Source organism: Dipodomys merriami, unplaced genomic scaffold (genome assembly GCF_024711535.1).
Source record: "Dipodomys merriami isolate MVZ:Mamm:240054 unplaced genomic scaffold, mDipMer1.0.p SCAF_17, whole genome shotgun sequence".
In the NCBI taxonomy this organism is placed as follows: domain Eukaryota; kingdom Metazoa; phylum Chordata; class Mammalia; order Rodentia; family Heteromyidae; genus Dipodomys; species Dipodomys merriami.
In genome coordinates this window covers 4,318,683-4,379,630 of record NW_027203048.1, presented here as the reverse complement: position 1 = coordinate 4,379,630, position 60,948 = coordinate 4,318,683, and the positions used below count along the sequence as shown (strand labels likewise).

The 60,948-nt window shown below is 54.1% G+C and overlaps 2 protein-coding genes across 3 annotated transcripts; one reads left to right on the top strand and one right to left on the bottom strand.

Moving 5' to 3' along the window:
• Window positions 1–540: 540 nt before the first annotated feature.
• Gdf7 (growth differentiation factor 7) lies at window positions 541–4,373 on the bottom strand. Its single transcript, XM_070024983.1, has 2 exons — window positions 3,986–4,373; window positions 541–1,508 (listed from the first exon to the last, which is right to left on the bottom strand). The coding sequence occupies exons 1-2, from the start codon at window positions 4,371–4,373 to the stop codon at window positions 541–543; spliced, it is 1,356 nt and encodes a 451-aa protein (XP_069881084.1).
• A 10,722-nt stretch (window positions 4,374–15,095) lies between these two features.
• Window positions 15,096–43,498, top strand: Hs1bp3 (HCLS1 binding protein 3). 2 transcript variants are annotated; one of them, XM_070025061.1, is made up of 7 exons: window positions 15,096–15,157; window positions 18,961–19,126; window positions 23,209–23,420; window positions 25,905–26,138; window positions 36,248–36,405; window positions 37,818–37,953; window positions 41,508–43,498. In XM_070025061.1, exons 1-7 carry the CDS (start codon window positions 15,126–15,128, stop codon window positions 41,764–41,766), a joined length of 1,197 nt encoding a protein of 398 aa, XP_069881162.1. In that variant the 5' UTR covers window positions 15,096–15,125; the 3' UTR covers window positions 41,767–43,498. The 2 variants fall into 2 exon arrangements, with proteins under 2 accessions (XP_069881162.1, XP_069881163.1); XM_070025062.1 differs by lacking the exon at window positions 15,096–15,157 and adding an exon at window positions 15,608–15,722.
• The last annotated feature ends 17,450 nt before the right edge of the window (window positions 43,499–60,948 follow it).

Below are 60,948 nucleotides of genomic sequence, written 5' to 3'. Positions count from 1 at the left end.
CGCAGCAGTGGCTGCGTTTTACGTGGTACAAGTTAGGGGAGAACGAGCCGAGCTGGGCAAGTCAACCCTGCAGGGGGTCCCAGGGGCCGCGTCGGGGATGCAGGCACCCCGCCAGCCACCAGGCAAGGGGGGGGGGGTGGTGAAATAAAACGTACTTGAGTGCGTGCCACCTAACTGGTGCCCCTGATCCGAACCCGTTTCTACCCGATTTCGTCCAGGGCTACCTGCCGCCCTCACCACGAACATCCTCCTCTCCCCCTCCCCGCCCCCAACCGGCTGCGATGGTGACTCGGGGGGGTGGGGGGGGAGATGGGGCAGCCATCTCTTTCCCTAAGGGCTTTCGGATGCTGCTGTCCAACGGCACGGGTGATGGTGTGCGTGAGTGAACGAGTGTATGCGTGTGAGTGTGAACCGTGCTCTCTGCGCAGGCGCGGGGCCAGAGTCGGACGCGCACCCTCGCCGGGTGACCGACCCCCGAGCCGCTCTCCTCCGGCTCCGGTCCGTCCCCGGGCCCCCGCCGCCCGCTCCCCAGGCCGCGCGCTACCTGCAGCCGCAGGCCTCCACCACCATGTCCTCGTACTGCTTGTAGACCACGTTGTTGGCCGCGTCGATGTAGAGGATGCTGATGGGGCTGAGGCGCGCGGGCACGCAGCAGGACGCGGGCGCGGCGTCGGGCGCCATGGAGTTGAGCAGGGTCTGTATGATGGCGTGGTTGGTGGGCTCCAGATGCGAACGCAGCGGGAAGTCGCAGACGCCCTCGCAGTGGTACGCCTCGTAGTCCAGCGGCGCGATGATCCAGTCGTCCCAGCCCAGCTCTTTGAAATCCACGTGCAGCGGCTTTCGGCTGCAGCGGCTCCGGCCCCTGCGCCCGTGGCCCCGGCCCGCTCCGCCGCCACCGCTGCCCGGGGCGGCTCGGGTCCCGGCCGTCCGCCGCCGCCTGCGACCTCCGAGGAATGACTTGGGCGCCCCAGGGCCGCCGGGGCCCGGGTCGGGAGGCGGTTCGGCGGCGAGGGTTTCCCGCAGCGCGCGAGCTTGGGCGCGGATCTCCCGAAACAGACTCTCCTTCCGGTGCGTGCGGGAGGAGACGACCAGCAGCGCGCGCTCCTCCGCCGCCGCCGCCGCGTCGCCGCCGCCCCGCCAGCCGAAGCCCAGCATTCGTAGGGGCCGCGGGCTCCTCTCCGGGCCGACCACCGCGCGAAGCAAAAGGCAGAACGAACGGTTGGCGCGCGGCTCCTGCCGGTGGCTCCGCACGGCGTCCGCCACGTCGAACACCTCCCAGCGCGCGCCGCCCAGGGGCTCGGCGGCCTGCGAGCGCAGCAGGCGCGGCGGGCGGGCGGCCCCCGGGCACGTGGACAGCAGCAGCAGCGGCGGCGGCGCCTGGGGAGTCGCCCGGCCCAAGCCAGGCTCGCGGCGCAGCACCCGCAGCTCAGCGCCCACCACCTCGTCGCCCTCGGGAAGGCTGGACACGTCAAACAGGAAACGCTGGCCGTTCTCCGCCGTCGATCCGTCTGCCAGAGGTGAACAGAGACACAGGTAGAAAAGAAAGAGAACGAAGGCTGTACTCCCCCTTCTCCATGCCCCCCACCCCAACAGCACTCAGCTCAGCCGTCTTGGAAGCAGGGTAAGGCCTGGGGACTCCAGCATTTGCCCCCTCCGCCGTATTGGGGGCGCAATCACGATGCTGCCATCCTAGCCCCGGAGCAACCAAAGACACCCTCACATCGGGGCTGGGAGCGCGCCACTGCGTCCCAGACAAAGTCAGCTCCGTCCCCCGTTCCAGAGGCCTAGGCTTTGGGTAACAAGATCGATGGATGCCGGACTTCAGGCAGGGGTGACGGCCACCCCCCCCCCCCCCGCAACGTAGCCACTGCTCCTGGCTGCCCTGCCTGCCGAGGTACGGGGGAGCTGCTGCGGGTCGGTGCTGAGCGCCAACGAGAATGTCTTATCCCCAGAAAACACTTTCCTCTTCTGCTTCCTCTCTACCCCAAACCCAGCCTGGACATCCCCTCCCCCAGGGGCCCCCCGTGCAAACTCGGCCCTGCCAGTCGTTGCAAAGTCGAACAAGGCAGAAAGGCGGCATCGTTTGGCCAACGGAGAACTGAGGCCCAGAGCTTGCCCAAAGTCTCAGCCTGGCCCCTCTCGGCGCCCCCCTAGCCTGGAAAGGACAGGGAGGGGTTGGGGGGGGGAGGGAGGAGGCGAAAGAACTCGAGATTGGAGACAGCGGAACGGGTTTGCTGCCCGCGGGAAGTCTAGCTTCCACCAGAGCGCGGGAGCCTTTCGAGCCTGTTCACTCTGTGGCGACTAATCTCGGGCTTGGGATTTTATTTCTGGTCGTGAGCACTTTTTTTTTTCTTTAGGGGATCAAGGGGGGGCGGTTAAATTCCACCAAGCAGTAGATAAGGAGCTCCCTTTGAAGGGGGTCATATGGTTTCGTTTTGCCCCAAACTCGGGAGAGAGACTGCAACCTTCCCCCAACCCCTCATCAGAGACTCAGCTCAGCTCACCAACGGTGGACTCCAGGCCCTGATGATGTCTGTCGGGGTGTTGTCTTCATCTTTCTCTCTGAACTTGCCCCTGAAGCCCTCCACCTCCTCCTGCTCAGGGCCCTGATTCTTACCCTTGGAAGAAAGAACCAAGGCCTCTCAGGCCTTGCCAGTCAAGCAGAGCTCTCCCAGGAAAGGATTTCGCTGGGTCTCTGAACGTGGGGAATACAGCTAACCCTAGGAAAGTCTGGTGTCTCTGCAAGTGTAGGGTCCTGCGCAGGTCCTCATATAGCGATGGGTCAGTCGGCCGCCTTTGCTGGCCCTGTATGTCAGGCCTGGGCTTCCTATGTGTATCCAGCCCTCTAGAGCAGGGAACATATCTGGACCTCAGAGAATACTTGGTCATTCTAACAGACTCATGGAGCTATGTTAGCTTAGGTTTCCCACGTACTCTGAATAAAGGAGTATGCGCATAGGTGTGCTGCAGGGGTGGTTGCCCACCTCGCAGAGGCCTCTCTGCCTGCTTTCCCCAGACTGGGATCCTAGGTGTCCAGACCTCCGGTCCAAGCCTCAGACCCACAGCCTTTACTTTCCAGCCCCAATTCTTTTTTTTTTTTTTCTTCCTCTCTTAACTTTCCATGCCGGACAGAATTAAAGCCAAAATTACTTGCATTTCCGCCTGAAATTAGTTAAATTTTCTCTATCTGTCTGCTTTAATGACTTCAATGGAGATTAATAAAATCCAGATGACACGCAGAAACACCACATGGCCTCACCCACGTCCTACCTTTTTGGAGGGCCCTGAAGAGGGTAAGGTGGGGTGCCAGGGCCGCGGGCGTTCTTCCTGCACAGAGTCCGGGGAGGCCTCCCCTCCCCACGCAACCGAAAGTCCAGGACCTCTGGCTCTCCAGATCCATGGAAAGATCTATACCCACTCACTCGTCAAACACGCAAACCACTACAACCCGGATACGGCCTGCCAAGAAGGGCCCTCGTACCGAGAGCCGCCACCTTCCCGAGCCATTGGCGTTAGCCAGATACCTGCCTCTAGCCGGTGCTCCCCTGGACTCTCTCCAATTTGTGCACACACACCCCCGTGGCCACCGCCATCACTGTGTACGATCCCTCGTGGTAGAAACTCCAAAGCCCCCACTCCTGTCCTGCTTTCTTCTCAGAGGGGTCTGGGCTCCCGGGGCCATTCCAGACCCCTTCCAAGAAGCAAATCTGTGCTCAGCCAGCCTGCTCGTTGAGCGGACCTGCCAGCTAGCCGAGGCATCCGCTCAGCGCTCTGGGGCCCTGGGGCCCGGCCCCGCGAGCCGCTGCCACCCGCGGCCACAGTCCCAGGCGCACGGGGCTCCAGTGCGTTGGTTTGGGCGGTGAATTTTCCTCTCTAACACCTAAGGTTGGACTCATGAGACTGAGGCCCAGAACGGAATGGATCCTGGGCGACCTCAGCCCAGGCTCGGACGGGATGGGGTGGGCGCAGAAGAGGCGTAAAGTACCTTGGGTCGCCTGGTCTGTGAAGCCGGTGATGGTGTCCGCACGGGCCCGGCCCGAGGTGGAGGCTACCCCGGCCGGAGCGTTCCCGGCCAGGCTCCGATAGAGCGACATCATGAAGTGGTGCGGCACCACCGAGCCGTTCCTGAAGGCAGAGCCGGAGGCGCGGCGCCCAGCGCGGACCCCGGGAGCCGCCGCGAGGGCCTGGACCGCAGGGATGCCCGCGGCCGGGGCGAGGGTCCGCGCGCCGCGGCCGCCGCCGCCGCCGCCCCCCGGGCTCCGGGCCGGCCCAGCCCCCGCCGCCCGCAGCACCGCGGCAGCTTCCAGTCCGTCGCGGGGGCGGCAGGCGCTCAGCAGCCAGAGACACAGCGCGGCGGCGGCGCTCAGGTCCATGAGCTCCGTGGGCCCGGCCGGCCGGGCGGGCGACTGGGGCTCCGTGGCTCCGGGAAGTCCCCCGGCGCCTTTTGAACATAGTGTTTAATAATGGGGGAAGTGTGCGCGGCCAGCCGCGGCCCCCCTCCTCTCCCACCCCACCCCCGCCAGCGCCCGGACCAGCGCCCCCTGCCGAACGCTCTACTGGCGGCGCTGCGCCCCCCACCCCGGCCGAGGGTGGAGTCCCCCCCTCACACACAGCCCGCGCCCCCGACCCCGGCCATCGACAGCCACCCGCCCCGGCCTCCCGCCGCGGCCCGGTGCCCCGCCCCGCCCCGAGGCCGCGCGACCCCCAGGCCCCGCCCGGTCCGCGCCCGCGGGGCACCGACGCGCTCCCCGGCGCCCGACGTTGCGCGCGCCCGCCCAGCTCGGTCCCCGCTCCTCCGCGCAGTGACACCGCCCCGCCCCGCTCCCGCCCGGCCCGGGCCCGAGGAGGGATGGACCCCGTCCCCACCGCTCACGCCGCGCCCCACAGGGGCGCGCGAGGCGGACACCGAGGCGCGGTTCGGACCCGAGCCCCGAGAGGATCCGGTCGGTGGCTTCCCACCCTGGTCATCTGTAGGGGAAGAAGGGATAGGGAGTGGCTGGAAGGACCGATGGACAGAGATGGGCGGACCTCAGAAAGGAGAGGCGCCCACGCGGGAGCTGAGGAGTTCGTGGCGGACGAAGTCAACCCGACGGCGTGGTGGAAAGCCGTGGCCTCGAGGGACCGCCGGCCACATTTCTTCTGCATCGGGTGGACTCACGGCACCGGGCTCCCGGCAGGTAGGAAGGCGGTCCCCGGGGGCGCCCCGGCTCTTCATCCCGCGCCCCCCACTCTGGCTCGCGGCCGGGGGCGAGGGGAGGGAACGTCGCGGCGGCCCAGCCCCCGGCTGGCGGGAACCGGCCCTGCCGAGGGGACGCGCACCGGAAATGCGCGGGCAAGTGTTGGTGCGGCTCGGAGCCTCCCCGCCCCCAACCTGCGCGAGAACGCCCGGGGAATGGACGGGTGGGGCTTAGGGGGTCAGAACTGCATGGACCAGACCAAGCGTCCACCACCGAGGCCCTTTCCTTTCACGTTAATTGCACTTGCTACGTAACTCAACATCCAGACTGGGACAGGTTGCCCGTGGCGATCGGCAGGATCCCTTTGAGCGGGTACCAGGATGCCTGTGGCATCCAAGGCGGCTGGGGTTGGAACTGCCGCCTCGCCGTCCCGCTCCCTGATCTGCCCAACAGGCCCCGGCCCGGAAAAACCCCGACCAGCGGAGCCGCACGACCCATTGCCCTGCACCTGGGTCGCTCTGTGGGTCAGCCAAGACCCAGGCGCCCGCTCTGCCTGGAGGTTGAGGCTTTTCCTACTTGGGCGCGTTCACTGGGGAGGGTCCGTTTCTTGCAGATCCGCGGCCAACCCATTGGAAGGAGGAGAAAGGCCTGAGGTTAGCGTGAGTGAGTCTGGGCTGTAGGACTCGCCCTGGACTATCTGCATGATGACACGAGTCTTCCCGCCAGGCTACCTTAGCCCTTCTTCCTTCCTCTGGGACTGGGGTTGGAGAGTGGGTGAAAAGGCCACGGTCCACCGTTTCCCTCTCTTGGGCCCAGTACACCATGGCCTTCCCCACTGGGAGAGCACGCCCCCCTCCCCCGACCTATGCTCACCCAAAGGCCCACACAGGCCCATGCTTAGGCCCATTGCAGGTCCTTCTGTCTGGCTTGGGCTTCTTGCCCTCTAGCAGGGTCTTTGGAGGTTTCCCAAATCAACTCTGCTAGGTGTTATGCAAATGCCCGTGAGAGCTGAGGAGAGCGCTGGTTACAGATCATGCTCACCAGGTCCCTTTGCCTTGTCTGGGCTTCAGTTTCCCCAAAGGGGAGGTCCTGGCAGGAAATTGGCATGATGAGTGACAGAACTGTTCACTGATTATCTGACAGCCCTGCCCTGGAGCCACCTTCGGCTCAGGAGTAAGGGTGTGTGTGGCAGACTCTTCCTGTGCTCTGTGCAGTCCAAACGCTTAGCTTCTCAGAGACTGGATTGCCTGTCTATCAAGTTTTTACCTCTGGAACTTGGTGTGTGCTTAGGATAACATGCCAGCCCAGACCATGCCGGGGAGTCTAGTCCCCCACCTGCTGGTTGCTCTGAGCGCTGAGGGTGACCAAAGGAAAGCGGGTGGTATGGACTTAACTTCTCCCACCTGTGTGTCTTGTTCTGCACTATGAGAGCAATCATTCATTCATGCATTCATTCACACATCCCTTCCTAGTTCTTGTTGCAAGTACATTTGCTTTTTGCAGTCCTAGGTTTGAGCTTTCTTGGCTAGTGCCCTTCTGCTCAAGCCTTGCATCTACCTTGGCTTTTGGCTGGTAATTTTGAAAATTAAATCTACCACAGTTTTTTGTCCTAAGTAGCTAGAATTATAGGCTTCAGCCACTGGTGCCTGACTCAAGTAGATTCCAGGTGTGGGTGTGTGGATGTGTGGGGGTGGGGTGGGGGTGTTTGGGCATGTCCTCATGCTACTGCTGGAGCTTTTGAACTCAGGGCTTCTCTTAGCTTTTTTCACCCAAGGGGGTGCTCTACCTCTTGAGCCACATCTCCACTTCCAGCTTTTTGCTGGTTAATTGGAGGTAAGCCACTTGGATTTGTCTGGCCAGACTGGCTTTAAACCAAGATCCTCAGACCTCAGCCTCCTGAGTAGCTCTGGTTACAGGCATGAACCACTTGCTCCCTACTCAAATTCCTAGCCCCAAGTGTACTTCTATGTATTGTGGGTTTGGCAATGCCTCAGGACAGTCCTGGTGCTCTAGGGAGGGTAGACAAGACAATAAACAGTTACTACCCAGATGTGTAACATATGGCCACATGATTCCAACTCATCTGATGGTAATCCAGTGTTGTGGGGGAGACATTGGCCAGCTGAGAGCACACAAGCAGCAGAGCCTAGAGAGGAGGGGAGACATGGGGGGTGTTTGGGCCATGCCTACCTAGCTCTTTCTCATTTCCCCATAAATAGCAGTAGTAGACAACCCTCATCTGCCCCCTGCCTCACATACCCATGCCACTTTGTTGTCACAGCTCCTCCCTTCCCAACAAGGTAAGTATCATCACTCCCATTTTATAGGAAGAAGATGGAGTCACAGAAGTTCAACACCTCACTCAGGATCACCTAGGAAATGCAAAGCCTGGAGTGGCCAACTGACTTTGCCCAACCCTTGTCCTCCACTGCTCCCAAGGGCATTAGGACTGTGGGGGAACCTTGATTCACCAGTCTCCTCTCCCAACCCCAGAGGAGATGCACTCGGTAGAGACAGAAACTCTCAGGTGCAGGGGAAGTTTCCCCAAGGGACTCCTTTCTGCTGTCAGTTGGGAACAACACTTGCCACAGAGAAGCGTCCAGCCAGCAGCAGGATCTCCCCCTAAATGGATGCCCAGATGCCCTGTCCAGAGCTTTCCTCATGCCATGAGTGAGCATTGTCCTCAGCAAAGCAGATATGTTCACTGGGGAGAGAGAAAGGTGAGGCCAGGAGAGCTTCATCCACCTATCCCTTGACTGAAGGCTCCAGCCTTCCTGGGCAGTCCACAAACCCAGCCCAGCCCAGGCTGCTTGGGACTTCCTCCTAGAGAGGCTGTGGGCCTTGGCCGGGCAGTGGCATACCTTACAGGTGTGCTCTGCAGCTGGACACTCCATGGATGGCAATTCCTGTGGGTGTTACCCCAGCTTTGCAGGAAAGCTGCTGAACAGGCCCAGGGGCAGATAGCAGCAGCAGAGTTCAGGGAACGTGGGAAGAAAATGGATGGAAGGTCTCATTTTGCTCTTCATCTATCTGACCACCACCAAACCTCCAGGCCTCTCGACTCCAGGTGAACGGAAAGGAGCCTGGTTGGGGAGAAGTGGGTACTGGTTCTTAACTGGGGTGAGGAGAGGTTGAGTCCTACATTCTCATCCCCAGATCCTTCCCCTGATTGGCTGTCTCTAAACACCATGTCTCTGCTTCTGGCATAGAACTTGGTCAATTAATTAGAGCAGCTTTCCATGCACTGTCGGAATCATAATGAATTGCTCCCCAGACGGTTGGCATTGTCTGTAGAGAAGGGAAGTGCTATCCTAGCTCACCTTCTCTTCTAAGAAGCTGTGTGGGGATGAGGTGTGGGAAGGATCTTTATTCTGCCCCGATGAGAGCCACATTGCTCAATGGAACCTTCACCCAGGGGAATTTGCACCATCTCTGGAATTGTGCCGCTTGGGAAGTTCGACTTGGATCATGCCAATGAGAGCCATGTTCCTGTGGCCTTGAGATACAAGAACTTGAATCAGACTCAGCTGTGGCCTGCTCTGCTTTGCCAAGGCTCTCTGGCCACACCAGACTCCGTCTTCCCTGTGTGATGGCCAGAGAACCAGAGGGCCCCTTGAAGCTGACCTGCTTCACAGCTCACATGTCCCCATGAGAAACTCAAGTCTCCAAAAATGGGAACGACCTATAACTTAACATCTGGCACCTAGACTCTGATGTGGGACAGCCTGGTTGTCTTTCCCTCTGAGGACTTGCCCATCCTGAGTGTCCTCGCAAAGGCTGGGCCTTTGCTCTCCATTCCAGCCCCAGTCTCAGCTCTGCTCAGCCTCTGCCTATCCTCCACTGGGGATTCTAGATCTGTGCAACCATACACTCACCAGGAATATAAAACTCATGCTCGGGGCTGGGAGGGTAGCTCAGTGGTAGAGAGCGCTTACCTTGCATGCTCGAGGCCCTGGGTTCGATTCCTCAGCCCCACATAAGCAAAAAGAAAAAAAAGCCGGAAGTGGCGCTGTGGCTCAAGTGGTAGAGCGCTAGCTTTGAGCTGAAGAGCTGAGGGACAGCGCCCAGGCCCAGAGTTCAGGCCCCAGGACCGGACCAAAAACCAAAAACAAAAAACTCATGCTCTCGTGACTCATGACTCATGACTCAAACCACACTGCCAAGCCTGAGCTTCCCTCATCATTCACTACTATAGACCTCCAGATGTCCCATGAAGCTGACCCTCAAATGTCCACTGAAGCCTCCAGTGACAGATGGGGAGAGTGTGAGGAGAGCGCCAGTGGGTGTCCTCTGCACTCACAGGGGAGGGGGGCTGGAGGGGGGGGCTAGAGGGATAGAAGCAGGGTCCCTGGGGGTAGATCTCACTGAAGGGAAGAGGCAGGAGGTTGGTAATAGCAGCTAGCCAAGGCATCTTCCTCCCCTCTCAGCCTCTAGTGAGTCTGGCTTCCACAAAAGGCCCCCAAATAGGAGCTCTAAGAATCTCCCCCAAGAAAGGCTAAGGCTTGGCTTCCTCAAGCTTAAGAAATTTCTCTTGCTCAAGGCATAGTGACCACTGCCCAGGTTACCCCCAGCAACGGCTCTGGCATCTACACAGGGGTCTGTGTGGCCTTGGCCTCAGGTGCTGGGTGTGGCCTGCCCTGTGCTCTAGGCCACTGGATGGGGGAGGGGAGGCAACAGAGCAGAGAGAGAAAGGTAGCTTCTTTCCCAGAGGCTTTCCCCAGGGACATCTCATTAGCACTGGGACAAGTGGTCGAGGGCTAGCAGACACTGCCATCTTCTGGTCACAGGTTGTAACAGCATAATGGTGCGGCTGCTTTACCAAGACTCAAAGGCAAGGTGTGGTGGCCATACCTGTAAATCCCAGCGCTCAGGAAGAAGAGCAAAGGAATTGCATGTTTGGGGCTAGCCTGGGCTACATACCTGTCTCAAAAGTATTAAACTCACTCATCCTATCTGCTCGTTAAGTGGGGTTGCCAATGCCTACATATCAGGGTTGTTCCAAAGTAGGTGAAATAAAGCAGATACAAATCCTTATCCCAGAGGCTGGCCCACTTAATGGCAGCTTTGACTGTCTGGGTTAATCTAACTTTCCCATCTGCCTTCATATGACCAGCACCCCTGCTGTCTTACCCTTCTGCAGACTTGCCAATCATGAGTAGCACTATTTGGAATGCTCAGGAGTTTATATATAAGTCCCTTAGATTTTCTTGGAGACCTCTGTGAACACATAGATCAAAAATAAAAGGGTTGGGAAGGTGGCTCAATGGTAGAGTGCTTGTGCTTACCTAGCATGCATGAGGCCCTGGGTTTGATTCCTCAGTACCACATAAATATAAAACAGAACAGTCAGGCACCAGTGACTCACAAAGTATTATAGGTGTGGAAAAGTCCTGCACAATAAATGATTAATAAGTAAATGATAAATACATTTAGAATAAATGTGCTCTGTGTGCAGTGACTTGGGATTGTCACTCCTTCAGTCTTGGCATGTCCCCCCCCACAATGATGAGGGGTACAAAGCTATCTTTGGCCTGGGAAAGTGGGGGGGGGCAGGGCCAGAGGAACTAGGAAATGGGATTCCAGCCATAGATGAGACCTTGCAACCCGCTGGAGCCAGAGCGGGCTCTGGTTCCTACCTCAGAGCTGTGAGTGGAACTTCTTGGGGCTGACTTCTTGGGTATCATCTAGTTGGGTAGCTGGCACTGGTGTCTGCAGGAGGCAGTCACTGGGGTTGCCCTGCAGAGGATGGGGGCTTGGCCCTAGGCCACCTGCTGCCTGTTTCCTACACAGCCCATCTACCCCTGGACATTGCAGTGGAGTGGTCCTCCCAGACTTCATTCCTCGCTTGGATAAAGAGCTGGACAGTCTTTATCTGTTGGCCAGAGGCACAAGGCTTGCAAAGGAAGTTTGCAAAGGGCTTAGACAACAGAGTCAAAGTCCAGGAACATCAGCAGATTGCACACGGAAAGAACAACAGAGCCCTTTCTGACCTCTCCGCTCAGAAGCTACTGAGAAGGTAAAATCCACAGTTGGTGAGCAGGTGGGCCTAGGGCCCCCCCTGTGCCCTCTGGGCAGGAAGGAATGATTTGGCCAGAGATCTTCCAGGAGCAAATCCACGGTATCAGCATTTTAAAGAAGATTCATCTGACGCTTCCCCTTGTAGGAATTTAATTTAGAGATTTCCTTGCACAAGATACATGTTTAAGGATTTTTTTTCAACTTGAAGTATTTTAGGAAAAACTAGAAAGAGTCCAAATGGCGTTTAATATAGTAAAGGCAAACTATGGTAGAACAGGTTCCAGGAACCTCATGGTAGAATGGGTTTCTGATGGCACTGAGTTAGATGTGTGTGTTCGCTATGGAAATAGACAAAACAGATGACTCCAAGTTCCTAGTGGGCAGAGGAGAGGGTGCGTTGGCAGCAGCTTCTCCATGTCCATACCGTGATACCTCCATGCTGAAGGGCAGCCTGTCCACCCACCTGTCCCTCAGTCTGTGTGGATCTTACTCTAGCCTGCCACCCTTTCAGCTTTGATTCATTGTGTGTGTGTGTGTGTGTGTGTGAGAGAGAGAGAGAGAGAGAGAGAGAGAGAGAGAGAGAGAGAGAGAGAGAGAGAGAGAATACATTAAATGCTCTCAGATACTTTCATAAGCAGCTATCAAATGCAACTTCTCCCCATCAAACATTACAAACGGAACTGACAGGACAGGCAGAGTCCAGACGGTAATAATGACACGTAGAAGTATTGCAAATGTAGATGGACGCTAACAGGTGCAGTGAAGGGAAAAGAATGGATTGTCCTAGAGTTACCACCTGTGAATGGGTGTTGTTTTGTGCGTGGAGACAGGACCTCATGATGCTGCCCAGGCCATCCTCCAATGCAGGCTCATCCCGTCTCTGCCTCGCAAGTGCTAAGGTTATAGAGGTGCCATTTCTGGCTACTTTATTAAATATTTATGGGAAAAATAGCCCTTATGATATAAGCTGAAATCAGCTTCTAGTGAATGAAATGATTGCTGAGAATGACACCATGATAAACATATTTGGAGGCAATATACAAATGCTCCGTAGCTCGAGTAAGACACGGTTTTGTGTTCTGTGTTTTTTCTTGGTGAACACAAGGCTTCACGTGTACTAGGCATTCCCCAGCCCTTTTTCCTCTCGTTATTTTTCCGGTGGAGTTTCATACCTTTTGTCAAGGGCTCACCTTGGACTTTGATCCTCCTCCCTCTGTGTCCTACACAGCTGGGCTTACAGAAATGCGCCACCATCTCTGACGTGATCTTTTGAGACAGGGTCTAATGCTGGCATTCCCTATGTTGGCCTCAACTCCCAATCTCAATGGCTGTCAAGTAACTGGGGTTACAGATGTGATCTAGTACTGGTATTTGGACTCAAGGCGTTGAACTGCTCTACCATTTGAGCCATGCTCCTACGCTCTCTGTTTTTCAGGTTGCTTTTAGTGAGTTTTTCCCAAACTGGGCTTGAACCTCAATCCTCCTCCCTGTACCTCCCAAGTAGCTAGGATTACAGGCATGTGCTACCAGGTCAGGCCTATACGTGGCTCTTGAGTAGCTGATTGTGTCTGCCACATACTTCATGTCATTCCAGTCACATTTGATCTGAGCCCACAGGCTTCTGTGACACTCATTTCTCCAATGAGAAAACCAACACTCAAAATGGGTCTGGCCCCATTGCCACCTGGATGAACTCCTTGTACCTCCTCCACAGCCATCTGTATTTGGTGTGCCTTTTACCTCCAGGGTGTGCGTGTCATCCCTGGGTCTGCCGCTGAACTCTCCTGCTGTCCTGAGCCTGTGTGAGCTCCGCTGAGCAACCTTGCATCTTCCTCCACAGGCCCCAGCCTGGCCTGTAACACACCCAAAGCTGTGCCCACCGCTGTTGGCCGAGACAAACAAGGTGGCCGCCCAGCTCCCCAGGGAAGCACTTGGAACCCTGGATCTCTGAAACATCTCATGAAAGAGCAGAGGCAAACCGGCAGGTCCCTAGAGGAATCACCCCACTAGACACCAGGAAAATGTCAGTGCTGGGGGTGGTGGGAGGGAGGCCACTGGACCTCAGTTGACCCCTGTGGGGGCTCTGGATGTCTCTTATCTGACCGCAGGCCCCAGCGGCTAGCGCCCCCCACTGGCCAAGCGAAGCCAGGTCCATGGGGAAGGAAGAAGAAAGGTCTTTTGCAATGTGGTTTCTGTTACCCGAGGCTTCAGCCATGGAAGGGGCTCCCTGAGTCAGGCAGGAAGCAGAAAATATCAGATTTAGATCCCACATTCCATGCATTGTGTACAATTATGCACCGGAGCCACACAGGGGCACGTGGGACCCACAGAGGCAGAAAATGGGATTGCTATCGGGATGGGGGTCACTTTCACGGGAAGCCGATTGTCCTCAGGCACCAGGTGTGCGAGGCCTCTGGGGTGCACACTTGGCAACCCCAGACGAGGGTGAGGCCAGCGTGCTACCAGGGCCAGCGCTGGCAGGGAGCCCCCTTGGTTGTCTCCGTCTCTGTCCCCCTAGGCCCTCCCAGCTTCCTCCACCGGCTGCCAGAGGGACTTGCCCTCACCCTCGTTTCCACAGCCTCCTGTCCACCCACGAGGCCCACCTGAGAGGCTTTGGCCACGGAGCCAATGTCGTTCACATTCCAGGATCTCAAACCCCCCTTGTCCTCCTCCTACCAAAACTGTGCCCCTCCTCCCAGGGTCCCCACAGAGAAGGCCCCCCCGCCCGGCCACTCACAGGAGCCAAATGATGGTGGCATCTAACCCCAGTGGCCTGTGTTCATTTCATTCTCCCTCTCCTCAGCCTCTCATTCCTGTTATATCTGTGCTTCACCTGGTCAGCCACAATTCCACTGGCCAGGCCACTCCTATGTCCACAGCTCTCCTGCTGGCTCTCATTGGCCACGGGGCCCGTGTGAAGCCCTCATCTTGGAGCCCGGGCACTCCATCCATACACTCTGCCCCTCTCCCTAGGACCATTATGTTCTTGCTTGTCTCTGGGGCTTTGCACTCGGCACTGACTGCTCTGGTTTCCCCGGTCTTGTTCATCAAAACCTTGCTTCTTTCCAAAGCCTGATCTGACCCCACCCCACTCTCCAGTACTAGGCAAAGCATGATCGCTCTTCTGGCCTACTGACAGATCAGAGGCAGGGCCAACAAGGCATCTGACCAGAGCATTGTTCAAAAGGGACACACCTGGCCGGGCACTGGTGGCTCACACCTGTAAGCCTAGCTATTCAGGAGGCCGAGATAGGAGGATCATGGTTCGAAGCTAGTCCCGGCAGAACAATCTGTGACACTCTTATCTCCAATGAACCATGAGAAAGAGCTGCAAGCCGGTAGAGCGCTCGCCTTGAGCGCAGAGGCTCGGGGACGGCGCCCGGGCCCTGAGTTCAAACCCCAGGACTGAGGTTTCGTGACTTCAGTCGCTGGTGATGGCCGTGGTGCCCGGCAAGCGCGTGGCCAGCGCATCTCAGCCTGGATTCCAGGACGGCCTGGCCTCTGCAGCGCCTGGTCCTGCTGGATCCTGGCGCCGTCCCGCGGACGTCGGCTTGTCCCTCCCGGGTCCTGGGCAGCTGACGCCACGGACGTGTCTGGCTGTGCCGCAGTCCCCGCGGACGAGGCTCCGATGAGCCCGTCTGCGGCCTCCCCGGCCGGGTCCTGCCTGGGTGCAGACGGCAGCGCGGAGCGGCGAGCCCGGGCCGAGGCGCGGCCGCCGGGGAGCGCGCAGGCCGGGCGCGGGGCACCTGCGGGGCCGGGAGGGGCCGGCGAGGGAGCGCGGCCCGGGCCTCCGCGCGCCGCCGTTCCCGGCCGCGGCCGCCAGGGGGCGCGCCGGGGCGGCGGGGAGCGCGGCGGGGCGGGGACGCGGCGACGCCGGCGACGCCCTCCGGGCCGCGTGACCCGCGCGCCCGCCGCCCCGCCGCCTCCGACATGCAGTCCCCAGCGGTGCTTGTCACCTCCAGGTGAGCCGGACCTCGGGGCCCCCCGCGTCCCCCCCCCCCGGTCCAGCGGGAAACTGAGGCCCGGCCGAGGGGTACCCGGGGCCCGGCGGGGAGAGGGGGCCTGGCTCGGGTTCCCGGCGCGCTGGGGCGTGTGCGGGGGGGGGGGGGGGCGTGGTTGCCATGGGAACGCAGTGCAGGACCGTGGGCGTCCGTGGGGACGGGGCGGGGGCCGGGGGTGCTCCGGGGTGACACGGACAGCCAAGGCCCTGGGGCCAGGGGGAGGAGGAGTGTGTGACCGGCCGGGCCGGGCCTGGCAGCCAAGATGGAGCCTGTCAAACGGGAGGGAGGTGGTTTTGTCAGAGTTTTTACTCCTTCTCCTTCCTCCTCCTCCTCCCCCTTTACAGAGTGGAGCAACGTGCCCTGTCTCTGTCTCCCCCTCCCCCCCCCCCCAGAGTCTTGGGCTAAGATGACAGTTGATCATGCGATCAGTCCACGTTGCCTAACACCAACGCTAGGCTTCCAGATGCAAAAGGAACTTGCTGAGACTTACGTCTAGAAAACTGGGGTTCTTTACATCCACCCCAAGGTTGGAACCTGCCTGCTCTGTTTGGTCTCCTTGGCATGATGCGGGGCGGGGCCCCCAGGCAGTACCTGTCCACCCACACACACACACACACACACACAGCACCTTCTCTGTCTCCTCCTCTCTCTGAGCCTCAGTTTCCTTTTCTGCAAATGGAGGTTTCATATCTGCAGGTCTGAGTACATGCGCCCCTGGGTTCTCTCCCAGCCCCACCAGGCTTTGGTGACTTGGTGCCAAGGTCTCCCCTCAGGGAGTCTCCATGTACAGGACCTCCGCTCTTGGCCTCTGACTGATAGACTGGCGTGTGTGTGTGCGTGCGTGCTGGTCCCTGATCAGCTCCCAAGGGAGAAAGCCATGAAAAAGACATCCTGAAAGCAGATGCTTGGCAAAGAAGACAGCAGGGGCCAATGTCCTGAGGCTGGTATGACTAGAGAGGAGGGGCCTGGGAAGTGTTGATGACAAGATAAAGGGGTGGAGATGGGGGACACTCAGGCCATGGGAATCTGGGGCAGAGAGCCATGCAAGCAGGCGTAGAGACCTGTGGCTGCAGACCTTTGTGTGGACGCCCACAGGAATCTACCAGGACCCCGTCCAGCCGGGCTTGGCCCAGAGTGATGGGGCAGAGGGGGCAAGAAAGCTGTGGGCTCTGGGTATGTTCCGGAGGTGGAGCATTGGGGTTTGCTGATGGTGAGGGTGCTGCCTGAGACCAAGGAGGGGTTGAGGATGCTGACGTGGGCTTCTCCTAAGCAGGACGAGAGACTGGGCAAGAAGCATAGATGTGGACCTGGGGATCTGCATTCACGTAGACAGGGTAACTGTGAGGAGTGGTTGACAGGCAGAAAAGAGGGAGGATCTGGGCTTCTGGGATGCCATTGGCTCAAAGTATTCATGGCCTAGAGCTTGGGCAAGACCACCCGGAGACTGGATGATGATGGGACGTAGATGAATGAGATCAGAGCAAACCATCCAAATGAAGCAAGAACCCTCCATTGGGTTTAGCATCGCTGGGATCCCAGGTCTTGCTGTGTTGTGAAGGCCCCTGTCTGGGTGCAGTGGCTTCTGTGGTTGACCTGTGGCTTCTATGGTTGGTCTGCTTCCCTTCGGTGCTTCAAAGGCAGAGGTGAGCAGTTGCCACTGAGGTGGGATGGACTCGTGTTCTGAATTGTCTCCTCTCTGGTCCTAAGCGCTAGGGAGGTGGAGAGCCGGTAGCTTCTGCTCAGATTCATCAGTCATGTGTTCACGCTTGTTGGAAGGAAGATGGCCGGACAACCCTGGGTTTGCAGCTCAGGCCTGCGTGGTTCTCAAGTGATAATGGATGTGGGTCCAGGAACCTCACTTTGAGAAGCCTAATCATGTGTTGCCCAGCCTGCTGCGGCTCAAGTGAAGGGCTTCAGGTGGCACCAGGTGGCATGTTTGAGGCTGAGATGCCTGGGGACAGAGGTGACAGAGGCCGGGATGTTTGCAGGCTAGTTCAGCCCTAGAAGAGAGGTTGGGGGCTGGGGCCCAAGGCAGTGACTGAGCTGTGGGGTGGGACTCTGGGAAAGGGGGTGGGATCCCAGAGGCAGCTCCTGATGCTTGTAGTAGGGCACTGGGCCAGACCTGTTTGGCCTCCTTTCCACCAAACACAACCTCCTCCCATCCTCCCCACTCTGCCCCCCTCCCACCATCATCGAGCTTCCTACCATTGTGCTTCCTTGTCACTGGGAGGACCGGCTCCTCCCCCACACTGGAGAGCTCCTTCCTTCCCCCCCCCTTCTGCCTTAGCCTGGGGTTGACCCTTGGACTAGCCACTCCCTTGGGGCCTCCTTCCCTGGCTTTCTGAGCAGTGGAGAGCCTTTGGGAGCTGTCTACCTGCTTCCCCACCACCCTAGCCTCCAGTCTCCAGCTCCCTTATGTCCCATGATGCAGCACTGCTCATGATGGTGGGGGGGCGGGGGCATGAGGTGTGTCAGGGCACTGGTTCACTGCTGGTTTTTCCTTTTGTTTTTTTGGAAGCCTGGGTGTTGTCCCTGTGCTGCTTTTGCTCAAAGCTAGCACTCTACCACTTGAGCCACAGCTCCACTTGTGGTTTGTTTTTAGTAGTGTATTAGAGCTAAGAGTCTCACAGACATTCCTACCTGACTGACTTTGGACCATGATCCTCAGATTTCTGCCTCCTGAGTAGCTAGGATGACAGGCCTGAGCCACCAGCCGGCACCTTCACTGTTGTTTTCACTTGACAGACATCTACCCTGGCAAGTGTCATACCTCCCAGCCTGGGGCCAGGTCAGCCGGGCTTTCCTGGGGGCTGTGCCCCTGGGATCGTTCTCTGTGGGCATGAGATTGTCACGATGCCCTTGCCTGCACAGGAGGTGCATGCTCGGTACATCCGGACAGGCCTCTCCAGACTGGCACCACGTTGGTGACAGGGCGGCAGGCCGGTGTGAAGGTGCCTGGATTCCATGGAGTAGGAGCCCCGGGGGTCAGGCACGGAGGGTTGGGGTGGATGGAACTCCAGCGAGAGAAAGGCCAGGCCAGGCATGGTCACGCTCCAGACACTCCTCCCAGCCTAAAGCCTCAGCCCGAGTTGAGGGGCCTGCCCGCTGCTCAGCAGACCTTGTCTTCAGCAGGAGCTCGGCATATCCTGGCAGGGGCCTTGGCACAGCAGGCGTTTGTCTGCAGCTCACCTTAGATGCAGCAAGGAACGTGCCTGATGTTTTTTGTCACTTCCAAGAGAACATTCCATCGCGTCTGCTCTCTGGAGGAGGAAGCCCACTGGGATGCTGCCACCTCTGATGTGATTCTAGTTCCCCAGCTGGGCAGGCTCTGTGGCCAGCCCCTGCCCTCTGGCTGGCTGAGGGCATGCACATTTTTCTCTGGGCTCCCCAGAGAGTTTCATTCCTGCTTTATCTGCACAGGTCTGGGCCCCTCCCTCAGTCTGTATGGAGCCCAGGTGCCACCCCACAGACTGGGCACAGTCCCTCCACCAGCTTATGTAGAATGCTTAGCTGTTCATGACTTCTAGCAAGGCCCATCTGTCTCCATGCCCTGCTGGAACAGACCTTGGCCTGGCCCTGGGATCCAGGCTTCGTGAGGGACTCCCATGTGGCTGGGCAGATGCTCTGGAGCACAGACACTGGGAATGGCCGGAAGAAGGTTCCAGCACCAAGGCTCACCAGGCTACCCCGAGACCCTGCCTGCCTTTTGCCTGTGAGGCCTGCTGCGCTGAACCTGACTTGCCTTGCCTCCTTTCCCCTGGCAGGCAAGTTCAGAATGTCCACACGGGCCTGGACCTGTCGGTGCCCCAGCACCAGGAGGTGCGGGGCAAGATGCTGTCCGGCCACGTGGAGTACCAGATCCTGGTGGTGACGCGGCTGGCCGCCTTCAAGTCCGCCAAGCACAGGCCCGAGGACGTCGTCCAGTTCTTGGTGAGTGGGCACCCTGGCCGGGGTCCTCTGGAATCAGGTGGGCAGACACACCTGCCCGATGGGATGTGGGTGACGTCGGGGGTGCGGCACTTCCCCGGTCCCTGGCTCCTGAGATCCTGAGTGTCCCCTGAGAGCACCCAGAAGTGAGTCAAGTACGTACAGTTCACCGGACACAGGCTTGAAAAGTGGCAGATAGAGATGGAAAGGGAAGCAGGGTGGACCATGAGCCTGTAGAGAATGAGCACCTTACCCATCCCTGAGGAAGGGGTTCTAGAACCTTCTTAGAAGAGCTGAGTGTTAGGTAATTAGGTAGGTTTAATTAGGTAGCTGATAAAGAGAACAGCATGCAGTATTCAGGCAGGAAGAGAAGTTTGTTTTACCAAACTGCTTGCCTAGGCTGTGCACAGTGGAGACCACAAGGCAGAAAGGGGAGGGGCTGGGCTGGGAAAGTGGCTCAGTGGTAGAGTGCTTGCCTTGCAGGCCTGAGACCCTGGGTTTGATTCCCAGCACCACATAAGCAGAAAAAGCTGGAAGTGGCGCTGTGACTCAAGCGGCAGAGTGTTAGCCTTGAGCTGAAGAGCTGAGGGACAGCGCCCAGGCCCAGAGTTCAGGCCGCACAACCGACAGAGAGAGAGAGAGAGAGAGAGAGAGAGAGAGAGAGAGAGAGAGAGAGAGAGAGAGAGAGAGAGAGAGGGAGGGGCTGAGCTGGGGCCTGGATTTAAGTAGGGAAGGGGCAGGGAATAAGGTGTGGCTAGGTGAGGGTAGGTGTGGCCACACCAGGTGCAGATGTGACCTCAGGGCCTGGGACCCTTCCCTGGTCAGATGGGAGATGTGACCCAGGGCAGCCCAGGATGTGACCTCAGAGGCTGGAGGTGACTGCCCAGGTGTTCCAGTTATCTAGGTGACACAGGTACTGGGAGGATACTTAGCCAAGAGGAGGGAGCAGTCTGCCTTCTGGGCCCGACCTTACACTGAAGACAAAGAGAACCGGTCATGCTAAGCAATAAGGGGGCGGGGGGGGGGAAGTGGGGGGGGGAAGTGGGGGGGGGAGTCCTAAGCCAAGAGCATAGCCTAAGCAAAGGCACGGCTCAGAACGGGTGCGGGGTGAATGAGGGGAGGACTCTGAGCAGTGGAGGCTGGTGCTAGGAGGAAGCAGGAGGAGATGAGGATGGATGCAGGCAGCATCCAGGTGCACTTACAGCCAAGCAGGAAGTTTAAGCAGGGCAGTGCCAGGGAGACCTGGAGCTGGAGTGGCAGAGATAGGCCCGGGCAGGCAGCCTGCTTCTGAGCCAGCACATAGAGCCCCCCGGCAAGGGCTTGGAGCTGCCGGCTGGCATCGGTTGGGAAGGAAGGCAGGGGGAAGACGTCCATATTTACAATATGGACAACCAGGAGCAGCATGGAGGGGCAGGTCCAAGGGAGGCCCGTGTGGAAGATGCAGGGTCACCCTGTACCTGGACGTGGGAAACTCAACCCCAGAACCAGGGGAAGATGCAGGTCTGGAGACACCAGCTTGGAGGTGATGTTAAAAATTCAGGATGTGGAGGGTAGGAGAAGGGCTGAGGAGGAAATCCTGAGCATGTCTGCACATCGGGGCCGGCCAGGGATGAGAAGATCAGAGGCTGAGGGGAAAGAAAAGAGCTGGGCACCGGCAGAGCCGCAGGCTAGGGGCGCAGAGTGCTTCCACCAGGGTCAGGTCACACGCTCCCTTACTTTGGTCTCTTATAAGAAGGGTCTGGACGTGGTGACCAGGAAAGGTTTTAGGGTAAGTGAAAGTCAACTAGTGTCATGCAGTACCTAAGGGAATAATCTTGTGTGAAGTTGCTGGCAGCCAAGGCAAATCAACACAGTGCGGGAGATAGTAAAATCAATGAGAAATGAAGGGCACAAAACTTTCTCTTGGGGACCCTGAGCAACACCGTGAGGAGATTCTCAACCAGCAGGGCTGTTCTGCTTGCTCCGCTAGGGAGGATGTGAGCTGGTGCTTCTTTGTCTGTGCTGTGCAGACAGTGGCTCTGTTCCTCAGGGGCCATTTGCAGCTCCTGGTAATCTAAGTTCACCCAGGAAGGCGCTCAGGACAGCTGTGTCTTTAAGAACAGGACCAGAAGAGGAGAGCACCTGAGGGTGATGCTGCTTGGGGCATGAGGGAGAGGCGGCCCCTGGCCAGCCGTGGGTCCTGTGCAAAGGGCTGAGCTTCCCTGCAGAGTGTGCCACGCCGTCCTGACCTGTAAGGCCATGTCTGGTGGAGTGTAGGCTCGTGCGTGTGTGTGCATGTGTGTGAGGGAGTGCCTGGGCACATACATGAAGTCCCCACAGAGGAAAGGAAAGCTCACATGTTCCCCTAGGATCTGGTATGTAGTCCAAAGTTGCATACCCGCCCATCTGTAATCTCTTTGGAATTTCGTGATTTAGCAAAAAGGGATTAATGAGCATCTTATGTTATTTCATATAAGTGTGCATGTTGCTAACTCTGGGGCAAAGCCAGGGGAGGGGCACTTGTATCCTGGGTGGCAGACACTCTGTGTGTGTGTGCAAGGCACAGACAGGCGTGTGCGTACAGTAGAGAGTAGAGGGGCACCATTGCTGTCTGCCCAGTGCTCCACAGTGCCCAGCACATGGGAAACAGCAGGTAATTGTGACCCCTCACCTCAAGTCCTGTTTCTCTCCTGGCTGTTGCTGGAACACAGCTATAGGTGTGAGCCCTATGTGGGGTGAAGCCAGGCTTGGAGCCTTGTCTTGCTGGGCATGCTTGGAGTAGTCTGGCCAGCAGGGGGCGCTCAGCCCCCACAGCACAGCCAGTTGCTCAGGACAACTCAGGTGCCCATGAAATACTCTAGAAAAAGCTAGAACTCTCAAATTGGGTGGTGGGTGGTGATACTCGTTAGCCAGATGGGGGAGTCCAGACAAATCCCACCAGAGATCCACAAGGCCTCCCAGATACCTGCGTACACAGAAAATGCTCCCATGTAGCCACATACCAGCATGCTAAAGGGGGTGCAAAGGGTGCAGACCAGGCCTGGGGGTGCAGTTGTCCTTACCTTCATTCCTGACACTGCCCAGCCTCCAGGGAAGTGTTGAGTCTGGGACAGAGGGGCTGTGGGCTGTGGTGGAAGCCAAGACAGGCGACTTCTCTGAGACCTCGGGGCCTATACAGAGCCCACTGCAGTGTAGCTGCTCACCCATAGTCCTGGGGTCTCCTGGCACCACACACATGGGCAAAGGCACAATAAATTAAGAAAGAACCCTTGAGCTGGGCACCGGTGGCTCAGAAGCCTAGCCACACAGGGGGCTGAGATCTGAGGATCACGGTTTGGAGCCAGTCTGGGCAGGGAAATACATGAGACTCTTATCTCCAATCAATCTTCAAAAAACTGGAAGTGGAGCTGTGGCTCAAGTGGTAGAGCACTAGCCTTGAGCAGAAGAGTTCTGGAACAGCACCAGCGCCCTGAATTTAAGCCTGAGGACCGAAAGTAAAAAAGGAAGAAAGGAACCCTTGGTTGCCTAGCAGTTGTGCAGGGGCTGGAGGGGGGGCGGCCAGCCCTCGGCCCTGCAGGAAGCAGAGCTCCCTTGGGGACTTAGGGGGTGCTTGGGGCCATTCTACAGCAGCAGCCGAGTCCTGAGCAGCTTCACCCAATCCCAGGAGCTTCAAATGCTCGCATCAGGGCAGAGAACCAGCTTTGGTGCTGGCAGGCACCACGCACATGTGGTATCCTTGCTGAGCTGCAGCTACTTAACAGGGAAGAGAGCAGTTAGGAGGTCTGTGCTGAGAAAGGGGGGCTCGGTGTGGCTAGATGGTGATCCCACCTCCTTCCAGGGGCTGAGACTGCCCCACTAATGCACCGAAAGCCCCGGATGCAGGCAGCAGCCGCAGTCACCTACAGGCCAGCAAGGCCCCTGGATCAGATGTCATTAATATCTAGAATCCCTCCTTTATTTATTTACTTACTTGCATCATCCCTTTGGGCCTCTGAGACTTTCCCGCTGGACGGGAGCCTGAGGCAGGGAGGCAGTGGGGGCAGCAGGGGCTCCAGGTGAGCATCTGACCACTCACTCAGGAAAACCTCATGCTTCCCTCACTCCAGGTCTCCAGGAAGTACAGCGAGATCGAAGAGTTTTACCAGAAACTGAACAGCCGCTACCCAGAAGCCAGCCTGCCCCCGCTGCCCAGGAAGGTCCTGTTTGTGGGAGAAGCCGACATCCGGGAAAGGAGAGCCATGTTCAATGAGATTCTACGTGGTATCGCCAAGGATGCCCAGTTGGCAAGCAGCCCAGAGCTGCTAGAATTCCTAGGTACCTGCGGATCCCTCCCACATCCCTGAAGTCTCCCTGGCCCACAACCCACTTCACGGTCCTGACAGCGTAGGAATGGGTCCACAGTGGCGTGTCTCCCCACCCCCAGTCGGCCAGTCCATTGAGGCAAGCCGGCCTCACTGATGCCTTTGTCTGGGGCGGAAGGAGGAGGGGCTGACCGCCTGAGTGCTGGGTGGCTCATACAGAGCGCTCTTTATCAGTGTGGCCCCGCCAGGCCCTTCCTGGCCAGCCCACTCCTGACGGCTCCGTCCACTCGCACACCTGCACGCGTGCCAGCCCGGCGCGCTAGCCAGGCACAGGGGCTGCGAAGCCCTCGGGGCCCACCGCTCTCCCTTGCGTTCCCACACAGCTGTGGATGCAGCTAAGCTCCACTGCACCGTAACGTAATCGGGACCTCAGCCTTCCCTGCCCTGCCCCCTCCACTCCCCCCTCCAGTGTTCTCATCTGTTAGGTGGGGAAATAACTCGTGGGTTGAAGAACATGAGGTTGAGTGAGTTTGCACAGGTGAAATACCTCCAGTGGGGCCTGCCACACGAGGATACCCCTGCCCTGGCAAACGAACCCCCACCATCATACACACCCTGGGCAGATCTGCTCCCCCCAAACCCCCTCCATCTGCCCCCCCACCCCAGAACCCCACCCCTGCACATTTACACACACACACACACACACACACACCTCCTCACAGCATCTGTCCCACCCACCCCAGAAAACAACCCCCCCAACCTCCCCCCGAGCATCTTCCACACATGACCTTACCCATAGGCAGCCCCATTGGTGGTAGTGGATTCTCAGTCTACTGACTTTTTCCCCTTCAGACCGGTGGTTTACCTTAAACCTGTCTCTGATTTCCGCTGATCTCCACCCCACCTCCTGATCCACAGGACAGAGACTATCTGTGTATGTGGTACCGAGGAATCGAACCCAGGGCTTCATGCATGCTAGACAAGCACTTTACCACTAAGCCATATACCCAGCCCTTTCTTTCAAAAGAAAGTTGACAGCAAATCAACTTTTCATGTGTACAAGTACTGGGATTTGAATTCAGGTCTCAAGCACTCACTTGGCTTTTTCTGTTCTGCCACTCAGCCACCACATCTCCATTTCAGCTTTTTGGCAGTTATTTGGAGATAAGAGTCTCACAGACTTTTCTGTCCAGGCTGGCTTCAAACTGTGATCCTCAGATCTCAGCCTCCTGAGTAACTAGGACTATAGACACAAGTGACCAGCACCTGGCTGAAAATCAGTTTTTTAAAAAGCGAGGCTGGGAAATGGAAGCAGAGCCAGAAGATGCACAGAAGGGGGCGGGTCGGACACACGTGTAGAGCCCAGGTTTCCTGCGTGCCTTCCATATCCTGTGCTGTCTCCTGCACACAGCCCTGCTTGCTCCTCCCACTCTGCCCTGCCAGGCCTGTGGACGCAGGGTAAAGGACGTCCATGGCTAGAAGGAAGGCTCAGGATGTCCTCACTCCTGCAGAGAGAGGACAGGAGGATCCAACTCCGTGAGCCCCTCGAAGCCCGTTTCCTCATCTGCAAAAGGAAATCATGGAGGTCTTGTGATATTTAAATGCAGGGTGCTTATTACACAGCACTATTTTCCAACCTTTGAATAGAAGAACATCATAACATTATGCAGTGTAATTATTACAGCGCAGTACATCCTGTATCAAAGTAGGAACACTTTTTTTTTTAAGTGTATTACCTACAGGGTGGTATTTTTGAATAGTGCTTGGAAAGATAGATTCTGCAGTCAGTACTTTGCATAGAGATGAACAAGTAGTCCAAACCCACGCTTCTCAAACTGTCCGTGGTCGGGGGGGGGGGAGTGGGGGGGGCGAGCTTTTGGTTCCCAGCCTGTCACAGATGACTCCCAAGTACTGTGCTCAGATGTCGAGCTGATGTGAGTTCCTGAATGCTTGTTCTCTCTTCCTCCTGTGGACACCTGTCTGTGGAACACCCTTGGAGAAAACCCTGATCTAAGCCAGCTTGCCAGAGGGTGATCACACTTTGTTCTGGAATCTTCCACGAGCTTATTCTGCACTCACTGTTCTCAGCCTCTGGGAGTGGGTCTCAGTCTGTGGTTGGGTCAGGGGAGGTCCCGGCTGTGCCCCACCACTGTAACGCCATCTGAAGGTGGCGTTCCTGTGTCACTCATTCTGTGGTGGCTGGGCCTGTCTCACCATTCATTGAGGTCCACCGGGCTCTGGGCTGCTGGGGTTCAAGAACCCCCCACCTTGGCATCATACCAATGTTCCTCTTGTGACCACGCCTCAGGCTCCCCTGGTGCCCCCCACCCTCTGGGAAGCTACCACACACACTTGGGTGCCCCCAAATGGTTCCCCGCCATCTTCCCTGGGCCAAGTTTGGTCCCAGGAAGCCACGGGAAGTCCTCAGCCTCAGATGCAGGCCCAGGACATTGCAGTGCAGTTTTTCGGTAACTTCCTTCTCTGTCTTCCCGTGCAGGTACCAGATCCCCAGGGGCGGGGGGTGTCTCCAGAGACGCCTCCATCCTGCGTGGCACAGACAGCCCTGCACAGGACGATGAGGAGGCTTTTGACTTCTTTGGGCAGCAGGACCAAGTAGCAGCCCAGGGGCCTTCCATACTGGGCCGGAAGGGCAAGGAGGGCCACAAGTCTCTGGAGGAAAAGCAAGAGGAAGAAGAGGAGGAGGAGGAAGCATTGGACCCTTTGGGCATTATGCGGTAGGTCTCTTTTTTTTTATATTATAAAGATACTATACAGAGGGTTACAGTTACATGAGTGAGGTAATGAGTACACTTCCTCTTGAACATTGTTACCCCCTCCATTGTTTTCCCCCTTGCGGTAGGTCTCTTGTTGTCCACACAGCTCCCGCCTGCAGGTCCCAGGCTTTCTGGAAACAGCCCCTGTCCTTCCTAGGTCCCCCTGGCCTTAGCCAGTATGCAGCTCTGCTTGACCTACATCACCTACGTCTCGGGGGCCAGATTCAAGTAGCCTCTGTCCCTCCCGGGTCACTGTGTCCCCTGTCCCAGACTGCACTGGGGCCTGGTGGAGTTGGCCCTATGATAACTCCATAGCCCAGGCTGCTGTACCGAACTGCCTGGCACTGGGGTCTCGGGCCTTCTTGTAGCAGAGTGCCTGGTGCTGTGACTGCTGCAGAAGCAGTGTCCTTGGCTCCACGCCCCTCCTCCCCCCAGGGCAGTGGAGGCCCTCATGAATCATGTAGGTGGCAGGGATTATGACCCCACATGACACAGAAGGTAAATACGGTGTGTGCATACACACACCCTGGGTAAAGACAAGCAGGCCAGCCACATGCCCCTGTTCCTTTCCTGGCTCTCTGAGTGCCTTCAGCCAATCAGTGAGCTTCTCCTGAGCTGCTTCTGCCTGGTCCACCCCATGCTGGCTGAGGGCAGGAAACATGGGCTAGATGAAAGGACTGGAGAGCTAGGGAGCTTCTCTCCCGGAGCTCCATGGTAGACAGCCTGAGAAGTCTGGCTGGGTGTTCCATCCAGAAGCCAATGGCTTCTCTGAGTGATCCAGATCACTCAGCCACTCCTGGGCCATGCTCAAAGGCCCCTGTCCCTCCCTGCTCACGGGTATCCCCCCTGCTGACTTCTTGTTCTGCACGTTTTTTTTGTCTCAGCCCACCCTAGCTGGAGCTATTTTCTGGGCACCTATGGTGTGTCTGATGTTGTACTTGGCTTTAGCTTTACATACCAGATCTCTTGGAAAGCGGCTTTTATCCCATTTTGCAGATTTAGAAGCTCAAGTCTGCAGAGGCCATGTGCCCTGTCTGAGGTCAGACAGCTGCACTGTGGTGCCCAAGTTTGAGATGCTGATGTCTACCCCGTCTCTGCCATTTGCCAGCCACGGGGCTCCAGCCATTGCCTCTTTCTTTCAGGCTCTTGATAGTGCCTCTCTTTTAGGCTGTCTGGAAGGTAAACCAAGCTGTACAAATGTTAGCGATCAGCAAGGCCCATTCTTTCTACAGAATCCTGACCGTGGAGCCATGTGCCCTTCTCCCTGCTGTGGCATGCTCTCGGTCTGCACACAGACGAGGATGGCCTGCCTTGTAGTACCAGCTTCTGAAAGGAACTAAGCCCATAAGGAATCAGACAGAGGAAGGTTAGACCCAAATGACGTGCAGAATGAGATCAGCCTGTGCTATATCGCCCTTCCTGCTCATTCATGGGCTGTGAGCTGGCGGCTGCACAGCTGTGAGGCCAGCAGAGAGGGATGACGATGCCATTGGAAAAAGGTGCCAGGGCTCAGGGTGGCGGGGGGGGGGGGGGGAGGGGGGAGGGAGGCATCGATCCCCTTACAGTGTCTCTCCAGCCAGGCCCTGTCCCCGAGGGACAGCAATGAGGATGGTGGGAGAAGCCTGTAAAAGCCATTCCTTCTCATCCTGTGCAAGCCTTGGACTTTATTTTGGTTAGGCGAAGATGTTGATTGAACTCCTGCTCTTGGTCTGAGTAACCATGTAGAGTGACAGTTTGAAACAAACTCCAGGGATTCATGCCAGCATTTGACTGAAGGACACTTAGAAGAGAGGCTCCTTTTTTGGGTAGGAAAGTGCTCTTTGGGGTTGGCAAATGCAGCCTTGACTTTGCCACTCATACGGTAGCAGAGTTGGGGGGGGGGTGCATGGGACCATTTCCCTCAGCTCTGCCCTGTGGACCCTGAATCCTGGACCCCCCACCCCCCCCCCACCCCGCACAGAAAAGGAACATCCTCTCTTGCTGGTTTTCCTTAAGGACTAGTGTGACAGTCATTGGCATTACCTGCTGGGTCAGGAATGTTTCTCCAAAGCTTTTTAAATGCCAGGGATTGAGCTAATTAGCATGAGCTCACCTTAGCTCATTTTACCTTTCAGACAGAACTTCTGGAATCATTTTGATACACGCCCACCATAATACCGTATGTTGTGACCCTGAGTACATATGTCATATAAAACTGGAACAAGTTTTGAGAACACATGAGAAACCTGATATTTCCTACACATTTCATTTTATGAAAAGCCCTGAATTCTTATGGGGCCCATTATGAATCTAGGGTGGAAATGGAACTTGTCTTCTCTTAGCCTACACAGGTAACGTGTATGTGTGCGTGGGCATGCACATGCAGGTACTAGAGCTTGAATTCAGAGCCTCGGCGCTGTCCCTGAACTTTTTAACTCAAGGCTAACATTCTACCACTTGAGCCACAGCTCCACTTCCAGATTTTTGGTGGTTAATTGGAGACAAGAATCTCACAGACTTTCCTGCCCAGGCTAGCTTTGAACCTCGACCCTCAGATCTCAGCCTCCTGTGTCAGTAGGATTATAGGCAAGAGCCACCAGTGTCCACAGAGTCAGAACTTGAGGTCATTTCCTGTTCCATCTTTCAGTAATGGGGAAGGTAGTCGAGACCCAAAGGTTGTCTTTTCACTGGTGGGGAAATCAAGGACACAGTGGAACAGGGACTTGGCCAAGTCTGGTATCTGCCAGAGCCTAGTCTTGAGGACAAGTTTACCCCTGGGTCTCTCGTGGACACCCGGATGGGCCCTGTCTTTTATTAGGCTGCCTGCCTCACCCTTTGGTAGGGAATATCGTGTTATTCACAGGTAGCCTGGCTCCATTTAGCTTCCATTTAGCCTGGTTTTGGGGCCTCCTGAAGCAGCCATTTCCATACACCAGGCCCAGCCCTTCCCTGTTGTGGCCACAGGGGGGCACTGTGTCTCCACTGCAGCATTGCCTGCACTGCTGGGAGACTTAGGCACAAAGCTGGAGGCGGGCTGGGCTAGCTTTTCTTTGTCTTTTCAACCTGCTTCTGATTGGGGAAAGGAAGTGTCATTTAGCCGTTGGCAGAGCCTAGGAAAAGGCCTGACCCTGCCCTGCCCTGTCCACATGACAGCAGACGCCACGCCATTTCACACTCCACCGGGTGGTTTTATCTTCTGTCCTCCTCCTTGTGTGTGGCTTTGTGTTTAACTTCCTATTTCAGTGTCCTCGTGGTTCTGAGAAAATGAAAGTTCTACCGTTGAGTTGTGCCTTCAGCTGGAAATCCTGTTAGAAACATTCTTCACTGTGACTCAAATAATATACAATTAAGAAAAAAATGGAGAACCCCGATGAAAATCCTTTCGTCATGAATACATACACATCTGAGTGTTAAGAGCGCTGTTCCTTCATTTGCTGTTTTCAGCTTATATTGCTAGATCTTTCTGGGTCCGTTATACCCAGACAGGCCAGTGCTCATCACAGGCAGTAACTTGAACAGATTGCACATGTATAGTGTTTGTTCTGTTGGATCACTGGGCCCCAAGTGCGGTCCCCAGAGCTTCTGCTAGAGGGTAGGGGAAGGGAATCCAGGCTCCTTGCAGGCTGCATGCCCCTGATGGAGGCCTCCTGCTTCTCCGGGCACTGCCTGGCTCTTCCCCAGCTGCATCCCAATCCTGGGAGTCCCTGTCCAGGTCCCAGGTCCCTGCCAACATGGCTTCCTTCCATGCCCGCCCAGGTGGGCCTGACCTCCCACGCTCTCTGAGCTATAGGCTTTGCTGGTGAGCTGACTTCTCTCAAGAAGGCTGTGTTTCCCTGTCACTTTCTTATGTGGAATTTGCTTCATTTTCTATAAAACAAACCACTTGTGTTTTAGTGTAAAGATATTGCTCTTGCTCTGTTTGGATTCTGTGGTTTTCAATGCCTGATGTGCTGCAGGTGTCTCCCCATTAGCTAACCCATCATTTAGAATGGAAACCACACACACACAGTAGGTGAGCTGTGGCAGGAACTCTGGGGATGGGTGACCTTAAGCCCTATTTCCAGAGAAGCCCTAGTACTGTATCTCTAGGGTGACTTGCAGAATAAATGGCATTGCTCTTACACTGGGGACTCAGCCTGGGCCCTGGGTCTTTTTCTGGATGTCTCCAGAATAGCAGAGAGCAACCAGGGCTGGTACATCAAATGGTATATCTGGAAGTGGGCAGAGATGCAGATTCTCAGGCTCCCTGGACCCTGGGTGGAGCCCCAGACACAGTTTCAGCAAGCCCTCCTGCTGAGTCTTGTGAAAGTGTGGGCTGGCGGAGCCCAGAAACCAAATCCTAGAAGACTGGGAGGCATCTGTAGCCCCTAGGTGCCCCAGTGAGGGCCTGCTCCCCCATCTCCCGTCCCTCCTCCCTGGAGTTCCATGGTTATCCGTTCCCACATTCCTCCCAGCTGCACTTCCCAGCCAGCCTGAATGAAGGGGCCCGGGGACCACAGAGAGAACTGAATGAAGGGGGCCCGGGGCACAGAGAGAACTGAATGAAGGGGGCCCGGGGGGCCACAGAGAGAACTGAATGAAGGGGGCCAGGGGACCACAGAGAGAACTGTGGTTTCTGCTTTTTTACTTTGGTACAAAATCCTGGATCCAAGAGAAATCTCATCCAGAAGCTCCTTATACAAAGCCATCTGAAGCAGAATGGCCTCTCTGAGACAAGAGCCAGCAAAGGGGCACCTCACTGTCCCCAGCCTCAGGCTCCCTCCTGCGGGGCCCTGGGCAGCTTGGCAGAAGGCCAAGGCCCTTTATAATATAGTCAGGAAACCACTGGCAAAGCTGGACCCCAGGATGCGTGGTCACCCCAGAGCAGGGCTCAAGGTTCAGATCCTGGCCGAGGGAGGGAGGCACAGATTGCTGGATTTCTCAGAGCCGCAGCTGCTGCTTTCGTAAAGCAGGTGTGAAGTCCAGGCCAGAGGGAGAAAATGTTATTGTAAAATGTGTTCACCACTTCAGATTCACCCTAAAGAGCTGTGTGTGTGTGCGCGCGTGCGTGCGCGTGCGTGTGTGCGTGCACGTGTGTGTGTGCACGTGTGTGTGTGTGTGTAGGCAGCTTCCCCCATTTCCTGTTGTTGGGCAGGTATCAGTGTGGGCATGCCCACACACCGTACCAGGTGCTTCTGCACACCTGGAGGTAACAGGCTTGCCTCCTGCCACTCTCCCTGCTTGCAGGACTGGGCCCTTTGGGGTGACTGCCAAAGAGGCTGTGGGTCGGATTTCTGCTTTCTCTGTGGCCTGACTCTTCTCCCTTTGTGTATTCTGTCTCAGGGTGATGTGGCCATGAGCAAGGCTGGGCATTCCCCTTGGGCAGAGGTTAGAAGCCCCTGCATCCGACACCCCGTGACTTGAGGTCGGAACATGGTAGGTCCCAGGCAGTGCGCCCCCTCCCCCACTATGCAGAGAAATGCAGTAAAATGGGGTGACCCACAATCCAAGGAGCGGTAGGAGTTGCTGAGGTCTTCAGTTGGGCTTGAGGAGGCCTGAGAGTCAGGCTGTGCTGTTGAGAGAATGACTGGGGACTATTTCCAAAGTGCGCTGGGTTGGAAATGTGAGCCTGGGATCGCGTTGCTGCCTCCCCTGCAGTCCCCGCGCTCAGCTCCAAAGCCATTCTGCATTGCCTCCTTGTTCCTGCCTACAGATAAGGAAACACTTGAACCAGGTGCCAGTGGCTCATGCTTGTAAACCTCGCCACTCAGGAGACTGAGATCTGAAGATTCCAGTTCAAAGCTAGCACAGGCAGATAAACTCCCCCTTGAGATTTTTTTAAATCTCCCATTAACCTGCAAAAAGCCAGAAGTGGAGGTGTGGCTCAAGGGGTAGAGCACCAGCCTTAAACAAAAAGCCAAGCAAGAGCAAAAATCCCTGAGTGCAAGCCCAAGTACCAGCCCAAAATAGGAAAGAAAACACTTGAGGAACTTGCCCAACTGTGGGCTAGGTCATGCAGGAGTTCTGCCTCCGCTTGGCTGCTTTTCCCGCAGCAATGGCCAGAACCCACCCCTCAGGTCCCCCAGGATTCGCTTCAGACCCATCACGCCCTTCTGTGCCCCCTGTGCAGCTGATGCACACTTCCGTGCCACGTTCCACCTGCTGACATGTGCACACGTCCAGCCTCTGCTGAGCACAGCTTTCCCACTCCGTCCATCCTTCCGTCCAGTCCTCCTCTGAAGCCCCAGACTGTCCTGGGAAGCTGCCCTGACCCTTGGCTGGGCTCCTTGACTGCTGACGCCCGCGCCACTGCAGACACTGCCCTTCTGTGAAGTTCAGGTCACTTCAGGTCATTGATTGGCAGCCTGAGAGCATTGTCTAATTGGAAAAACCCCAAATATAAAAAGTGCTGCGTTTTATAGCATGAAAGTTACATTGTTGTAAAGGGAATTGGCTTTTATATCTGGTGAAGCGTCACCTGGCTTTGAACCTGACTGGACCTAGCCAGGCTAGCTGCCTCTACAGCTCCTGTGCACTTTGATCCTGGGTGGCCGGCCCCATCTCCTGTCTGCCCTGGGAGCAGGTGAGCCTGGAATGGCTCCACAAGGACTCTGGGTGGCCCAGGAGGAGGCTGCTCTCGTGTCAGTCAGTGTCACCAGAAGTGCCTGAGCCACGGGGAGCGGGCTGCTTTTCTTGGCCAGTCAAAGCTTTGGAGCTGTCAGCCATGGCAGCTGCCGTCTCTCGCTGTGTGCTGCAGGCCCGCCTGCCGACGTGGCCAGGTCTGCGCATCTGTCTCCTGTCAAGCCCACAGCGGGGCAGCGACAGTCTGTGTACCGGCGTGAACATGCTTACACATGCCTGCGCCTACCCGGGAGCCCCTGCCTACCTCCTGTAACCTGATCTGGGCCAGACCGCTCTTCCGGGTGGAGGACAAGTTCAAGTTCCCCGGAAGTCAGGAGCTGCAGGTCCTTTCACTCAGATCCGTTCCCCGTCCCTGGTGACAGGGCCCATCAGCAAAGGGCTTTGTCTCCTGTTATACAGAATGGGTTGCGTATGTGTGGACAGCTGTCTGCAGTTAAGTCTAGATACTCTACCCCTCAGTCCCCTACCTCCATGTTACCTCCTCTAGGAAGCCATCCTCGCCTCTAGCTGAGCTGGCTTTTCCCTCTGAGCTCCAAGCTGTGACAATGGGAACATTCTGTGTGGATGATTGGTAGATGGGTGTGACTGCTGGGCCCTGAGCCTCTGGATGGGTGGATGGTGGCAGGGGCACCCTTGAGAGTGGACAAGGTGCCCTCCAGATGGCTGCGAGGGGCAGGTGGGGACCAGGGATTGGAGGACTTGCCCAGTATAGGCCCTGTGACTGATCGAGGACCCCATCTTGCTCCCCACTAGAATAAGTAAATAAGTAAGAATAAGTAAGAGATGTGCTGTCATACGATCTGCTTGTCTCTTCCTTCCTTCCTTCCTTCCTTCCTGCCTTCCTTCCTTCCTTCCTTCCTTCCATCTGTCCACTTTTTTTCCTTTCCACCTTCCCTTCCTTCATCGTGTCATCCTTAAGCCAGTGTTCACTGAGCATCTTCGTGGGCCTGTCCCACTGCTGTGACTCAAGAGCCTGAAGTTTTAGGGTGGTTCGGACCTTAGGACCTTGGACTTTTAGTTATCCAAACTCTCCATTACCTGATATCCTTTGCCTCTCCTTGGGACGTGTCTGGGGGGGGGGGGGGTCTTGGAGGGCAGGGCGAATGTATGGGTGGAGGGCAGAGAGTGAACACCTCTACAGACCATACGTGTTATTATTTCAGTTCAAGGAAAGGTCACGGATGTCATGGGAAGAGCACAGGTGTGAGTCTAGTTTGTAGGGATGCTCAGCCAGGATAGCCTGGCCTCATTTGTGCTGTCAAGGTTAGAATTAGGTGGGAAAAGGTCAAACAGTTAAATTCTGTACCTCTTGCATTTATTTGCTTATTTATTCATTGCCAGTCCTGGGGCTTGAACTCAGGGCCTGGGCACTCACTGTTCCTGAGCTTCTTTTTGCTCAAAGTTAGAACTCTACCACTAGAGCCACAGTGCCACTTCCAGCTTTTTCTGTTTATGTGGTAGGGAGGAGTCGAACCCAAGGCTTTATGCATGTTAGGCAAGCACTCTACCACTAAGCCATATTCCCAGCCCTTGCATTTATTCTTCAATCACCTTCAACCCCCCGCTGCCCCCTACCAACACACACACACACACGCCTTCTTTCCCCCCTGCCCCACAGGCCATTGATTGGGTAGGGTGTGAGTTTGGTCCCGGGGAGTGGGAGTTCTCCATTGCTGGTGGAGCAATGGAGAACATGCAGCGGGGTCACAGCACAGCCTCCTGAAGATCCCTCCTCAGCCAGGCGTGGGTGCAGGCGTGGGTGGGTTACCCACTCTGCAGCATGCAGTCCATGTTGAACACAGAGCCATGTGTGTCTGTGGTGGGTGACGAAGGCACAGGCTGGTGGCAGAGCAGAGCCCACAAGCTGGAAGCCTGGTCCTGGAGCCCAGAGAGCTGGTCCCATTGCACAGGGGGCTGGAGCACAAGCTTCCAGGGGCCACATGAAGTTTCTGGGGGTCTGGGCTCTGGGCAGCTCCACCAGGGCCATCGACTCTGTCGACGCCCACTTCCCTGGGGTCAAGAAAGCAGTGCTAGTTCTGCATGTTGGCCTAGTAAGGGCAGCTGAGCCCACACTGCACCATGCGAGAGGAGCTAGGGATGAAGCTTCTCCAAAGTGCTTGCTGCAGGGCTTCCCCATAGCCAGGACCTAAGCACAGGAGAGCAGACCTGGCACCCAGGCCTGAGGGAGCGAGCACGGGCTGGAGTGGAACTTTCCAATACAGACCCTGCGACTCCGGCTGTACAGCCCGTCGCTGCAGAGGACAGCAGGGTCAATCCTGTGACACTCCCCCCTACTCTGTCCTGTGACATTGGGAGGGACAGGCGCCTAGGACCATGAGCAGTGACCACCCTGAGTCCCAGCAGCTTCAGCCTTCAGTATGGCCTCCAGCAGTCACTCAAGCATATAGTAAACAGGCCAGGCCCAACCAAAGTCTTCACTAGGACTCTGGGCCTGGGCACCAAGGGCTGCCCTTCCTGCCACCTTCCTGGCACATGCCTCCCTGCTCCGTCTCCACAGGGGCTGCAGGCTGGGCTGGGATTCTCCTAGATGTATGCTTCCCGACTGTGGAAATGGCTGTCTTCAGAGCCCTATGCCAAGCACCCAGAGGCCTGCTATTTTTATCTGCCACTGGTGTCTCTGTTTGGGACAGCCAGGCTTTCTGTGAGCTTGCCACAGTGTTTCCAGCAGGAAGTCAGATGTGGCCTCAGCCCAGTGGGGCTGCCCGGCAGGCAGACAGGCACATGCGATCCCCCTTTCCAGTAACAAGCCTGTCCTCACCATGTGCGGGAACCTTCAAACTGCGAGTGGAGGTGGCTGCCACAGGCACTGGGTCAACTTGTCAAAGAGAACCCAAGCTCGTTCATCCAGAGCCATCACTAGAACGCCAGACACGGATCCCAAGCATCCAGTCAGGGGAACAGAGGACAAAGCCTGAGCCTGCTTCAGAACCTTCCCTGGGGTCTTCTCTCAGTCTCCCTCCACAGGCTGGCCCCAGCTGGCAAACCGACATAACAGGGCCTGGAGATGGCAGTGTGCTGAGCGTGCGGGGCTGCCTGAAGGAGGGGCTGGCCAGGGCCGCTGAGTGGATGCCTCCACTCAGTGGTTTTGTTCTGTGCCCTGTGCGCATGGGATGTCTGAGGCCTGAGCGGGCCTCCACCCTCCTGATGCTGGCTGCTCCTCACGCCCAGCACTCAGCTGCTTCAAGAGTAGGGGTCTCCCCACTACCTCACCAGATCATGGCAGAGTTCCTTCCTGGCCCGAGTTCACGCCCCCTCTGCTGGTCCTCTCATTTCCCTGGAGCAGGAGGACCTGTCAGCTTGCTCTGCCTGCGCTGCTTCAGGCCTTCCCATGGCCGCTTCCAGCTGGTCTCAGCCGTTAGTGACCAGTAGGCCCCAGCTGGACCCAGCACCTAGGAGCAGGTTCCTGGACTCATGACACGACTGCACTTTGTGTTTTGTCTCATCTCCAGCTCCAGGAAGCCCAAGAAACACCCAGACATGGTCGTGATGCCTAAGCCTGCACCCCGGCTCACCATCTTTGATGAGGAGACGGATCCTGACGGGGAGCTCTTTGGTCCAAGCCAAAAGCTGCCCCCCTCGAGTGCCTCAGAGCCCCTGCCTCGAGACTGTAAGTACGGCCCTTGGCATCTGCCCTCAGGCCCGCGAGCAGGCTTTAGACCCTGGCACGGGGTCAGAGTGGACAGAATGCAAGTCTCATCTTGTCCTGTCTGCACCAGATATAGACTTGGCTCAGGGAGGTTTTCTGCTGGAGAAATCAGGCATGAGACATGGCATCCCCACAGCCTGAAACATTCTGGGGCTGTAGTTATTCTAAATGTCTCATGGAGGATTTTCTTTGTTGCTTAAAGAAATGCCTGCAATGCTGTCTTCAGCCTGTGAGGGCGCTAGAGCCCCCGTCAGGGTCCAGAGGAGAGTCCCATCTGGGCATTAGGGCTTGGACTCAGGGTTTGGGTGCTGTCCCTTATTTTTTTTTAACTCAAGACTGGTGTTCTACCACTTGAGCCACAGCTCCACTTCCAGCTTTTTTGGTAGTTAATTGGAGATAAGACTCTCATGGAGTTTCCTACCTGGGCTGGCTTTGAACCACAAGCCTCAGATCTCTGCCTCCTGACGGCCACCCTTGTTGCTAGGATTTCAAGTGTGAGCCACCAGCACCAGGCATGATTTTCACTTTAATAAGCGGTTTCATGGTACCTGCACTAACTCCAGTGAAGGGCTCAGTGCAGAGCTGGTGGAGGGAACACCAAGTAGCTTTAGGGTTTCTCCACCCCTTCCTAGTCCAACCTTCTGATGTAACCCAGTAGTCTAGCCAGCAGTACTTAGTGAGCACCCACCAAGAGCTGGGCCCAAGTCCCTGTCCTTAGGGCCTCGGGACCCCACAGAGACGGGCTATCACCTGATCAATGCAGAGCAGCCTAAGTCTGAACCAGAACAAGCAGAAACCCTGGTTCCCCTGGAACTACAGGGACTGAGCCCCAGTGGGAATGAGTAGGGTGGAGCTGAGCCTGGTCGGGAGCCTGATTGGTCAGCCAGCTGTAGCCATGCCCACTGGATAAAGCATTCCAGTTACAGACCAGGCCTGCCGGGGAAAGCCTTTCCAGGGAAAGGCAATGATCAGTGCTCCCATAGGCCAGGCCAGAGCAGCTCAGGTGTAAGAACAGGGGAGAGACCGAGACTCTGAGCCTATGGGTCAGATCCCCTGGCTGGTGGGCGGCCCTCACTCCTGCTTACTGCTGCGGTGAGGGAGCTCAGTGAGCCTGCGTCATGAAACCTGGGGGGACCTGGAACAGTGAGCTAAGAGGCCACTTCCCCGCCAGAGCAGAAGTTCAGAGAGGATCAGGCACCCGAGTGAGGCCCCTGAGCCGCTGTCTCCTCGCCCTCCTCTGCCCCCACCTCGTTTCTCTTGCTCCCTCCCCTAGTGTGCGGGGAGGCGGGGCCTGGCATCTCCACCCTGCGTCCCAGATGCTGAGGACAGTGTAGGGGACGTCTCTCACCATTCTGCCTCCTGCCTCCCCACAGCCCTGAAGCTGTTTGATGACCCTGACCTCGGCGGGGCTGTCCCCCTGGGGGACCCCTTACTGCTGCCTGCCACCCGTGAGAGTGGAAGGTCTTCATCTGGCCTGGGCCACACGGATGCTTCCACCACGCTGTTCAGGTACCACCATCCTGAGCGATGCCTCCAGCTGGGCATCGGGGGCCTTCCCAGGCTGGAAGCCGCTCCCGGCCTCGGCCCTCGGGGGAGGGATCCATGCTTGCCCAAGACCTGCGTCCACGGATGACTGAGAGGTGGCAGTGGGACTTGGCAGGGTAGTCCCGCAGGGTCTGCAAAGAGAACAGGCAGTCTGTGTGTACCGGCAGCTTTTTTTTTCCCCCTCACATTCATTTGTTAAAAGTTTATATCAAAAATAGAAAAATTATACTACTCAAGAGCAAGTATAACCACGTAGATAGATTGTAGAACAAGTAAAACTGGGCTTTGGTAGCATGTGACTTTTCCATATGGAACAAAGCAGAAGGCCTGTCCATCGGAGGTCTGATCCCTTACACGGAGTCGAGCTCAGACCTTGTCCAGAAATGTTGGTTGCTGTTCTCTGCTTGCTGTGCGGAACCTCAGTGAAGGTGCCTCTCGAGTGGTCACTTGTCCAAGTGGTCCCTCCCGCCCACCTCTGCCCTGGCCTCTGCTGGATAGCACTGCAAGCTCTGAGCATTTGGAGAGGGGGCTGGGTCCTCTGAGCCTGCACAAAGGGTGCTGGTGGCATTCGCATCTCCATTTCTTCTCTACCCCTCCCCAGGATGTGGGGTGTGCTTGGCCATATTCAGGAAGCCAAGCTGCCTCTTCCCAGGAATGGCTGGTGTGGCACTGAAGCGCGGGGCCCTAGGGGGGCTGTCATCGGTGCCCCTCGTTAGCAGCCTCGGACTATTAGCCCTCCAACTGCCCGCCAAGCCTGAGTCACCGCTATGGCTTCTTGTATTTACATCTCCCCAAGGCCCCTGGCATCTGTTCAGGCTCTTCTACTGTGTCCTCAGTGCTGACATCCCGACAGGCTGGGAGGAGCCAAGACGGTTGCTGTTTTTTGTTAGAGAGGGAAACTGAGGCAGGGGGAAACAGGGAGTGATAGGGCCAGGTTGTGCCCTGAGGGGCAGCTCTAGTGAGACCTGTCTGATCTAGTATATTCGAAATCCATTTCCTATCAACCCGCAAACCGCTGAGCACAACGGCACTGTGGGGAGCCACAGGCTGCCTTCCAAGGGTTCTGTGGCCCGTTGTGTGTTCTTATTGGTCCCTGGGACCCTTCCTTTGTCTTGCCTCTTGGCATCCCACACAGCACCTTGGGAAACTCTGCTTAAAGAATGTGAGCCCTGCATCCCTGTCTCCACACTGACAGACATATGGTCATGAAAATCAGCTTCTTGGGAGCAAGAACCATAGTTATTTGTTTTTTGAGTCTTCCCTGGTACCACCACTCAGTAACTGGGCTTCTTCATCACAAGGGACTTTCTAGTATTCATTCATTCATTCATTCATTCATCAAGCTTTCACCCCTCTATCTAGTGTGACTCCCCTTCCCCCCTCAGGTCAGTGTGTGTACGGAGGGAACAGAGTGTGATGAGCACAGGACTGGGCATCAGAGAAGCCTTCGTCTCCTCCTGCATGGAGCCACACCAGGGCCTGGCCTCTAGTGTTCTCACTAGAGTTCTGTCTTCTCTTGGGGCTTGGGGAGGAGGCATGAGCTAGGAGCTCAGGACTCTCACCCCTCACTGTCTGATTACACCTGCTGGACCTGAGAAAGAGGGCCTGGATCTGAGACTCACCCCTAGTGATGACTCAGGGAGCCCAGGTAGAAGTAGGGTGCTTGGAAAGGGGGAGCCGATGCAGGCACCTGTATCCCAAAAGCAGCTACACTGTCTCCACCAGGGCTACACGTGGTGCAAACGCAGCCATGACTAGTTCTCTGTACTGCTTTCTTTTCCAAGCAGCGTGACAGCCCCGTCAGCTCTCAGATGCTTCTTTGTCTTCCTAAGGCCCCTGTCTGAGGATCATAGGCCCTTCGGGCTCTTCCTGGGTATCTACTTCTTCCACTGCAGGACACCCCAAAACTCTCAGAGCCCAAGGCGGCTGCATTTTCTAGAGTCTAGCCTAGACGGTCTCTGGGTCTGGACCAGGAGGCTACCTTTCCCCCACTGTTCTGCCGGGCAGGCTCTGAATTCTCTCTGGTCCCCCAGGAAGTGGGTAGAGTGAGCCTCCCTCCATCCGTGGCTGGTTCCCGGCAGGCAGCTCCCTGGGGACACTGTGCTGGGTTCACGCAAGCTCTGCCAGGCCTTACAGGGCAAGAGGTTGTTCTAGTTCCTTCTCTCCATTCCTCCTCCTCTTCAGCCCCACTGATGTCTGAGCTGACTCACATTCTTGGTCCCGGGGCAGGAAGCGTCCTCAAGCCATCTAGCAACTCCTGTCTATTCTGATCTTCCCCCCTGGATCTCTGTAGTCCACTACTCCATTCTCCAGCATCCGTCCCCTCCTTTCTTCCTTTCCGGGAAGCCTCCTCAGCCTCGACTGGCCAGCAGGGATGCCACTCCTCTATATCTTCTGCACCTCTGCTCAACACCCTGTGGTTATCATTATATGCAGTGAAGCACTTTCCATGTGATGTTTTATTTGGACCTTACAAGAATCCCTGTGAAGCTAGACCCCGTGGTTCAGGAGGCAGAGGCCAGGAGGATCATAGTTTGAGGCAAGGCAGCTAAGAAGTTAGCCAGCCTTCATCTCAGTCAATAAACCTGGCATGGTGGTATGCACCTGTGATCCCAGCAACATCAGAAGCCATAGGTAGGAGGATCTTGGTCTGAGGCCAGCCACGGGATAAAAATAACACACAACCATCCTAGTGACCAGCAGGCAGTTGGAGGTCTGAGTCTCAGCTGGCCTTGACTGAGGCCACTCTAGCCCTTGCTGAGTTCATCACAGCATCTGTGGCCCATGGAGGAGCCCAGGGGTCAATAGACCCTGTAGCAGAATGGCTCAGAACCCAGCATTGAGCCTGGTTGGGCTGTGTGCTCAACAAGAGGAGACATCCTACTTGTGACCCAGGCACTGCCACTTATGCCCTCCTCCATAAGGCCACAGGACCATCTCAGCTCCAGGGTCCTGCCTGCAAGGCGGCCCTTAATGCACCTCTCCAGAGGTGCCCAGAAGTCTTGAGGACGGAATAAGGTATGAGGTAGTGATCAGTCATTCTAAAGGGACTGGAGGGCTGGGAATGTGGCTTAGTGATAGAGTGCTTACCTAGCATGCATAAAGCCCTGGGTTCGATTCCTCAGTACCACATACACAGAAAAAGCTGGAAGTGGTACTGTGGCTCAAGTAGTAGAGTGCTAGCCTTGAGCAAAAGAAGCTCAGAGACAGTGCTAGGCCCTGAGTTCAAACCCTGGGACTGGCAAAAATAAAAATAAAGGGACGGGAGGGAAAGTCCTGTGAGGAAGCTGCGTTTGGGGAGAAGTCGCCCAAAGAGCCTGCTGAGATGCCACAGGAACTGGCTCTGCCCACTGCTGTGGGGTAGAGGATGTCTGTCTGGATGGCACAGCACAGGCTGGCTCTGGGGAGTTGCCCAGAGCCAGGTGCCCACGTGGGAAGTGGTGCTGCAGGGTGGGGGAGGGTCTTCCTCCTTCTGAAGGGGATGGCTAGACTCAGGGCTGCTCCCTCTGGTTCCCTAGGGTGGAAGAGGACTTGGACCAGATTCTGAACCTGGGGGCTGAGCCCAAACCCAAGCTGCAGCCTAAGCCCAAGCCCCCGGTGGCAGCTAAGCCAGCACTGCCCAGGAAGCCAGCTGTGCCTCCAGCAGTGAGCCCAGCCAAAGCTGAGGCTGGACCACAGAAGCAGCGTCAGCAGATCCAAGCCATGGATGAAATGGACATCTTGCAGTACATCCGGGACCATGACGCCTCTGCCCAGGCCTCTCCCAGCCTCTTCTGACCACTGCACACCCTCCTGTGGATGGATGCCTGTGTGGAGTGGGCCAGGACCTCCATGCCCCAGGACAAAGGTGGAAAGCTGGGCCCCATGACCCAGGACTGCATCACTCATTCCACTTTCTCCTGAGCTGTCGGCTCCATGTGGAATCCCCAGAGAATAGAGCCAAGGGCTATAGGAATAAAGGAATGAAGCCCACGTGATCCCCATCCAGCCGGAAGAGACGGGAGAGTAAACGCAGAGATGCCTTGCTCAGCAGGGATGGAGTGAGATTTGAAGGCACCTCTGGGAGGAGTCCCATTGAGCAGGACCCTCCTGCCTCCTGTGCCAAAAGGCCCTGCTGCCCAGCATAGGAAGCCTGGCCCACTCGTGCAGGGCTATATGGCTGCCAAGCCCTGGAGCAGAAGACCTCCCACCCCTTACCCCCCCCCCCCCAGTCCAGGCTGCCCTCCTCTGATTTCCCTGCCTCATTGGAGTGTGGAGCCTTGGGCCTCTGGGTCCAGAGACAATGTCTGTCATGGCAGCTCTGAGCAGAGTGGCTTGTGGCATCTTCAGAGCTGGGACTCGGGAGTGTCCAGCCGGGCACTGCTTTCCCATAGGAAGCCGCGCTCCCGCGCTTCTGTCCTGTCCTCAGGGTTTGCATTCATCCGCGGCCTTCCAGCCATGGAGCCACCAGCCCGGGGAGAAGGAGCTGCGCACCAGGGCAGCTGGTGCCTCAGACACCCCCCAGGTCCCCAGCGCCCGGGGCGCACGGCACGCAGGACATTCAGTGAACAGAGGATGAGCCACTGAGCAGAAAGTGCTCCATGGCCTTTCTTTGATAGAGTCTTTGCGTCCAGAGCTAGTTTTTAATGAAACAATTGTGTGGTCATTTTTTGTTTTTAACAAAACAGCTTTCTTGTTCCTTGGCTTTGGCTTGCCTGACAGGCTTCTGGAGGGTCAGGACTAGGTCCCCACCCACTGCAGCTGGGTCCAAGTGCCTCCAGGTGACAGGCCCTTTGCTTTCTGCTGTCACTGTCTGGTGTCACAGTTCCTGTCTTGCGCAGGGCCCACAGGGTCGCGTTGGGAGCACCGGGTCCCATCTGTCCTGTGTCTCCATGTCCCCTCCAGCTGCCTTATCCTAAGCTTACTCCCCACCTGTGCCAAAGGGAGGGGACCAGAGTGCTGCTGGGCAGAGCTGAAATCTCTGCTTTGCCTGGGTGGCAGGGTCCCCTCTACAGGGCCCCGCGCTGACTCAAGGGCAGCTTCTGCCCTGCCTTAGCTTTGTCAGCCGGCCTTCTACCTCAGCGCTCAGCCCCAGCCCCAGCCCTGGGCCCACACCACCTACTGACTGCGGAGAAAGGAACGGAGGGTAGGAGGGGTGAGGCCATGTGACCAGGCCCTCCTCAGAGAGGCTGGCCAGCTCAGCCCCTGCCCCAGCTCTCCACCCCCCATTCTCCGTACCCTGGCTGCCAGTTACCTGCCTTCCTCCTCCATCCCTACCTCTCACCTGCTTTGGATCACAGGTGACACAGGAACAGCGTAGGGCTGGCAGGGTAACAGTGGTGTCAGTCTTCTGCCTGGGTCTCTAAGGGAACCTGGCTTGTCACTGTCTTGAGTGGGGTTGGCCTCTGTAAGGCAGCCTCCTCAATGGCCTGGAGTTCTCTGGACCCCAATGCCCTGGGGCGACCTCACCACAGATTTGTGATCCACAGTCCACCAATGTCACCTAGTAAACTCTGTGACTCATTCAGAATGTGTTAGTGTCGTTCTTCTCTGTGCCTGATGGAAGATTGCAGGGTGTGTGTGTGTGTGTGTGTGTAAGTGTGCAGGTATATACTTGCATGTACATGTACAGTGTGTGTGTGTGTGTAAGTGTGCAGGTATATACTTGCGTGTACATGTTCAGTAGCTTCTCCATAACAGAGTACTCGGCCCAGGGAGCTGCCCTGACCTTCCAGGCTGTCTCTTAGGTAGAAATGGGAGAAGGGAAGATTCTGTTTCTTCTTTTTTTCTTTCTGATCTTTATTCTTTATTATCTCCCCCACCCCGGTGCCAAAGTTGTAAAGTTCGTTTTTCAACGTAACGTATTGTACATCTCGTTGTTGCAATGGGTCTACCTGTATCCCTATTTAAACAATTTTTTCCCTTCCCCTCCACAAATTATACCAATATCAAATACAGTGAAAACAGGGGTTATACTGCGGGGGAGGGACATACAAAGCAACAAAAAAATATCTTACAAATACATTAGAAACAATAGTAAGAAAGAAAAACCACTTGAGTCCTTATCTTAGGGTTCATTTCGCCTAACATCAACTTATCTGACCGTTTCTGCTTGTCTCAGACATATACTAGTTATTGCAAATAAGGGAAACCATGGGACCTATGTTTCTTTGGGCGTGGCTTACTTCACTTAATATAATTTTTTCCAAGTCTTTCCATTTCCTAACAAATGGGGCAATGCCATTCTTTCTGATGGAGGCATAGAATTCCATTGGTTCTTTTCCTAATAGGATAAACATGCAGAGGCTCAGACCCATTGTGGAGCTTAGAGCCAGTAACTGTTCAGCGAGGTCTTCTACCCCTCTCGACCTCCCCAGCCCCACCTTTGGGACTGGGATAGTGTGAGACTATCATGTGTCAGACAGCCCTGCCCAGTGACTTGACCTGGCTTCTGCCCTGCTGCCAGAGCTCAGACTCCAGTGCTCCTTTACCCCTGGTCCTCAGACAGTCTATAGCTGACAGCTTTGTAGAACCAAAAGCAGGGAGCCAGTAGGAAGGCTACTGACATGGTTTGGGCCAACATCAATGCCTGGCCTTCCCCCTGTGGCTTGAGTTTAGACCTTGCAGCAGGGTTGAATTGGAGCCTAGGTTGGAGTTCCCACGGGCAGACCACTGGGCTGCTCTGAAGACTGCTTGGCGCAGAAGCAATGCAGCTGAAGGCTTGCCATGGAAGAGACTGTGAGGTCAAACTCAGATAGCAACGCTTGTTTGTTTTGAAGTCTGTTGTAAGCCATGGACAGGAAGTGCTGCCTATGGCTGGTCTCCTACTCCCTTCCTCCAGGCATTGTTGCTCTCAGGAAGCTGTCAACTTGGCCAGTTCTGGAAAGTCCCAGTCCTGGGGCTGGTTCTGGCCACTGGATTTCACCAGAGAGCACCCACACATGGAGCGCTGGCCTCCAAACTGGGTGACCTCAGCTCACCCCCAAGCACTCAGTGGACATTCTTGAGCCTTTAGATTAGATGCAAGCTAAGACCATGAAGTCAGGCCACTGTTGGGGGCCGGGGACCTTCAGCTCAGTTGCCACACGGGTGTTGTATCAACAAACCATGTTAGGCTGACATGGAAAATCCTGTGGGGTCCTCTTGTTCACTGACTGCCCAGCTAAGCGTATCCAAGAAAGAGGGCCACAAAGCCACCAACATGCTGCTGGCTGGTGGCAGCCACTTACTGACGTCTTCATGTAGATTGATGGCCGCCCAAAGCAGGAAGGCCCGCAGCGAGAGCCCCTTTGAGTGGCCAGGCCTTCAGTTCTGGCTTTGGATTGGACAAGACCCTGTTTGTTCCAATCTATCCCAAGGCCTTAAAACTTGGGCTGCTGCAGGAGTAGCAGTGGATGGCTGCTGGCAATCATGTGACCCACAGCACTTTCTGTGGCTCAATCCTAGCAAACAGGATGCCTCTCAGTGCTGAGTGGAGATACTCACCCCTAGGCTCACGTGGACATGAACGCCTATCTGTGCCTTAAGGGGTTTCAGGAAGCTAATCACTCCAGTTTCTCCCAAAGGGGCCTTGTGCCCGGGACTAACTAGCTACTAAGCAGACATGGCAGTGACCACACAAGCAGTCTGTCGAATACAGCTCAGCTGAGCCTCCAGCCCAGGCAATGATTGTTGTTTCTATCTGGGGCATTGTGCTGTGAATCCAATGTGTTATAGAAACTTCCATCCCTCTCCTGCCTGCCGACCTCCAGCTGTTGTTTTCGATGGCTCTGGCTACTGGTCAGAGCAGAGCCAAGAGATTGCATGTCTGGGGTCGTGCTCAGAATAAAGCCACAGACTTCGGCTGGAGGATTATAAGGGTCAGCACGTGGCTCAGTAAGCAGACTCTCTATTGACAGCTTTGAGGCCCGATGCTGTTCTGCCAACTCAGCAAATAGCCCAGCATCACAATCATGTGTTAGAAGCTAGGTTAGCTCCCTCCAGCCCGGCTGGCTGTGTCCTCCCTTCCCTCATCTCCAAACACAATATTTGGTGGGCACCCATTGTGTGCGGGTACTACAGCCTGCCTCACGTGGGGAATCGTGTGGCGGGAGGCCCGGGAATGCTGAAGGCAAATCAGCCCTCCGGGTTAAGAAGTGTTCTAGGGTGTTGGAGGCATGGCTTAGGTGGTAGAGCATCAGCCAGAGAGGAAAAGCATCAGAATCAGTCTCAGACCAAAAAAAAAAAAGTGTCTTATTCGGTCACTGGGAAAGTGTCACAAGCCGTGGGAACAATACAAGGGTACAAACGGTGTCAGGTAAGCCAAGCGAGCGGAAGGGAGAGCTCCAGTGCTCAGGGCACATGGGAGACCGGCCTGCACAGGCAGGCAGCCAGCATTCATGTGGACCTACAGGCTACACAGCCCGCTCCAAAGAGGAGGAGGACACAACCAACGTAGAAAACGGGCCATTAAAGCTGACCCAGGAGCCATGCCGAGCCCCAAGCTCCAGTTCCATCTCTTGGGCCTCCTGCCCAAACATCAGACACCAGTAACAGCCCGACACCTTCGGCACCTGCTCTGCACCCCAGATCCTCCCCTCTGCCCCCTGCCAGCACATGCAGTGGAGAGCAGCCCGAGCCTGGCTTCTGGTCCCTGTGTTAGTGTCAGAGTTGTAAACAACTGAAGGATCTGCTGGCCAGAAGTCTGAACTCAAGGTGTGTCAAGGCTGTAGTCTCCAAGGCTGTTAAGTAGAGAACCCTGCCCTGCATTCTTCCTGGAGTTGGTGACTGCCCAGCTGCCCCACTCAGTCTATGCCTCCATCTTCATGTGACACTGCACCCCTGTCTCCCTTAGCACGGTGGTCATCTCCATGTTGGCTTTGTGTGTCCAGATCTCCCTCTGTATGAGAACACAAGTCCCTGATTGGGTCTACTCTAACCCAGTGGACCTCATCCGACCCCAGGCACATCAACAGAGGATCTACTTCCAAATAAGCCCATCTTCACAGGTTCCAGGTGGACGTGAATTCAAGGGGACCCCCTTCAACTCAAGATAGTCACCTCCTAGCCTGCGCATATAGAATTCAGCACTTTTGCAGGCAGGGAGCATCCCCTCTGTCCTACGGAGAGCCATGGCCTCTGTGCCAGGCTCTGTGCTCTCTCTATTTTGGTTCTGTTCTTTGGACCCTCTGCCCCATGGGAGCATCAATGATGCTCAGAGCTGTACAGCTGACAGTGACAATAACACAGCCCCCAGAAGCTCCTCCCTGGGGGGGGGGAGGCACCTTAAAGTTTTATGCCCCATGCCTGATGGCCTTACCAGAGAGCTGGCTTTTGGGCCTTCCCTCCTGCTGTCCCCCTATCATCCTCTCATTGAGGCTTAGAGGAAGTCAGGGCCTGTGGGAGGGGGGACTTGAGGCTCACGAGGGCCACAAGGAACTCCTCTGCCTCCTCAGGCAAAGCTGTTTTCCTGTCCTGGAGAGCAGGCTCTTGGCATTTCCACACATGTAGTTCTCTTTTCCTTTTTGCTTTAGTGGCCGCTTTGCTGACTTCCCCTAACAAATACTCCAGGTCCCAGAAGACAGTGTTTTTAGATTAGAAAGTAGAACAGCAATTTCTGTCCACCTGTTTCCTAAGGATGCAGACCTTCAGAGAGGCTTAGCACTGCCCGTGACAGCCTTGCTCCACTTCGTGGCTGCCATGGGGCATCCAATGTGGTGGATCTGGGAAGGGGAAATGTGATGTATCTTGGAAAGAAGTTTGGCCAGTTTATTAAAAAAAAAAAAAAAAAGCTGGATAATACTTAGGAGAAGAACACAGAGGCTCAATGCCTATGTGCATCTGATCATATCAAATAAAATTAAACTCCAGAAAATGGAAATAATAGGGTTTTTTCTTTGTTTTTTAAAAAATAGCAGCTGAGGGCTGGGAAGTTGGCTCAGTGGTAGAGCGCTTGCCTTGCATGCTCAAGGCCCTGGGTTCGATTCCTCAGCACCACATAAGCAAAAAGAAAAAAGCCGGAAGTGGCACTGTGGCTCAAGTGGTAGAGCACTAGCCTTGAGCTGAAGAGCTGAGGGACAGCGCCCAGGCCCAGAGTTCAGGCCCCACGACCGGACCCAAAAAATAAATAAAAAAATAAAAAATAAAAAATAGCAGCTGAGCACTGGTGGCTAACTACTCAGGAGGCTAAGATCTGAGGATTGTCGTTCAAAGCCTAACGGGGCAGGAAAGTCCATGAGACTCTTATCTCCAATTAACCACCAGAAAACCAGAAGTGGCACTGTGGTTCAAAGTGATAGAGTACTAGACTTGAGCAAAAGAGGTTAGGGACAGCGCCTAGACCCTGAGTTCAAACCCCACAACTGACAAAAAAAAAAAAAAAAAAAAAAAAGCTAGACAATAAGACCCAGCAATTCTGCTCATAGGCATAGGCCCATAGAGACAGGATATAAATATATGCTCACACAAAGACTACACAGTGTTCATTGCAGCTTATCATATCAAAAAGTAGAAACATCTCAAGAGTTCATCACCTGGCGAGTGGTTAAACAAAATGTAGTATATCCATAGAATGGATACACTAAAAGAAACTAATACATAACACCATGTAGTTGATAGACCTGAAAAACATCATATCACACTACATGTGAGGTGATTCTGCTTACATGAAATTTTGGGGGCAGATCTACAGAATCAAAAACTACATTAGGGGTACCTCAGGCTGGGAGTCAGAACCGACAGTGGCTTCAGAGAGGCACAGAAGGGTTGTTGGGGTGAAGGAAATGTTTGAAAACTAGAGTGCTGTATAAGCAGATAATTCTATAAATCTACTAAATCATCTAATTCATTTAAATCGATTAAGTTCCTGGTATATGAATGAGACCTCCATAAAACTTAGAAAAATGTAATGATTAGTCAAAGAGAACAAATCCATGAGCTTCGAGGTACGGTGGCTAAAAGCTATTAGGCCCCCTAACCTCTCTGTGCCTCAGGTACCCCACCTGTAAAATAGAAGATAGCAATTGTAGAATGTCAATTGGGGTGGTTATAAAATTGAAATGAAGCCAGGCACCAGTAGCTCATGCCTGTAAGCCTAGCCACTCAGGAGGCTGAGATCTGAGGACTGTGGTTCAAAACTAGCCCAGGCAGGAAAGTCCATGAGACTCTTATCTCGAGTTAACCACCAGAAAACCAGAAGTGGAGCTGTGGCTCAAAGTTAGGTAGAGTGCTAGCCTTGAGTGAAAAAGCTCAGGGACAGCGCCCAGGCCCTGAGTTCAAGCCCCATGACCTAAAAAAAAAAAAAAAAAGTTAAAATGTGTTCATATTTGGGAAGTTCTCTGATCTGCCTGGCTCATTGTATTTGTTACATGTGAATACAAATTCTAAGCTGTTGTCACTCCATCATCTACTGTGAATGTGGGTTTAAACGCACGTTTCCCTAAGCGGGAGGGCAGAAGAGAAGCTGACTGGTTGCTTTGAAGGCAGTCAGTGTGGGTGACAGTGAGTGACTTCTCATATGCTGTCATTTTATGTGACTCGGCCCCTCTGCCTGGCGGGGTGGGGCCACTTCCACTACCCCTCTGTGGGGTGGGGTCCTGGGAGAAAGCCCATGCAGAACCACTGGAGACTCACTGAGAAGCCTGGAGTCTAGGGCTCTTGATTGTGACAGAAGCTAGATCTGAATGGGCTATGGGGGTGGTGGGAGGGAAGGGAGATGGAATGTACTAGAAACTAGCCTCTAATGAAGATTAGTAGTAACATCATCAGGCAGCTCACCCCACACTACAGGCCACATACGGCTTTCCCAGCACCATGGAGATGAAATAAACACACCGTCCGTCCTTCCTCTCCCAGCCCCTGACCTTTTGTTCAGAGAGCAGTGAGCAGGAGGGTTTGGGAGGGAGCTTGGGGGAGAGGTGGCTGGCAGTTCTACGGCCCTGGCCTGGCTGGGGGCCTGGCCCTCCCCAGGGCTGAGCTGCCCTTTCTCTTCACAAGTTCCAGCACACCCTGCTCGCCCAGGCTATGCAATGAGCCACACTCCCCTTCCATCCACAAGGCCAGAACAGGCACAGATGTTCCTAGCAGCGTCATTCCAGTAGTCTCTCCTCCACAGGAAGCAACTCAAACCGGCCGTAGATAAACAAGTGACGGAGGAGAGAGCAGTGCTGTACAGCATGGAAAGGAAAAGCTTCCGGGGAGATAGCGTGCGTGGATCTCAAACACACCAAAGAGCAACTGCATACCGTGGGATCCACGCAGAGGTCTGGAAAAAGCTGGGCTTGGGCAGGAGACAGAGGGAGACTGATGGACAGGGGCCCTGCAGAAACCTTTGAGAGTGACGGACATCTCCTACAACCTCAACATGATTGGAGACGTTCACCCAAACTCGTCACACTGTGCTTTTAAAATGGAGATTTATTGCATTTAATTTAGACCTCAAGAAGTTGGTTTTTTGTTTTGTTTTGTTTTTATTTTTGGTCATGGGGCTTAACCTCAGGACCTAGGCACTGTCCCTGAGCCTGTCTGTGCTCAAGGCTAGTAAGAAGCTACTTTTTTTTTTAATGATACACAGTCTAAAACTAAACATTTATCAGAGGATCCAATAGCCATGCTCCAAGGATGGAGTTTATCCAAAGGGGCTAAAAACTTGTGAGTATGTGCATGCATGTACACACACACACACATACATACATACACACACACACACATGCAGGGTGGCAACTTTCCTAATAGAAGCAACTAAACTGCCCTGCAGAAGGTGAGTGGATACATAAACTGTGACACGTCATGCTGACTGGATACAATGGTGAAGGGATTCATCAGCTACCATGCAACATTATTCCCTGTCTAAAGGAAGGCGCTATGACACTAAGAAAGGTAAGGGAGGAAATTTAAGCACATGTCACTAAGTGGAAGAACCAGTCAGAAAGGCTGCAGACTGAATCCAATCCAATTAACATTCTTGGAAAGGCAACGCTATGGGACAGGGAAAACATAAATGTTCACCAGTGGGGGCTTGAGTAGGCAAAGGACTACTGAGGATTTTTAGGACAGAGAAATAACTCCTATAGTGGTGGGCTCACCCAAGTGCTGGTGGGTCACGCCTGTAACTCTAGCTACTCAGGAGGCTGAGATCTGAGGATCGAGATTCAAAGCCAGCCCAGGTAGAAAACTCTGAGACTCTTATCTCCAATAAACCACTAGAAAACCGGAAGTGGCGCTGTGGCTCAAGTGGTAGAGCACTCGCCTTGAGCTGAAGAGCACAGGGACGGTGCACAAGGAAGAAAGCCCTTAAGCCAGAAGACACCTGCTGCTCTCTCAGCCCTGCCCAGTTCCCAGGATGTCGCCTACTGGACTCCAGGTGAGAGGTGAGGTGCAGCAAACATTTTGCTGCTGGCACTAAGGTTTCTGGCCCACCGGGTGGATAACATGGAGGTGAGGGCTGAGGACCTCCTGGGAAGGACAGGAAGTCTCCAGAATCTTTAGAGAAATGAAGAGTCAGAATCCCCAGTCAGCCTGGAAGCCCTGAGCTCTAGCTGGCCCCGGGGCCTCAAACATAGGGCTCCTCTGTGTAATTTCTTTTTTCTTCCTGAAGTTTCCCCACGTTGTCCTGCACAGGCAGGGTGAGAGACATACCCCAGAGGCCGCTCAGCAGGACGAAGACACAGCTAAGCAAAGCCACTGGGAAGACAGCTCCGTCCTCCCTCTTCTCCCTTCTGGGGATGAAGGCGAGAGCGGCTCAGAATGAGAGGCCAAGCCCAGGGTGCTCCTGAAGCCCTCCACAAGTTCAGGGGCCTGAGCTAGGTGGGCATCTAGAGGACGCACCTTCCTGCAAGGAGACCCCTGCTGTGCCTGGACCCTCCGCGGGCTTGGGAGCGGCAATCCAGGCCCTTTGTTCAGCCAGTCCTAGTCCTTGGCTTGCTGGGATCCAGGAAGTGCTGCTGAGTAGCCTCCCTGAGTCCCAGAGCCAAGACTGCCATCCTGAGGATCCCAGGCCAAGGCTGCCACCCTGAGGATCCCAGGCCTCTTAGGAGAGTGGCAGGGTGGGGTTGTCTGCCTCCCAGGAAGGAGCTCACCCTGCTCCAGCAGTGCCACAAAAGGGGGAAGGCGTTTTGCTTTGCCTTTCTTGGTTTTGGGCCATGGTGACATCAGGGCTGCACGCTCCGCACGGCTACACACTCCACACGCCTCATCTCCTGCCCGGGTGCTTAGTCTGACACATCATCACGGTGACTGAGAGGCAGGCTCCTGCTGTTACCCCAGCCTGTTCCTGAACACATTCTGTCCCCTTGCAATGGTGCTTTGAGCTCAGCGTACACCCCCTTAGGCCTGGGGTTCAAAGGGCCCTAAGTTAGCTGGATGCCAGAGGCTCACTCCTTTAATCCTAGTTACCCAGGAGGCTGAGATGTGGGGATCACAGTTCAAAGCCAGCATAGGCAGGAAAGTCCATGAGACTTTTATCTCCAACTGACCAGCATAAAGCCACAGCTCATGTGGTACAACACATAAAGGTGGAACAATACATAAAGGACAGCATCCAGGCCCAGAGTTCAAGCCCCAGTACCAGCACAAAGTCAGGTTTAAAGAGAGAGCTTGGTAGCTCCAATCCATGAATAGGGTCCCCATGTTCATGTGGAGATCGAGAGAGCACAATGGCCTTTGCAAGAAGCAAAGCTATTGACAAGGTCCAGCTACCTCTGCACTCCAGCCCCATCCTCGCCTGAACATCACCACGCGCTGCCCTTCCTGAACTTAGCTCATCCGTAGTATCCCGGTTTCTTCAATGGCTATTAGCTTTGTGATTTTCTAATTCTTTTCAGATTAATTTCAGGGTGTTTTTCTTTGTGTGTGTGTGGGGGCAGTGCTGAGATTTGAACTCAGTGCCTCACACTTGCAAGGCAAGTGGCTCGACCACTTGAGTCATACCTCTAGTACTTTGGCTTTTACTTTGCTTTTTAGGTAGGGCCTCATGATAACTTTGCCCAGGTTGGCCTCAGACCAGGATCCTCCTGCCTCTGACTTCTGAGTATCTGGAATTACAGGCAAACATCACCACTCCTGACCCTTCGGGTTAATTTGCAGTTTTCTAGAAAACTTCATATTATTTAGAGTTCAGATATATAATTTACTATCCTTAAATGTTACCTTTGTATTTGAGGCATCAGCCCAATCTTCATTTCTAGAAATATCTACTAGAAATATGCTATTCATCTTGCCAATACTAGGGCTTGAACTCAGGGCCTCTTGCTCCTACTTGGATTGTATTGTTCATCATAGGTGCTCCACCACTTGAACAATGCCTCTTCTTCCAGCTTTTTGCTAGTAAATTGGAGATTAGAGTCACTTAGATTTGCCTCTCTGGACGGGTTCAGACCCTCAGTCCTTAGATTTCAGCCTCCTGTAGGCGAGAGCCACTAGCACCTGGCACTGGGAGTCTTTTCACAGAGTTACTTTTGAGCCAAATATGGTGACACATGCCTGCAATCCCACATCCCACAAGCTATGGCTGGAGGCTCAAGAGTTCAAGGCCAGCCTAGACTACATAGCAAAAGCCTGCCTTCGAAAAATAAAAATATATAAGATTTTAAGGATGTAGCTTGCTATTTTTTTCTCTAATCGTTTTCTATGTTTAGCTATCATTCATTTCTCTTGAATTTTTTAGTCCTTTGTTTAAAAAAAAGCACGCTAAATTTTTATATAGTTTTTGTTTGTTGTTCAATTATTTTAAAAAAATCACTTGAGGCTACAAAATGTCCTTCAAGAAGTATGCTCATTTCATTAATTGTTTCAAGAAGCCTAAATCTGAAGTTTGTATTTCTTGTTTAAAATTAGAAAGGTGTTTCAAAATCCTAATAGAGTTTGTATGTTTGTGCTTTGGTTGGCGGAGTTCTTACACTAATCCCAATATCCTCTTGCAATTCAGGTTTGCGGCCTGAGAGTGGGAATCTTTTACCTTCCAGATGCCTCGTCTGGGGCGGAGCTGAAGGCTCCCACAGGGGCCCGCACCTCCCTCGTGGCTCACTGCGCAAGCGCAGGAAGCTGGATGGCGGCTCATTCTCACTCCTGATGCTGGCTTTGATGCTCCCACACAGTCTGTGGTTCACCAGCCACTGCCTTCATGGAGCTACCTAGCCTTCGGGGCAGGGCAGCCAGGTGGGAAGACAGGAAAAGGAATGGAAGTTTCTCCCCACAAAGAGAGCCAATGGCTTGCCAAAAGGCTCCATCTGCTGTAGAGCCAGGTGCTCTGAGACCCCTGTGTTTCTTGGCTGCTCGGCAGTCCTCCCTCTGCCCCTGCCACGCACGCTGGAAGGTTTGGGGACTTGTTTCTTCTGTGCTAGGCAGGCCCAGACATAGCACTTCTTAGCAAGCCCGACCTCTTTCTTGGCTTTCCAGAAATAGGTGCTTATGAAGGTCCCAGCATTTAAGAAATGCACCTTCTGCTTCCTGTGTGCTCATGGCTACCAGAAAGGGCAAAGCAGGTCACTAACTGAGAAGGCCAAATGTGTGAGGCCCGGGTCTCCCTAAAATACTCTTGCTTTGAAAAATGAGATAATTAGGAAGTAAGGAGCAGAAGTAGGGACTAGAGGATGTGGTATGTCAAAGGCTAGAGAGTGGGTTTTTGCTACAAGGACAGAGTGAGCAAGTGTGGGGAGCCAGACACCCTGGAAAGCACAGGTTGATGAGCCAATGAAAGGCAGGAAGGCACCTCATGAAGGACTGAAACATTCCCCTATGATCAGCAATCAGCAACAAGGAAAATTGCCTGCTCCTCCTGCCTTCAACAGTGAATGGAAGTTCTAGCCAAAGCAGTTGGGCAAGAAAGAGAAATGCAAGGCATCCAGGTAATAAAAGGAACAGTAAATTCATCTCTATTTACAGATAATCAATCACCTATGTAGATATACACATGTCACTATTGTACCTAATAAGACAATTCTGTAAAGCTGGATGATGCAATCTTTTTTTTTTTTTTTTTCTTTTTTGGTCCGGTCGTGGGGCCTGAACTCTGGGCCTGGGCGCCGTCCCTCAGCTCTTCAGCTCAAGGCTAGCACTCTATCACTTGAGCCACAGCGCCACTTCTGGCTTTTTTCTTATGTGGTGCTGAGGAATGGAACCCAGGGCCTCAGGCATGCAAGACAAGTGCTCTACCACTGAGCCACCTTCCCAGCCCCAAGGAGGATGCAATCTTAACATTTAATAAAAATCAGCTGTATTTCTAAAACAATATGAAAGGGAAATTAAGAAAGCAATTCAAACCAGATGCTGGTGCTCACACCTATAATCCTAGCTACTCAGGAGGCTGAGATCTGAGGATCGAGGTTCAAAGCTAGCCTAGGCAGAAAAGCTCATGAGACCCTTATCTCTAATTAACCACCAGATAAAAACAGAAATGGAGCTATGGCTCAAAGTGGCAGAGCACTAGCCCTGAGCACAAAAGCTCAGGGACAGGAGAAGACTATGAAACACTGCTAAAAAACATAAGGAAATGAAAAAGTCATCTCATGGTCAATTCCAAATACTTTTAAATTACAGAAACAGAAAAGCTAGTCCTAAAATTCATATGGAATTGCAAGAGACCCTACAGTCTTTTTCTTTCCCCAGTATGGGGGCTTGAACTCAAGGTTAAGATGCTGTCCCTTAGTTTTGTTGCTCAAGGCTAGTTCTGTACCATTTGAACCACATATATAGCTCCACTTCCGCCTTTTTGCTGGCTAACTGAAGATCAGACTTTATCAGCCTCCTCGGTAGCTAGGATCACACCAGCACTTGGCTACCAAAGCAGTCTCAAAAAAGTACAAAGTTGGAAAATCCTGGATACTACAAAGTTACAGTAATGAAAAGAGTGTGGTATTAGTCCCCAGTTAAACTGGGAGACTCATGGAAGGGAACAGAACTCAGAAAGAAGTCATACCATGACAGTTGATTGTTAGCAAGATGGTAGACCAGCAAAGGAGAGACAGAATGGTCTCTTCAACAAAAGGTGCTGGGGTGGATATCCTCTTGTAAAAAAAGAAGGACTTTGGACCCTACCTCATATGACGTGCATAAATTAACTCAAGCTGGATGCCGGTGGCTTGCACCTGTAATCCTAGCTACTCAAGAGCCTGAGACTTAGGAATCACGAATCGAAGCCATCATCCCGGGCAGTAAAGTTGGTCATACTCTTATCTCCAATTAACCACCATAAAGCCAAAAGTGATAGAGTGCTAACCTTGAGAGAAAAACCTAGAAGTCAGCACACAGGCCCTGAGTTCAAGCCCAAACCCCACCACATATACAAAAAGAAAAAAGAAAAATAAGTTCTGAGTAGTTGTGATTGTTTTATGGCATTGTGGATACTAAATACTACAGGTTGGCATGGTAAGTTTTATGGTATATGTATTTTATCACCTGTTCTCCCTCCCCTCCCCACACACACACCAAAAACAAATGTATACCGGGGGTATGATAGGAATAGCCCAGAAAGGAAAGTAGCCTCCAGAAAGAGGGAAATTTGGGGAGGTCCAAGAGGACGAGGATGTGAAGCAAGTTGCAGGGAGTTGGGGGCCAGAGACAGGCCTGTCAACACAAAATTATAAATTTCTGGTGAAGAGAGAAGGCTGGGAGCTGGAGGCTTCCCAGGTTTAAGAAGCTCAGTGTGTTTGTGTGTTTCCTGTGACTAATGAGGGCCAGGACTTGTCTCTCTTGGCTACATGGAGACACGGAAGACAAATTCTTCCCTGGTTTGGCAGGAAGCATGGGCAGCCACAGCCAAGACATCTGTTTCATCTTTTTTGGCAACGCAAGGCATGCTGGGACAGACCCAAGGCTTGGAACTGGGAACATCCAGACTTTGTTCTCCTTCTCTCCCTTGGGGGACTTTAAACAGAAGCTTCTGACCTCAGCTTTAGCGAGGGTCACACGCAGGGAACATGGGCTTCAAAGAACCCAGCACAAGAGGCGAGAAGGGAGTGGGAGTGGAGGAGGAACCCACAGAGGCCCAAGAGCCTCCTGAAATCCCCACCAGGGAGCAGAAGCCCTGCCTGGGATCGGGGTGGCGATGTCTCCTCTCCTCGGTGACCTGCTTGGCTTCTGACAAGGAGAATTAATTGCAAGCTTCAGCTGGGTTTGCTTCCCAGCCTGACACTCTCTAGGGACAAGCCTGGAGGTCATAGAGGAAAGTGGCATCCACTTGTGGCCGTGATGCTGGATGAGGGAACTCGGGGTGGGGAACACGAGCGAGCGGAGTGACATGACACCGGCACTGGAGGGGGCTGAGGAAATGCTCCCTAGGTCACCAGTCCCTCTTGTTCTGTGCCCCAGCCTTCCTCCTCATCTCTTTCTGGGGGCCTGGCATTGACTAGCTGCTCAGCCACTTCAGACCACCTCTCTCCCAAACTCTACTGCAAGCCCTGCCTCCTAGAACCTTCTCTGAGGGGTCAGATCCCTGAAGTCTATGAATTGCTGAGTACTTACACAATGAACAAGACCAAATGGTAGTTGGTGCCCATAAAGGGAACCTGCAGATGCTACTAACCTGGCAAAGTTTGACACCTTTTGAGGACAGAGGTCTTAGATTGCCCTGTTCCATTTCCATAACAAAATACCTGAAACTGGGTACTTTTTTAAATAAAGAATCTTGAAGTTTATTTGGCTTACATTTCTGGAGGCTGTGCTGTGGCCTTCTTGCTATACACAGAAGAAATCTCTGATGAGACAGGGCATGTGTGCAAGTTTGGGTCCTCCTCCTCTTCTAAATCCACTAAAGTCATTGTGGGTGGCTCACCCATCTTTGTGTGCTTAGTAGAAGTTTGCATACCTTCTATGGAAAAATGGCTACTTAAATGTTTTGCCCATTTATCAATTGGGTTATTTGTCTTTTTATTATTTCATAGTAAGGGTTGCTTATGGAATCCAGATATAGGTCCATTATTGGAGCAATGATTTGCCAAAATTTTTCTTCTATTCTGTGAGTTCTCTATTCACTTTCTGTATAGTAACAAGCAAAAGCTTTATATTTTGAAGCACAAAAGCTTTAACTCTGTTGAAGTCCAATTTATCCTTTTTTGTTTTCTTTAGTGACCTCTAGGTTTGGTTTTAAGGACTCCTCCGGTTTCTGTTTGGTTGGTTGGTTGGTTTTGATATTGGGGGTGTTTTTTGCTGGAGGGGTTGGTTGTGGGGCTTGAACTCAGGGCCCGGGTGCTGTCTGTCCCTGAGTTTTTTCACTCAAGGCTAGAACTCTACCACTTTGAACCATAGCACTGCTTCTAATTTCTGGTGGTTAACTGGAGATAAGAATCTCACAGACTTTTCTGCCCAGGCTAGGTTCAAACCATGGTCATCAGATTTTAGCTCGCTGAGAAGCTAGGATTACAGGCATGAGCCACCAGCACCCGGCTTCCCAGTTTTTCTTTTAAAGCAACATTTAACATAAGAAGTATGACCATACTAAAATAGTTATTTGCTCTTTAAAAAAAATCTACTGAATGAGCAATCATAAGTATCTGAGAATCGGTTTGAGAGCTATTATTTGTGTTGTTTTCCTTAAGCCCAGACTTAAAAAAAAAAAAGAAATTGCATTATATTCTACTTTGTTCCGAAAACAGATTTCAAATTGAGCATTCAAATTTAAAAAGTAACAAAAATAAAAAAATTCAGGGCAAATTAGAAGTGTGTATCTGAGATGAAAATACAAGGGTAGGTAGCATGTAAGATTGCATACACAGAACTTCCCAGTGGCCAAAGCAATAAAGAAAATGCAATTGTTTATAATAGTCACAGGCCTGAGACAGAAAAACAAATCTGTGATTCAAGGGATGCATTGCTTTCTCTGCACAGAAGCCAAGAAACAAATTATTCCCCTGACTGTCTCAAAGCTGGGCGGTGGGGGGGAGGGAGGGGGGAGGAAGAGCAGGGGGGAGCAGGGAGGAGGTGCATGAGGCGGGTGCTACATGTTTGGATTTATCCACTGGAAGAGAGCAGGCATACCGTATCCCTGGGAAGCTCGTTATCCACTTCCTTCCTTTTCTGTTTCTGTCTTCCCTGCCAACATTTTTGCCACACACCACAATTCAGTTGGGATAGTAAGCCTTCAAAAACACAAGAGGGCTGGGAATGTGACTTAGTGGTAGTAGAGTGTTTGCATGGCATGCAGGAAGCCCTGGGTTCGATTCCTCAGTACCACATAAACAGAAAAAGCCAGAAGTGGTGCTGTGGCTCAAGTGATAGAGTGTTAGCCTTGAGCAAAAGTTGAGGGACAGTGCCCAAGCCCTGAGTTCAAGCCCCAGGACTGGCAAAAACACAATAAGAAGCTGGCACAAAGCCAGAAGTGTAAGCATCACATCTCCTTTCTTGCAATGCTTCAGCAGCTCCCAGTTGCAGTCAAGAGAAATGCAATATGACCTAGTTGTTTTTTTTTTTTTTTTTAAACTAGGGCTGAGAACCGAACCCAGGGCCTTGGGCACGCCAGGCGGGCGCCCTTCCGCTGGGCTAAACCCCCAGCCCAGACCTAGTTGTTTTTAATGTGACTTTCATAATATTTCTTGATTCAACACCTGCCCACAAGAGCCATCACTTTCAGTCACCTCCCACTCTTGGTCTCAGCTTGCTGGTGCTTTCCCTTTCATTCTTTTCTCAGATCCAGGGTTTACTGGTTTACTTCACTTCTAGCAAGTATATGTGAGTTTTCCAAGGTGACAGCAAATGAGAAGCACCAATTAGCAAGAAATAGAACCAGAATGGCTACAGGTAGAATACAGAGACGGAGGGCGGGGTTGCAGGACACTGCAAAATTATAACAAGCAAATCTAGATGCTCAACCCATGGAGTCATCCCAGGCCACTCAGCAGACACTTCTCTTCATCTCAGAGCAAAGACCCACATGTGTATGGTATGCTGCAATTTGACCCCTTCATCATCCACATAAACTCACCATACACTAGTTTTAGTATGCTCTGTTATAAGAAGACATGAGAATATGCAGGGCTGTTTAGAATCGTTTTTTTTTTTTCATTAATTCTTCACTATCTCAGGATAAGGGAGGGGTTTCCTGGAACCCTTCTTGGTTGCTCAAATCTGTTATACAGAATAGCGTAGGACTTCTATATGACCTGTATTTCAACTCATCTCTTTGCTGCTTCTAATACTCAGTACAATGCAAATGGCCTATAAATAATTATTATTCTATATTGTTTAGGAATTAATTATAAGAAAAAAGTCTCCACCTGTTCATTGCAAACATGTTTTTCCAAAATGTAGTCCATTCTGAGTTGATTGAAATTGTAGATATCCAAGAACAACTCTATACTGCTTTTTTTTAAGTCCTAGTACATGAATTAACAAAATATTAGTTTTTTTTCTTAAAAACAGTACCTTTTCAACTGGTCGATGGTGGCTCATGCTTGTACTCCCAGCTACTCAGGAGACTGGGATCTGAAGATGATGGTTCAAAGACAGCTAGGCAGGAAAGTCCTGAGACTCTTACCTCCATTATCTACAAAGAAAAAAAAGCCCAAAGTAAAGCTGTGATTCAAGAGGTAGAGTGCTAGCCTTAAGAAAAAAAAAAGGGGGGGCTGGGGGTTTAGCCCAGCGGAAGGGCGCCCGCCTGGCGTGCCCAAGGCCCTGGGTTTGGTTCTCAGCCCTAGTTTAAAAAAAAAAAAAACCTTAGGGACAGTGCCTAGACCCTGACTTTAAGCTCCAGAATTGACGAAAACAAAAACAATGAACAGCAACAACAAATAAAAACCAGTACCTTCTCATAGATCTTACAGACTGAAGGAAAGAATGACAGCCCTTGAAATCTCTGCACCAATCTTTAAGGGAATGAAAGTTTTAGAAATACAAGAGAAATGTTATGTCCATTGTAGAAAATTCAGATGAACCAAAAGACAAACCTTACAGATAATCTCACTTTTAAAAGCTAACTACTGCTAACATTTTAAGATGTTGTCTTCTACATTTTCACCGTACATACTTTTTTTTGCAAAAACTCTCATATTCAGATCTTGCTTCATGTATCAAAAA

What these genes read in the sequence shown, in the direction of transcription:
- Hs1bp3 (XM_070025061.1), top strand. Translation starts at nt 15,126, where the DNA reads ATGCAGTCCCCAGCGGTGCTTGTCACCTCCAG. An exon ending in GCGGTGCTTGTCACCTCCAG is followed by an intron (nt 15,158 to 18,960) that starts GTGAGCCGGACC and finishes TTCCCCTGGCAG; the next exon opens with GCAAGTTCAGAATGTCCACA. An exon ending in CTGCTAGAATTCCTAGGTAC is followed by an intron (nt 23,421 to 25,904) that starts CTGCGGATCCCT and finishes CCGTGCAGGTAC; the next exon opens with CAGATCCCCAGGGGCGGGGG.
- Gdf7 (XM_070024983.1), bottom strand. Translation starts at nt 4,373, where the DNA reads ATGGACCTGAGCGCCGCCGCCGCGCTGTGTCTCTGGCTGCTGAGCGCC. An exon ending in CACAGACCAGGCGACCCAAG is followed by an intron (nt 1,509 to 3,985) that starts GTACTTTACGCC and finishes CACCTCTGGCAG; the next exon opens with ACGGATCGACGGCGGAGAAC.